This window comes from Cryptomeria japonica, chromosome 8, assembly GCF_030272615.1.
Source record: "Cryptomeria japonica chromosome 8, Sugi_1.0, whole genome shotgun sequence".
Classification (NCBI taxonomy): domain Eukaryota; kingdom Viridiplantae; phylum Streptophyta; class Pinopsida; order Cupressales; family Cupressaceae; genus Cryptomeria; species Cryptomeria japonica.
Genome location: NC_081412.1, coordinates 52,943,740 through 53,015,828, shown reverse-complemented (window position 1 = coordinate 53,015,828; position 72,089 = coordinate 52,943,740). Strand labels below are relative to the sequence as shown.

At 35.5% G+C, this 72,089-nt stretch overlaps 3 protein-coding genes across 3 annotated transcripts; all 3 read left to right on the top strand.

Annotated features, from left to right (window-relative positions):
- The first annotated feature begins 45,472 nt into the window (after window positions 1-45,472).
- On the top strand, window positions 45,473-47,301 carry LOC131855893 (disease resistance protein Roq1-like). Its single transcript, XM_059210776.1, has 2 exons — window positions 45,473-46,217; window positions 46,502-47,301. Exons 1-2 carry the CDS (start codon window positions 45,676-45,678, stop codon window positions 47,298-47,300), a joined length of 1,341 nt encoding a protein of 446 aa, XP_059066759.1. The 5' UTR covers window positions 45,473-45,675; the 3' UTR covers window position 47,301.
- LOC131038809 (uncharacterized) lies at window positions 47,301-50,194 on the top strand. The gene is made up of 4 exons (XM_057971366.2): window positions 47,301-47,601; window positions 47,996-48,220; window positions 48,342-49,295; window positions 49,486-50,194. The coding sequence occupies exons 1-4, from the start codon at window positions 47,344-47,346 to the stop codon at window positions 50,131-50,133; spliced, it is 2,085 nt and encodes a 694-aa protein (XP_057827349.2). The 5' UTR covers window positions 47,301-47,343; the 3' UTR covers window positions 50,134-50,194.
- An 18,575-nt stretch (window positions 50,195-68,769) lies between these two features.
- LOC131038810 (patatin-like protein 2) lies at window positions 68,770-70,727 on the top strand. The gene is made up of 8 exons (XM_057971368.2): window positions 68,770-68,958; window positions 69,079-69,260; window positions 69,358-69,544; window positions 69,635-69,796; window positions 69,897-69,974; window positions 70,055-70,276; window positions 70,360-70,535; window positions 70,622-70,727. Exons 1-8 carry the CDS (start codon window positions 68,833-68,835, stop codon window positions 70,692-70,694), a joined length of 1,206 nt encoding a protein of 401 aa, XP_057827351.1. The 5' UTR covers window positions 68,770-68,832; the 3' UTR covers window positions 70,695-70,727.
- Window positions 70,728-72,089: the final 1,362 nt, after the last annotated feature.

The window sequence follows — 72,089 nt, the reverse complement described above, 5'->3', positions numbered from 1 at the left end:
GATGGTGGGCTCGGTAGATTAGACTAGTCCTGATTTTTTTTTTAAAATGGCCATATCGGAGAAAAAGACTAGTGCAAAAATAGTTATATCGATCCCCAATGACATGGAGAATCGGAAGGCGGAACCATCGATATTACCTATACCGATAAAACAAACTCAGAAGCATAAAGCATAAAAGTGCATCGAAGATTGATCAAGACTTCGGGAGGAATAGAAAAGGCTATTCTGACCCCCGATGAAGATAAAAGCACCTGCGGGGATATCGGTGTAAATTATACCGATAAAGTAAACATGCATTAGGACTCATCGGGACATCGGAAGAAGCAATTTTATGCTATGTCGAGTCCCAATAAGACTATTAAGGCATGTTAGTAGTCCATTTTACACCGTCCATATTGCGACCAACATTCTGTGATTGTCTAACCTGTCGGTAATGCACGGTTGTGATTGACTAACATGTCAGTAACGTGCGCTTTCGATTGACTAACCTATCGCTAAGACACTGTATGACATGGAGAATTGGGAAGGTGGAGCCATCGGTATTACCTATACCGATAAAACAAACTTGGAAGCATAAAGCATAAAAGTGCATCAGAGACTGATCAGGACTTCGGGAGGAATAGAAAATGGCTATTCCGACCCCCGATGAAGATAAAAGCACCTGGAGGGATATCGATGTAAATTATACCGATACAATAAACATGCATTAGGACTCATCGGGACATCAGAAGAAGCAATTTTATGCTATGTCGAATCTCGATAGGCCTATTAAGGCATGTTAGTAGTCAGTTTTACACCGTCCATATTGTGACCAACATTCTGCGATTGTCTAACCTGTCGGTAACGCACGGTTGCGATTGACTAACCTGTCAATAACGTGCGCTTTTGATTGACTAACCTGTCGCTAAGACAGTGTATGACATGGAGAATTGGGAAGGTGGAACCATTGGTATTACCTATATCGATAAAATAAACTCGGAAGCATAAAACATAAAAGTGCATTGGAGACTGATCGGGACTTCGGGAGGAATAGAAAATGGCTATTCTAACCCCCGATGAAGATAAAAGCACCTGTTGGGATATCGGTGTAAATTATACCAATAAAGTAAACATGCATTAGGACTCATTGAGACATCAGAAGAAGCAATATTATGCTATGCCGAGTCCTGATAAGACTATTAAAGTGTGTTAGTAGTCTGTTTTACACCGTCCATATTGCGACCAACATTTTGCGATTGTCTAACCTATTGGTAACGCGGGGTTGCAATTGAGTAACTTGTCAGTAACGTGTGGTTTTGATTTACTAACCTGTCGCTAAGACACTATATGACATGGAGAATCAGGAAGGTGGAACCATCGGTATTACCTATACCAATAAAACAAACTCAAAAGCATATAGCATAAAAGTGCATCGGAGACTGATTAGGACTTTAGGAGGAATAGAAAATGGCTATTTTGACCCCTGATGAAGACAAAAGCACCTGCAGGGATATTGGTGTAAATTATATCAATAAAGTAAACATGCATTAGGACTCATCGAGACATCAAAAGAAGCAATATTATGCTATGTCGAGTCCCGATAAGATTATTAAGGTGGATGGAGAGTTGATAGGAGTTCTTCGAGGTGATTTATGCTAATGACGTGAGGGACTTGGTCATAATGCGGACTAGTATATTGAGATCATCAGGGCATTGGAGGGACATAAATTGAACTATGTCGATACCTGATGGGACATATCAGACTATGTTTCGGCTATCGGGAGCAGTCTCGGTCTGCTATACTGATACCCGGTCAGTAATGAGTAACATGCATGTTAGTTGCACGTTTTACACCATCGATTCTATAGTTAGTGGTTGCGATTGACTAACCTATCCCGAAGCACCAAAAGGGAAGTGGGCCCAACATGAGGATGACGTGGAAAGTAAAGAAGGTGCGTCTTGAAAAGGATTCGACAGTTTGCATTATTTTGGTGGGCGAAATAGCATGGAGTTTATCTTTCACAAAGCAGCGAAAGGATGGTGGGCCCGATAGATTAGACTAGGATGTTTCACGAGGAAAAAGGAAATGGTGGCTACATAGTTCACGAATCAATAAAAGCAACTAACATGCCATGTTAGTCAAATTCACTATTTCACGAGGAAAAATAAATGGCGGCCACACAGCCTACAAATCAGCGAAAGTGACTAACATGCCATGTTAGTTGAATTCATAGGTTTCGCAAGGCAAAATAAAATGGCGGCCACAAAGCCCATGAATCAACGAAAGCTACTAACACGCTATGTTAGTCGAATTCATTGTTTCACAAGGCAAAAGGAAATGGTGGCCACATAGTCCGCGAATCAGTGAAAGCAACTAACATGCTATGTTAGTTGAATCTTCCATCAACACGCTATGTGCCTAAACAATGTTCCATGAATCTTCTCTCTCTCTCTCTTTCCCTCTCTCTCCCATTCTTTCTGTCCTAAGTCTCTCTCCCTCTCTGCCTCTATCTCTCTATCTCACTCTCCTCCTTTGTCAAGTGTATCTCTTTCCCACTCTCTCCCTACCTCCCCCCTCCCTTTGTCTTTTTCATTTAAGTCTCTCTCTCTCTCTCTCTCTCTCTCTCTCTCTCTCTCTCTCTCTCCCATTCTTTATCTCTAAAGTCTCTCCCTCGCATCCTCTCTATCTCACTCTCCCCTTCTCTCAGGTGTATCTCTCCCTTATTCTCTCCCTCTCTACTCCCCCTCCCTCTCTCCCTTTCTCATTACCTCTCTTTATCACTCTCTCCCTCTCTCCCTCTCTTTGCACCAATTAGGGTGACCTCCAATGGTTAAATTGAGACACCAAGATCCAAAATCACCAAGAAGGGGAAGTGCACTAACATATTTAAATATGTCTTTTTTAAGGAAGGCAAGGATGCCCTGGGCACCCCTATATAGAAAAGGGTGCCTCGAGTGCACCTGTTCATCAAAAATAGGGCAAATAAATGAGAAATGAAGAGCAAACAACTCAATGTTAGGGTTTAGATTACCGTGTAGAAAGATGACATTAGTTTTGAGGTAAAAAGGCTTGAAATGGACTCAGATGAGAGCTAAGATGGGACACATGAAAGTAGGGGCACATAAAGTTGTGTAAATTGTGCTAGGTTACAAGTTACAACACTTCACTATCTTTGTCACTCATACACACACTCCTTATTTCTATCTCTCTATAAATCTCCTTTCCACCTCTCTCTATCTCTTTGTTCCTCTCTTTGTTACTTGTCTTCATCACCTTTCTCTCTCTTTATTGCTCCCTCTATCTGTATCTCCCTATCCCTCTCTATCTATATCTCATTATCTATACATCTCTCTTAGTCGCCCCATCTCTCTTGCTTTATATCTTCATCTCTCTATCACTCTCTTTATCTCCCTCTTACTCCTCTCTCTATCTCTTTCTATCCATATCTCTCTACCTCTATCTCATATCTCTCTCTTATTCACTCCATCTCTCTACCTCTATCTCTCTATCTCTTTATATCTATATCTCTCTACCTCTATCTCATTATCTATACCCCTTAGGACACTATTTGGTGTTGTTATAGGTCCTATTGTGTGCTAAGGGATCATATAGTGTCCTATGACCCCTTAGGACTCCATATGATATCTTATGTATCGTTACAAGTCATATGGTGTCCTATGACCCCGTAGGACACATGCATGGATCCCTAGGATACCATATGAACCCTAAGAATACCATATGACCCTAGAGAGGGAGAGAGGGGTAGGAGAGTGAGGGAATAAGAGAGAGACACACCTAATAGAGGAGGAGAGTGAGATAGAGTGATAGATATTGAGAGGGAGAGACAAGAGATAAATGAGAGAAAGAGAGATGGAGAGAGAGAGGGGGGTGGAGACTGAGATAGAGAAAACATAATATTGATGAATCAACACTTTGTCCTTTCTCTTTAACCTATTGTTCTATATCATCATACATATCAACTTATGAACCTTTACCTCATAAGATGATCTATATTCAAGTTCCCAAGGGGTTTGAGTAGGGATGGGTGGGTGGTAAGCATATTGAATATGCTAATAGCTTGTTGTAGAAAGTTTGTCTAGGATAAAACTAGTAGTGTTTTGGGTCTAATATAGATAATATGGTGTAGGAAAATTACTCTCATGAAATAGGGGTTGATAAAACAAACTCTTATGAAGTATAGACATATTTATTCATTCAAAGAGCCGAAGAATCAAAATAAAATAGATTCACTTTGAAACATACCAACACTTGGACTATTGAACCAATAGATTTGAACTTAGAGTCACTAGGCATGTGAAGATATTGCCTGAAAAGGAAGATATCATTGATATAAATAAAAATATCAACAATGTATGGAAAATCTAAAGACTTAAACAATACAAACTATCCCACTTGGTGTGCCAAAAGTTGTTACTAAGGATTGTGCCCAAATGCTAAGATGTAAAACTCAGTAATCTTGCACAACATGGGGAGTTTCTCAAGCTATGAGTGACCTAAAACTAGGATGAACCTCCATATTATGGGATACTTCCCTTGGAAAACCTCCTAAAATTGTTGCACTTGAGAAGAGAAAATGATAGAAAGATTGCTTTTGAATTGAAAACTACTAGCCCTAGGAGGTGATGCATTAAAATTTTAAGATTCTACTTGCTATCCTAAAATCACAATCAACTTCAATGGAGATCAAATTTCATTCGCAACTCAAATTAGAAACATGTAGTATATAATTGATTCATAATAAAGTTTTAAATTCAATAATTGCTTGAAGGAAAATGATTGTATTCACAACTTCAACTTGTCAAAATACTCAACAAAACATACAACATCTACTAACATGACACTTCTTGCCTTGAAAATGCATAAATGAGAAAAAATTGAAGGATCTTTAAACAAACGATAGGAACATCATCATATCATCCATTTAGGAGTCAAATAACAAGTTTAGATTCTATTTATTGGTTACATGTTATCTCTATTAGCTACATCTATGGAAAACTATAAAATTTTGTAGGTTAGAGCAAGTGTAGATTATGTCATTGAAATACTCATTCAAAAGAAATAATATTGAAGCTTGGGGCACACATTAGTGTGTCCAATTGTGATTAAAGAAGAAATGATTTTGTGTGTGTGTGTGTGAGAGAGAGATAGATTCCATCAGTTTTGATGTTAAACCATTTGTGCATATTTAGGATTAAGATTATATATGCTATATATACAAAAATGTGACTATACATAGACAATTAATGCATGAAGTTAACCAATATAGCTCACATGGACACACAATGAAGTCTCTCCCTGTCATCCTCTCTATCTCACTCTCCCCTTCTCTCAGGTGTATATCTCTCTTATTCTCTCCCTCTCTCCTCCCCCTCCCTCTCATATGGTGTCCTAGGACAACATAAGGCACATAATGACACCATATGGTGTCCTAAGGGGTCATAGGACACCATATGACCCTTGCAACACAATATGACCCCTAGCGACATCGAAGGGGTCATAGGGTGTCCTAAGGGGTCATAGGATACTATATGATCCCTTAGCACAACATAGGACCTATATGATCACTAGGCATGTGAAGATATTGCCTCAAAACTATGAGTTTCTCAAGCTATGAGTGACCTAAAACAAGGATGAACCTCCATATTATGGGATACTTCCCTTGGAAAACCTCCTAAAATTATTGCACTTGAGAAGAGAAAATGATAGAAATATTGATTTTGAATTGAAAACTACTAGCCCTAGGAAGTGATGCACTAAAATTTTGAGATTCTACTTGGTATCCTAAAATCACAATCAACTTCAATGGAGATCAAATTTCATTTGCAACTCAAATTAGTCACATGGACACACAATTTAGTCACAATTAAAGAAAATTAATATAATGAAAGCATACAAAATATTTTTGTCCACCGTGCCTTATCAATGCACCAAGCTACTTCCAAAAGTTGGGGATTTTTTGTGGATTGCTCTTCATAGTAGAATCCTAACAGGTCATAGAATCAAAACTATTGGCATCTCGGGCCCCAATCACTGTGTTATGTGTTGTGCAGATGAAGAATCGACAAATCATCTTCTATTCAATTGTCCGGTGGCAGAATATTGTTGGAACTGATTCATTGAAAGAATAAATTGGGCTACGGTAAAAAATAAAAGACTTTTTGACTTCATTCTCTCTTGGCCAACTGGACAAAAGTCAAAGTGGAGTGATCTATGGATGATTGGACCATCCATAATAGTATGGCACGTCTGGAAGGAAAGGAACAAAAGAATTTTCAAAGAAGCATCATTGTCAAATCTCATGCTGGTGGACAAAATAAAAATGGCAATAGAGGAAGTATTAAATGAAAAGAAACTAAAAGGTAGTCCTAAAATATACAATTTCAATCTAAGCCTAAACAAAATCTTACTATAATTACAATCTAAGCCTAAAATTAACTCTAATCCTAGAATTAAACCCTACCTATAATTTGAACTATAATCTAACCATAATTGAACCCTAACCATAAACTAAGCCCTAACCCTAATTGAACCATAATTCTAATCATATTCTATCCCAAACCCTAACCCTCAATTACCTATAATCCTAATATAACCTTAACCCTAATGTAATTGAATCATAACCCTAATTCTAATGTTGATTGAACTCTAATACTAACCCCGACTATAGTTAAACACTTACCATAATCAAATGGTAGCCTTGATAGTATCCCTGATATAAATTAAATTGAATCCTAACCCTAATTGAACCTTTGGGTTAACATAACCATAACCCTAATTAAACCTTAACTCCAACCTTAAAATCAACCTTTATTGAAGGAGCCTAATTGATGGGATGGGGTTTTGGATAGACTAGCCTAGTCTATGCTCTTGGATCCTTTCCTTGGATCGCCAGGTGTTCTAACCACACCCTAGGATCTCTAGGACTTCCCCTGCTTGTGGAATCCCCTAACCTTGCCCAATCCACCCACCAACAACTTGAAACACCACTCCTAAGGTCTCACCTACTCATGAGATTCAAAGAACCCTTACTTAGGCTAATAAGGGTTTGGCTTGTTCCACACCTTCTTAGGTCCTAGAAAGGGTAGGATAGGTCTTGGACATGGTTATCCATGCATTCATGTTCCCCCAAGAGGTTTTAAACTTCCAACTCCTTACCAATTTCACTATTTTGTCGTTTACCTACAAAATAGGGCTACAAGGATTATGCCCAATCAGGCCTCCTACCCGGACTTTTAGGGCTCCCTCTTGCAAACAATGCATATGCTTGTGAAACTTCCCAAAATAACTACTATTAATTTGGCATGGGCTAAATTATTTCCTAGTTTTGGGCCTCCAAGTGTCCGTACACTACCCTAGGTGAATTTTGGGGTTTTCAAGTGTTTTAAGGAGGGTTTTTTTAGGCCTGCCAGGGTCACAGTGTTGGATTGTTGATTTCACCACCTTGTCTAGATTGGTGAATGCTCCTCCTATTCACAAATGGTGCTCCACTTACCCCTCTACAACTCCTCCAAAGGGTGCCTCCTCCTCTCACCTTCCTTGCTCTTCTAGACCTCTACAACTTCACCCCTTCCTAGCTGGGCACTGTCTAGTCTCGCCTAGAAGTGGGTCTTTGCTTGGCTTCCCTGCATCTTCAAGGGCCCTTCTTGCTTTGAAATAATTTAGAGGGTTATTACTCCTATTCCCATTGGTTTCATGGTGATTACACAATGGGGAAAGGAGTTAACAACCCATCTTCTCAAAACAGTCCAAAACTGGACAGTGAGAAGGTAATTTACAAAATATTTACAAACACACCACACTTGCAAAACAAAACCTATTCTAATTACTCAAAATGGAATTAAATACACCATATAAGACTCTCAACATAGTTTTTCTTGAAGATCAATCCATTAATAACCTTCTCTTACTCCATTTGTGCCGACTCGCAGCAAAATTGCAGTCATAGTCAAGTCACTTTCGTTGCACCGTACAACAACTGACATCCAACCCCTTATCTTAGGGTTTGAAACTACTTATACTACCCTTTCCTCAATCTGTGTGCCCACATTAGGGTTTTCCATGCTAAACTAAGGATTTTAACCTACTAGGTGGAAAAGTTGCTTGACAACTTTGAAAAGTTGTCATGCATCTTTTGCAACTTTCGAGCAACTTTCTCAACGTTGCTTTTCTTGACTCCTAGGCCCACATTGGGCTATCCTAAGGAAGATACCATGCTAAGGACCCTAACCACCTCAAAGGCACACATACCCTCTATTTTCAAGAAAACTCAACTTAGACTCATGAACCTAGGACCCAAACTAGGACCAATGAGCACATGGCTCTTGTTTTATTTACAATGGCTTCTTTAAGGAAGCAAGAACACAATCAAAAGAAAATGGTGGGAGCCCTTTGAGGGTGCTCCTGTACCACTAATCCAAACATCATGCTTCATACTTAAACTCTGACTACATTTGAATCCTAACACTTACTCGAAGGGTAATAAAACCCTAATTAATTGAACCCTAATCATAAACAAAAAATTATGTGTATAACCTTATTGAATACTAATCCTAATATTAACATTGATTCTAACTGATCACCCACCCTAACCTGACACATTAACCTAGAATAGTAACCTTAATCATAGCCTAACCTTAACTCTAACCTCAATATAGCCTTATCTCTGGCCCTAATATAACCCTAATTGAATCCTAATCATAACTCAACCCTAAACTTATCCCTAATCTTAACCCTAACACTAATCATGATGTAAACCTAACCCTAAACACAATCATAACAATAACAATATCCCTAATCCTAATATTAACCCTAACCTAATAGTAACCTTGAACCCTAGCCATAGAAACAATTCTTTGTCCTAACCCTAAAGATTAACCCTAACCCTAGCAATAATCCTTTGTCCAAAACCAAAAGCCTAACCATAACCATAGCCCTAACCATAACCCAAAACCTATCCCTATCCCTAACCCTAAACCTATATCTTAACTCTAAACTAATATCTTAGCCCTAAACCCTAACCCTAACCCTAATAATAAAGTAAATCTAAGCCAACCATATGCCTAAGCATAATCCTTAGCCTCAACCCTAACCCAAACTACTATATTAAATCATATCCTTAACCATAACCAAAATGATAAATGTAACCCTAACCCCAACCATGATGTAAATAGTAATCGTAACCCTAACTACTATGTAAACTATAAGCCTAAAATTAACTCTAACCCATACCCTAAAACATAATTCTAACCCTAGAAGTTTGAAATCAACAAAGGCCAAGCTACTTGTGAATGGAGCTATGAAAAATAATAGAGGGCCAACGCTATTCAAAATGTTTGAATGAAAAGAAAATTGCTGCCCTTCGGAGAGTTACAGGTCAACACCCTAAAGACAGAGAGATGGACATTTCACAAACTATCTACCACAATGCATACGCTCAAGATCCATATGCAAAAGAATTTGGACTTAAAATCAATGACAAGCTTGCTTTAGTAGAAGCTTGAGTTTTTCTTGCACCTTGGCTAAAGTATCATGAAGTATCATTATACTGGAAAAGAAAAAGGATGGAAGCGACAACGTTGTTGTTTGACCTGCAAATGAGAAACAGTGGAAGGAGCTTGTCATTTTAGTTGCCATGGTAAGCTCATGTTAGAAGGAAACAGGTAGCACAACTGTGATGTGTGAAAGCATTGAGACTAGTGAACTTATTTACAATAGATCATAGGAAGTTGTTCCAAAGCGCATTGTGAAAAAGGAAAAGGTCATTGCAAACCATGATTTTCAATCCTTTGCAAGCATCGCTTGTGCAAGTAATAACCAATTTCATGTTGTGTGTCTTGATACATCTTCTCCAATATTTTACATGAATGACACATCACACATGATCATAAATAGTCTTGAAGGATGGAATCGATTTGAAGAAACTCCTTACAGATCATAGTGCATTTCGCAACAACCACCCTAACCCTAATCATTGGGTATTGGCATAGCGAAAATGGCATTTCTCTGATACTATATGTTTTGCCGATGGAAACATTTGGTAAGATTTTATTTCTTTCTTTTCCATCAGGTATTGACGTAGCCGAAAAGGCCTTCCCTGATGGACCAAGTTATGTCGATGTTAACTTTTGTTATACCAATGACAAAGCCAAAGGAGAAGTCTTCATTGCCATCGAGTATCGGTGTAGGATATAATGTGCTATCCCGAGAAGGTATGCTACCCTAATGGATCCACCGTGAGGTAATATATTTTTAGTTTTTGTTTTGCAAAGGGATACTATAACACAAAATTATATTTCTTAGGTTTTCATCTACATGAATTATCTTTTTACTGAAGAAATTTAATAGAGTATTTTATTTTCATAACGATCTTTTACCATTCATGTAAATACCATAGAAAAGGAAAATTATATTTTCCCTCTATTTCCCTCTCTCTCTCTCTCTCTCTCTCTCTCTCTCTCTCTCTCTCTCTCTCTCTCTCTCTCTCTCTCTCTCTCTCTCTCTCTCTCCCTTTCTCTGTCTCCCCCCTTCTCTCTCTCTCTCTCCATCTCTCTTTCTCTCATTTATCTCTTGTCTCTCCCTCTCAATCTCTATCTCACTCTCCTCCTCTCTTAGGTGTATCTCTCTCCCATTCTCTCCCTCTCCTCCCCCTCTCTCCCTCTCTAGGGTCATATGGTATCCTAAGGATCCATGCATGTGTCCTAAGGGGTCATAGGATACTATATGACTCCTTAGGACACCATATGACCCGTAATGACACATATTATGTCATATGGAGTCCTAATAGGTCATAGCACACCATATGACCCCTTAGCACACCATACAACCCATAATGACATCAAATGGTGTCCTAAGAGGTCATAGAACACTATATGACCTCTTAGGACACCATACGACCCATAATGACACCATATGGAGTCCTAAGGGGCCAAATGGTGTTGTAAGGGGTCGTAGGAGACCATATGACCCATTACAACACCATATGACCCCTAACGACACCATATGGTTTCCTAAGGGGTCATAGGACAACATAAGACACATAATGAGACCATATGACCCTTAGGACATAATATGACCCCTAATGACATCTAAGGGGTCCTAGGGTGTCCTAAGGGGCCATAGGACACTATTTGATCCCTTAGCACACCATAGGACATATAACAATACCAAATAGTGTTCTAAGGGGTCATAGAATACCATATGACCCTTTAGGACACCATATGGTGTCCTGAGGGGTCATATGGCATCCTATGACCCCTTAGGACACCATATGGTGTTGTTATGGGTCGTATGGTGTCTTAAGGGTTCATATGGTGTCCTAAGGGGTCATCTGGTGTCCTAAGGTTTTATAGAACACCATATGAGCCCTTAAGACACCATATGACCCATAACGACACCATATGGACTCCTAAGGGGTTATATGGTGTCCTAAGGGATCATAGAACACCATATGACCCCTTAGGACATCATATGACCCATAACAACACCTAAGGGATCATATGGAGTCCTAAGGGGACATAAGATACCATATGACCCCTTAGTATACCATACGATCCATAATGACACCAAATGGTGTCCTAAAGGATCATAGAACACCATATGACCTTTTAGGACACCATAAAACTCATAACGACACCATATGGAGTCCTAAGGGGTCATATGGTGTCCTAAGGAGTCATAAGAGACCATATGACCCTAATAACACATAAGGGGTCATATGGTGTCCGAAGGGGTCATAGGATACCATATGAACCCTTAAGACACCATATGAACCATAACAACACCATGTGGTGTCTTAAGGAGTCATATGGTCTCCTAAGAGGTCATAGAACACCATATGACCCCTTAGGACACCATATAATGACACCAAATAGTGTCCTAAGGGGTCGTCGAATACTATATGACCTCTTAGGACACCATACGACCCATAACAACACCATATGGAGTCTTGAGGGGTCATATGGTGTCCTGAGGGGTCATAGGACAACATATGACCCTTTAGGACACCATACGACCCCCAACGACACCACATGGTCTCCTAAGGGGTCATATGGTGTCCTAAGGGGTCATAGGACCCCATATGACCCCTTAGGACATCATATGACACATAACAACACTATTTGGTGTCCTAAGGGGTCATAAGACACTATTTGATGCCTTAGGACACAATATGACCCCTAACAACACCTAAGGGGTTATATGGTGTACTAAGGGATCATAGAACACCATATGACCCCTTAGGACACAATACGACCAATAACAACACCATATGGTGTCCTAAGGAGTCATATGGTGTCTTGAGGGGTCGTAAAACACCATATGACCCCTTAGGATACCATATGGTCTCTATCTCTTTCCCTCTAACTCTTTTCACCTCTCTCCCTCCCAACCCCCTTCTCCCTCTCACCCTCTATCTCTATCTCTCTCACTCCCCCTCCCTTAGGTATCTCTCTCTTTCTCTCATTATCTCCCTCTCTCTCTCTCTCTCCATCTCTCCCTATCCCTCCCTTTCCCTTTCTCTATCTCTCTCTCGCTCTCTCATAGGTGTCTCTCTCCCATTCTTTCCATTCTCTCTAGTCTTTCCCTCCCTCCCCATCCATCTCTCTCTCCCCTCTCTCCCTCTCTCTTATGTCTCTCTCTCCCATTATTTCCTCTCTCTCTCTCTCTCTCAAGTCTCTCTCCCCCCTCTCTCTTAGGTGTCTCTCTTTCCTATTATGTTCATCTTTCCCTCTCTCCCTCCCCCATCCTCTCTCTTCCCTCGCCCTCTCTCCTTCCCATTATTTCCCTCCCCCTCTCTCAAGTGTCTCTCTCTCTCTCATTCTTTCCAATTCTTTCCTTCTCTCCCTCTCTCCCTTTCTCTCTCAAGTCTCTCTCTTTCCCTCTAACACTCTTTCTTTCTCTCCCATTCCCTTTCTCTTTCTCTCTCAAGTATCTCTCCTTCTCACCCTCTCTTTCCCTCTCTCCTTCCATCCTCTCTTCTCTCTCCCTCTCTCCCTCCCAAGCCTAACCTAATAGAGAGAGATAGATACTAAGTGAGAGGGAGGAAGGGATGGAAAATGAGTATGAGACTAGAGAAAGATCCCAGGTGAGAGAGAGGGGTGGAGGAAGGGAAGGGTTTAGAGAGAGAGAGAGAGGTTGATGGAAAGAGAAGAAGAGACTAGAGATTCAACCTTCAAGTGAAGCCTATTCAACCTTCAAGTGATTCTTCTAAAGTTGAAATCCCAAGATTTAGAAGCTTTCAACACATGCAAGATGTTAAATGTATGTAGAAAACTAGGTCATCATTCCCCAAGAGAAACCCTTTAAAGAGATGTCTCCACCTCAAGGAATCCCCAAATCTTATCAAAGTCCTTTTGCAAATCAACTTCCATGCCCTAGCATCATTTTCCTTTGTCCAAGGGGTCCTATTATATATCTAAAGAGCCATTTTGTTGAACAAAAGAGAGACTTTTTTGAGGTAGAAACAAAGTTATCTTTTGTCAATACAACTGCAAATGATGTAGAAATAGAAAAATTAAATTTATTGCAATAAAATGATATGTATGATGATATAGAACAATAGGTTAAAGAGCAAGGAAAAAGTGTTGATAACAAGTTTTTGATTGTTTTGTTTAATGAGTTACCTAGTTATATTGAGCAAGATGATGAGATAATGCTTGTTTTGTTTAATGAGCTACCTTTGTATGTTATTGATGAAGAAGAAGATACATCTATAATAACTCAACAATGATTTTGAAACATCATCAAAATACAAATTATGTTGACCTCAAGGTGTTGATTCATCAATATTATGTTTTCTCTATCTTGGTCTCCCCTCCTCTCTCTCTCCATCTCTCTTTATCTCATTTATCTATTGTCTCTCCCTCTCAGTATCTATCTCTCTATCTCACTCTCCTCCTCTATTAGGTGTGTCTCTCTCCCATTCCCTCACTCTCATACCCCTCTCTCCCTCTCTAGGGACATATGGTATTCTTAGGGTTCATATGGTATCATAGGGATCCATGCATGTGTCCTACGGGGTCATAGGACACCATATGACTTGTAACGATACATAAGATGTCATATGGAGTCCTAAGTGGTCATAGGTTGTCTCAATTTAAATATGTTAGTGCACTTCCCCTTCTTGGTGATTTTGGATCTTGGTGTCTCAATTTAACCATTGGAGGTCACCCTAATTGGTGGAAAGAGAGGGAGAGAGGGAGAGAGTGAGAAAGAGAGTTAATGAGAAAGGGAGAGAGGGAGGGGGAGGAGAGAGGGAGAGAATAAGAGAGAGATACACCTGAGGGAAGGGGAGAGTGAGATAGAGAGGATGAGAGGGAGAGATTTTAGAGATAAAGAATGGGAGAGAGAGAGAGAGAGAGAGAGAGAGAGAGAGAGAGAGAGAGAGAGAGAGAGACTTAAGTGAAAAAGAGAAAGGGAGGGGGGGAGGTAGGGAGAGAGTGGGAAAAAGATACACTTGACAAAGGAGGAGAGTGAGATAGAGAGATAGAGGCGGAGAGGGAGAGAGGCTTAAAAAAGAAAGAATGGGGGAGAGAGAGAGAGAGAGAGAGAGAAGATGCATGGAACATTATTTAGGCACATAGTGTGTTGATGGAAGATTCGACTAACATAGCATGTTAGTCACTTTCGCTGATTCACGGACTGTGTGGCCGCCATTTCCTTTTGCCCCACGAAACAGCGAATTCGACTAACATAGCATGTTAGTAGATTTTTCTGATTCGTGGGCTGCATGGCTGCCATTTTCTTTTGCCCTACAAAACCTGTGAATTAGACTAACATGGTGTGCTATTCGCTTTCGCTGATTCGTGGACTGCATGGCCGCCATTTCTTTTTCCTCATGAAACAATGAATTTGACTAACATAGCATGTTAGTCGCTTTCGCTGATTCATGGGCTGCGTGGCACAAACGAAGTGACTACTTTCTTTCTAATAATGGGGGGAATATTAATTTAGTTTGAAAGCTCCCATTTTGGCTTAAGAGCGAGAGAAAAGAGTTTGAAAAAATCAAACTTTGAGCGAGATTACGGATGATGGAAATGGTAACCAGTAACGATGAAGCAAACGGGGTCAGAGGGGCCCACACCAGCCACTCTAAATGGTCAACACTTTGAGTGCATTCGTTAAGCCTTTCTATCAATAAGAAAACGACAACATGCCTCTAGATCAGCCTGATGGTGGGTCCCAGAATGTGACTCATCGCATTATGGGAGGGCATGGGAGGGATGTATGTCAATGGACTCTAGATGCATGTCGTTTGTACGATAGGTCACTTTTGGAGCCAGAATAGACGTGTCCCATGCATGCTGCCTCCTCCTTTCCCATTCCTCAATGCTGGCATTCTCCATGCTGCATAATCATTATGCCAGGGTGGGAGTCCAAAGTTACTATTCCTTTTCCTGTTCCTTTTCCTTTTCGTACACAATGTTTCATGATTTTCTAGTAAACAGATGTTGTAGAGGAGGGCAATGGCTACGCAACGGACAAAATGGCCCGCCCATGCCATGCCTTCCCATCCCCATCCCCATCCCCATCCCTCCATGCCATCACCGTCCACTCAAACTCACTCGGGAAACAAGATGCTCCGTGTTACCTCGACTGTTGTGCTAACTACCCAGTGCTACCATGAAAAGGAAGGAGCTATTTTTTAATGTTTATTTTTTATTTGTTCATTTTTATATGAAGTTTCTTATATGTTTATATTATCATTTTATTTATTTTTTTATATGAATTTTTAAATGTCTATATAATGTATTGTTTAATATTGTTTTAATAAATACTATATAAAAGAATTTCATATGTTATTTTTTTATTGCTTTATAGACATGTATAATTTTTTTAATTTAATTATATATAATTTTTTATTGTTATAAAATTTACTTAAAATTATAATGCTTAAATTTTAAGTAAATCTATAAAATTATAATGTTTAAATTTTAAGTATCATTATAAAATTAATTTTAAGTAAACTTTTATAGTAATTTAATTAAAGTAGGGATCAAGGGCTACGAACTCAACAGACAGAATGAGTAAGACATCTTCATTTGCTTTCCTTCCACATACGTTTTCTATATTTTGTTAAATTTTCTTTTCTACAAAGTAGTTTTATTGGTGACAAAATCTTTTTATATTTAGTATATTAGATTTTATACTTCTCAGTAGTTTTATTGGAAAGGGATTCGTTTGGAAAGGGATCTCGAAATTGAGTATGATGATGTGAATGAGTGTGTTGACGAGGTTGAATAATATGATAGTGATGATGATCATCATAATGAAGATGTAAGTTAGTTTTAATTGAAAAAAAAAAATTGTCTTTAAAGTAAAACATTTGTTTTTTAAATGTGAGGGATTAAATCCGTATTTCAAAAATTCATTATTAATATATAGTTATTATTACAATTGTTTAATTTTTTATTTAATGAAAGTTATTAAATGTTAAAAATTATTAATCATTATTTAAAAAATTGATATTTTTTATAGTATATAAATAAAGTGTTATTTTATTATTAGAGTTATTTTGAAGAACTTAAATTAACAAGACAGATTGAAGGAAGTCATTGATAGCTAATTAAAACATTTGCAATAAGTGATGTGAAATTTTAGAGATTTTATGGTTCAAACTTTTAGAGATTTTGTGGTTTGAGATAGTTTTCCTTATATTTAAATTATATAAACAAAATAAAATTTGAAATGGCTTCCAAACTAGTGAGATCCTAGGAAACCCTACAAATTTGCTTCACCAACTACTTTGGTCATGATCCATAATACATTTCCTTTTGCTTTTAAAATCATATATGTAACTAATTTGACTCTTGTGCTTAATAGGGATTCCCCGCAAGGGTGAGATTTGTGAATATAGTCATGCAACTATTAAAAGCATGTCAGATTCGATGATTGTAGATGCACAATTCCATCCTCTTGTAACGTAAGGTCTAGTAGGACCAATACTCTTAAGATAGTGAAAAGTTGGGAAGATTGTGAAGAAATAGGGTAAACTACTGTTATGAAGTCTCAAACAAATAATGGACAATTTCAATTTAGCCAATAAAGTATAATGTGACTAACGATTAATTAAAAAAGGAAAGGCATATAATGAAAAATTAAAATCAATAAACAACTATGAAAAATATAAATAAATGGTGAAAACTCTTTTGAGAAAAAAAATCCACCACCAAAACAACTTTTGAAATTGTCTTAATCAAATAAATATTATAATCTAATAAAAATCCACCCAACACCTTAGCTCATAGTATTTCATAAGCATAACATTATTTCACTTGCTAAACGTTGTAAACCCTTTATCTTTATAGTGCAAAAAGGAGTAAAAGCACTAATGCTTTCCCAAAATCATGTGCCATCAAAACCATAGTCCAAGACCAAACTACATGCCCCCATAATGCAGTTAGTTAAATAGTCAAGATTGATATCCATTCATGTATGCATCTTTGATCTCCTTTAATGTAATAAACATGCATTCCCAAGTCTAGCACTCTACTATGGAGTGGCCAACTAGTGTGAAAAGCTTTTTTCATTCATAACAAGATTATCCTCTCTTTCAATATAAATTTTAAGTGCTACATAAAGGCTCAATAATCTTGTGATGGTCAAATTCTTACTTCATAAGGCATTAACCAACCAAATAGATTATCCATGATTGCCATGTTTTTGTTGTACCTTAATCTATTGGAAGTGTGTAAAAGGAGATTAAATTTTCTCTTGGTTTTGAGGCATGATGCTCGTAGAATCCTCTAAAAGGCTTTTACACATAAAATATTAAAAATTTAGATCTATACAATGCAAAGGCAGAAATGTACTTGTCATAACTATAGTCAAGCATAATGATGAGTTGGGTTCTTTTACATGCAACCATACACTCCCTGTAATGTTGGGTGAAAAATAGTCAATGGGAGATCTAGAGGAAAGCTTTCCTTCGCTCCGAGGAGAGATGAAAGTTTCACTTCGGATTTCCCTTCAAACACTTTTCACACATTACATTGGAAGAGGGGGGGTAAATGCACTAGATTCAACCTATAAAGGAGGAGATTGAATTCTAAGTGAAATGATATGAGAATGGTAAGTTAATCCCCTCTTCTTGAATATGATTGAATTGAATTGAATTACGTATATGACTAAGTGGAAAAGTGACAAAGATCTGATTATAACTCAAAATACAAGCGTGGGATGAAGTTGTGCACTTAGATCTGGCAATAATATATTGAGATGAAGCTGCCCTATGAATTTGAGTAAAAGTTGCCTGGACCATGGCGAAAGTGTACAAGTCCTCTAAAAAATCCACGAAACGAAAAGGGTTAAATTTATGCCTTTGTAACTGGAGTCTAAATCTGAAAATAAAGTTGTGCACCTGCAACCTACACACAAAAAAGAGAGGAAAAGGGGTTGGGATTAGGGGTTTGCCTTCAGGTCAAACCCCAGTTTTGGATTTAACCAAATGTTGAAAGATAGTACTTGCAAGTAAATGTAAATGAAAGACTGAAATGTAAATCACCTCAAGGGAGGTCGTGATAGAAATTTTGATAGAATTGATTGTATGAAGTTGAATGTTGAAATGGATCTCCTCTTCAATGGTAGAATCCTTGACTTGAATGCAACACCTAGCCTTGAAGGGAGACTTGAGATGTTCAATGCTTGAAAGGAATGCTTGATTGCTTTTGGATGTTTGATCTCATGAACTTCTCGCTTATGAAACTTATTGTTATTCCAAATGGGAAAGTGAATGCAACTTATATACTTGTCAATTAGGGTTACTAATCTGATTTTCCATCACAGGCCGACACTGGGGTAGTTTTCGCGCTCAATGTGCAACCTCCAATGCAAAATTTGAAGTATCCTACCCAAAATAAGACAGGGAAAGGGGCACCATGCCCCTTTCCTGCCCTTTTTTCCATGATAGGTTACATTTTAGGCAGTGCAGAGGGGAAGAAAAATGCAGTTTTCACGTGTTGAGCAAGTCTTCAGTCTCCGATCAGGCTTGGGGATTCGATTTGCATGTGTGAGGACCCTAAAGTAGTTGAAAATTGCAAGGGTCACAATTTTATGAGACTACACTCCCCTTAATTGTTTTGAAGAAAAAATAAAAACAAATAGTGTGCCTAAATGATCTGTAAATTAATTGGAAGTCAAAGTGTGTCACAGCTGATTGTGCCCTAGTTTGGTATCCTTTGTACTCCTAAGGTTGGCATCCTCCCCCATGTTTGGTGTCCAATATTGATATAAGCATTGTATTAAGGGATGACTATATGATATATTTGGTAGAAGTCCAATATCTTGTAAGCTATTACTGTCAACTCTAAGATCCCTACACCAAATATTTTGAATTTTATTAATAAAGCTTTTAGACTTATGTGTTTATCACCACTTATTTAGTTGCCTATTAAATTTTGTTTCATCTCCCTACACTTTATTATATGCAAAAGATAATCAAATTTTCTTCTAGTTTGTGCATGTTTCTTGTAGAACCATTTGAGAGGTTATATCATTCAAATATTAAAAATATTTAAAAATTCTATTTCCTTGCAGGAACATGTCTTAAATCATTTGACACAACTAAGTAATAGTCTAACATCACTATACAATGGTTTCTTTTACATGGATTTTCTACTTCCACTAGTGCTATGAAGAAAATATTTCGAACCAAAATGTGACTTTAAAATAATTTAATATCCAGTTTATTAGTCCCTTCCTCCAATAGGACTATACCTTTCATTGTACTTTATTAATCTACATGAATATTTGTGCCAACTCAAATATTATTTATTCACTTCGATAATGTTTGATAATATAAGTTTTTTTATTATTATTAAAATTAGACTCTAAAAATTATATTGGTTGCAAGGTAATTTTTTGGGTAAGCCAATAAAAATATTTTTGAATAAATAAAAAATAAACCCTAGCTTCTCAACACAATGCAATTCATTCTACATATCTATCTTTAAGGTATCAACCTAGATATTTTATGGTGGTTTTCATGGTAATCCTTGTTAAATCAACATCACTTGGTGCTTGTTGCAAATATATCTATCAAGGTCATGGGTGCTAAGATCTCTATGGGTTGTTTATTGCTTGGTCTGCCAACATGGGACAGACCTAGGTATTGGCTCAAACTATCACTAAGGAGACTAGTGTCCCATTTTCTCATGTTCTGATTCACGATTTGTGGAGCTATTTTTTTGTTATTGGTGATCTTGAACATTTATGCGGCCAAGGAGATTTGATTAGCAAATTGTTGTTGAGCCAGTTGTTGCAAACAGAAAAAAAGATTCTTAATGTAGGGGTTTAGCTTTGATTTTGTGGAGATATTGTATTTTGATTTAAGTCCATTCTTTTGTTGCAATTAGATTCATTAAAAAAAATTGATGTCAATAGGAATCAATGAAGATAATTTTTTTGTTCTTTTTTGTGGTCAAAGCATCGTAGACATTGGTTGAGTAAAATTCATTGTGGCATAGGTTCCTTCATCTAGAATAGCATTCTCAAGGCTGAAAAGGTGCTTGAAGCTGGAACTAGTTGGGTATTAGCTAAGGGTGCTAGCATCAGATTTTGGGAAGATGTATGGATTTTTTATGAACCCCTCTTCTTGTGCCTAGATCTATTGCCCTTTATCAATATTTGCAAGGCTAGATTTGGCTATTTTGTCTCTAACTATTGGCAGAATTCTTCTTGGGTTAATTTGGAGGAAATTAATGTTTTCTTTTCTCCAATCCAACAGGCTTTGTTGTCCTTGTTTGTTAATCCTCTGGTTAAAGATATTTTTATTTGGAGGTTGACCCGAGATGGTTCCTTCTTTGTGGCCTCTATTGTTAGAAAGATGGTCTCTCCCCTACTCCATCCTCCTGTTTGGGCTAAGGCTTGGATCAAAAACCTAACCCCTGAAGTTAATATCTTCTTCTGGCTTTTGCTCCAAAATAAAATCGTTATCATTGGCAATTTAAGTAAGAGAGAATTCTTGATTCTAAATAGGTGTCACTTATGTCTCAATGCTAAAGAATCTATCTCTCACCTTGTGCTACATTGCCCCTTCATGGTGGAGATTTGGGGTATGATTTTTCATAAGTGGAAGATTGCTTGCATCTTTCAGGATAAGGTGGAAGATTTCTTTGTTCAATGGAGGTGTCCCTCTTCCAATTATTTTATCAAAATCCTTTGGTCCTTGTTGTTTCCCTATGTCTCCTGGCATGTCTGGAAGGAAAGGAACAATGGAATCTTTAGGGAGTCATTTTGCACAACTGAGATTATTTTTAAAAAGGTGTGTAGGTCCATCAGAGAGAATATGAAGTTAATAGGCAGTGGCATTTTCCTTCCACTTCTATTTCATATGAGGATAAGAGGATCTCTATGGAGTGGGGGTTAGAGAATGATATTTGCAAGTTCAAAGCAAAGAAATCTAGAGACAATGTTTTCTGAAATTACCCTTCGGAGGGATGGATGAAAGTTAATTTTGATGGGGAGGCTAAGGAGAACCTCGGGCCTGCTCGAAGGGAGGAGTGGTAAGAGATTCAAAAGGGATTTGTTTAGTTGTGGTGGCCCTGCCTCTGGGTTCATAGACCAATCGCATAGCTGAAGCTATGGCAGCTATGGAAAGCCTTAAAATTTTTGAGAATTTGGAATTGAAAAAAGTTTGGATAGATGGGGACTCCTTAAATATTATCAGTTGTCTTAAAGGTTTGGCTAAGCCCTCTTGGAAAATTAAAAACATTATTATAAGGGCCCTTAAAATTATTGAAGTTTTGGATAGGTGTGTCATAACTCATACCTATAGGGAAGCAAATACGGTGGCGAACACTTTTTCCAACATAGGAGTTAATTTATTGGCCCCTATCATGTGGAAAGGTGAAAGAAATATGTCTTTGGAGGCTAAGGAGAAATTATTTTTTGATTGCATTCATGGGAAGGTTACTCCCTTATTATCTCATGATGGCCCTTAGATCGAATTGTTACATAAATGATTGTTGGGATGGCAGAAAGTTTCTAGATTATATGAGGTGGACTACCCCGCATGCTTTGTGGGTGATTAATTGCATTATGTGCTTTATCTCTGTGTTTCTCTGTTGGTATTGCAGAGTCTCTTTTTTCTCAGGTGAAGGAGGGGTTGTTTGGACTGCTGAAACAATGGGGGGCATTATTAATAGGAATGAGCCGATGAGTTGTGAAGGTTGGAAGAAGGAACAAAAAGTGTGGAGAAGATTACAGAAAGGAGGGCTAACAGGATATATGGAGAAATTACATGCTAAAAGGGACCATGTTTCCAAACTCTTTGATAAGGGATGGAACAAAAAGAAAGTTACTCTATTTGTGTAGACGGTGAAGTTAGATGAGAAATTGGTTGCGGAGGTTACAGGGTTGTCGATGGAGGGGGCCAAATTCTTCAGGGACAAAAAATATTTTGACAATGCGGTGAAAACATTTCCTAAGAATGATGATGAAAAGGAGAGGCTTGTCAAACAGGACTGTACTTACTTTTCTCCCAACTGGGTAAAAAGTTTATAGCGTAAAATGTTGAAAGTGATAATGGAATTTGTTACAGTTGATGAGAGGTTTACTAAAGTCTATAGCTACCATTTTGTGTTTCTCAATCATTTTAGATATGACAATAAGGTTTCCTTTCCTTATCATCTGGTTTCCTCCCAAAATGATTGTCTAGGTGACCACATTAAGAGCCCTAAGTCGAGCCCTTTGGCTCATTAGGGATTAATCCTTTTAATTTATGAGCACTTTGAAGCTAGGGTTAACAAGGTGAAGGCCAGTTTGGAAGATAAAGATGAGGATTACACGCCTAGTGATGGCTTTGATGACTCTGAGTCTAAGGTTAAGGTCGTCACCTCTACCCCCCTTGAGAAGAGGGTCAGAATCCCCAAGAAGAACAATGATGTTTTGTCGATGGAGAAAACCTCTAATTTCAAGGTGAAGCCCAAGGGGAAGGGTATGCAGATAATTTTATCTAATTCTGATACGGGGGGTGAGTTGCCTCCTCAAAATTTTGAAAACCTGGAATTGGAACTGATGGACTTGGACTCCCAGGATTTATAAGACAAGCCTGAAATGATGTTGGATATTTTGGGAATTGCAAGAAGCACCTCTGTAGATATGTATTGCTTCCAACATTGGGTGTTATATGAAATTAAGAATTTGCATCTTAAGCAGAGAACTACCTTAGCTAAGTTGGAAAGGGTTGAAGGAGTTGTGGGGAAAGAGGGTCAGGTGACAATAAAGGACAAGGGAAAAGGTTGCGCTTCTGAGAGCAATGAGTGTGTCCTTTGGAAAGAAGATGAAAAAAGAATGATGTTGGAGTGCCTTCAGAAAATGGAGAGGCTATTGAACTTTATAAGAATAGATATGATGAAAATTTTGGGGAGATTAATCTGAAAATGCAAAAAGTTGAGGTTTCTCTCAAGAAGATAATGGAGAATAGTGTGGCTATGCTAAGAGTGTCTACTACCAATATGTCAGCAATGGTGGCTAGATTGGAGAAGATGCATAATGATAGGAACTTTGTGGATTTGGAGATGGATCTTGGGGTCTCTAGCTCCAAGGATATCCCTCGCAATACAAGGAGAATCAGACAAAGCACTAAGGTTGTCGAGGTTCCTTTGCCTCAGGATCTTCTTGACCTCAAGGAAGCTACAAAGACCATCATGATGCTGCAGAAAGAGGCTATTGATGGTCTCAATATTTTCATGTAACTGGTCATGGTATCTTACTATTGCTGTGCTCGCCAACACCTCACTATTTTTTTGTTGTTCTTTTCTTTGATTGTTGTGTCTCTGTTGTCTTTTTCTATTGCAGCCTGTTCTATTTCTTTGTTGTTATTCTTGGTCTAGTTGCTTTAATGCTCTATATTTGGATTATGATGTAAGGGGTACATGTTTTTGTTTAATAAAAAACCATAAAATATTTAGGATGGAAATTCTGTTGTTGATCAAACACCTATCTTTGAGAATGGTTACTATATGCTATTTAAAATTATTGAAAATGAAAAGTTGTTATATGTCTTTCATTATAGTTTTAGTGATACTATTTTTTTTTGCTCCATGGATTTGTGTTGATAAAAAACATGAAGCTGAAATAAAGTTGGTGCTAGGTCTCAAAGACAGAAACTGAAGTCAACATCAATAGACTTCGATACTAAAAAATTGCTTAAATATTGCATGTAATAGAAGTTCCCTGAGGTTCCAAGACAATAAAGAAATTGAAATCAACATCATTAGACTTTGATTTAGCGAGATCGCATAGTGTTTCATATAATAGAAGTTTCATGAAATCCCATACTCTATGGAAGTATAAATATTATAATTTGCTTAATGTGTCGGAGCCTTTAGGAATTTATGAGCATGGTTATGTAATTGCAAGGCAATAACGTCGAAGCACAGTCAAAACAAAGTTCACGATCCACGAATTTTCTTGGTTATTGCAAGGTAATAAAGTTGAAGCACCAATTTTGTCTTCATTGACACCACCATCACCACTTGCGCACCCTTTGTTTATAGCACATTTCCATCTCCATACCCGTTGAAGAACTGAATGGCCTGTTTCCAATAGAGGCGGTTTATTACATATCCATTCTTGATTCATTTTCTTTTTTTTCACTAGAAAATCAATTTTCTGTTAATGGCCTCAAATCCAAACGTTCCAGTGAAATAAAATCTAATAATTTGAGTTTTATTTGAATTCAAGGAATCAACTTTTAAAATATTGACTCATTTGATTTGGGAATTTTTACTAATTTCTATCATAAAACATATATATTCATTCATGTTTCAATTATTATACATATACAAATATTTTTTGTGTTTAAATAACTGTGTATTTTATTTCTTCATTACTTAATTCATTATTTTATTTCTTCATTACTTAATTTTTTGTGTTTTAAATTTTTTATCTTGAATCTTTTGCAGCCCTCATCCTTCTATGGTTGTTTATCTAGTTTTGGTTTGCAAACTATTAGTTTTCTCCTATAATTTCTCGTTATCATCTTGATGATGCAAACAAAATTATATAATTCAATTCATAAATAATATGCAGTCAGCATCCTGAATAAACCTAACCTACAATTAATTTAGACAAACTTATGCTACATTTTTTACATGACATTGGTGCCATAAATACACCTATTTGTAAACCTTCAGTCATATGGAAAGGATATGATGATTTATTCATCTCAATGGCGAGATTCATGATGCGGATAAAAAAATGGTTCAATACTACAAACAGACATAAGTGTGGTACAAAGACAATGCAACATCTAGTTAGCAAAATACTAAGTTGTGGGATGAATGTGAAGAAAAAAGAAATATTGTAAACTCCTATGCATTCAGAATATACAGAGATGTCGAGGTAAGAACCATCTATGAGTATAAATCTTAGGAGTGCAAGGACCCAAAAGGTTAAGAATGAGAATCTCCATGGTCAAAAATAACTAGAAAGATGCTTCCTTAGGTCAAATAAAAGTAGGTACAGATTATAAGAATTCAACAAAGATTTGGATACTTCAAAATCGCACACACTAAGCAACATATTAAGCCTAGAGAATGCTAGTCAATTTTGAGCACTTTTAAACTTATAAATCAAATATTTATGTATGTGACTTAAGCCATTCAATACTTTAATAATTGATGGTTTGTCTTCCCATTCATATTCTTGTACATATACTCAAACATGTGCTATATGTGCTAATCTATTGCCTTTGTCATAGAAGTGTAGTGTAGAGTGGCATCATGTGGTGTGAAGGTTTCAAAGTTTTGATGTAGGATCACAAAGCATACAAGAACAGACCAATACTCTGAATTACAAAGTATTGGATTTCAGGCTCACTAGATGGACAAAAGAGGGTGTCAATTTGCCATTCAACTGTCATTAACCTTAAATTTTCATGTCCTAGCAGATACGCATCACTACATTGCTTTATGCTTTCCTTCGCTTTCAGAAATAAAATGATAGATAAGGGAAGTGCTAAAATCCTTTTTTCCTTCAATTTGTCATTTAGCTTGCTTCCTAACTCAATCATGTATCCCCAATTTCTAATCAAATGTCCCTCTTGTTGCACCCTATGAAGGTATTTATTTAACTGTTCGAAGAAGATTTAGTTGAATGGCAGTCAACCTCATGCATTATCCCCCACGTCTACACTTTTTTTTAAATTATTATTATCAAGGTGAATAATGCGCACTTGCCTTTAACTCCATATGACTTCTTCTCACCACAAGAGTAATTACAACTAGGATTTAGGGGTTAGTTCTTTTAAATAGAATATACTAGAAACTGTTCACTATTATTGTTATCTATTTATTTAAACAATTTTGTTTAATTACATTTTATATTTATTTAATTTTCTAAGATAAATATTTATGATTTCAAAAGAAAATCAATTTAATTAAAATTAGATAATGCTATTATAAATAATAAATAAGAGTGAGAAAATTGATTTATATTTAAATCATAAATATTTATCTTAGAAAATTGCTATCATCAAAATAATTAGTTTTCTCAACTTAATAATTTAGTAGAGAGGTTGTTTCAATAAAGTGGAAGTCTTTTGTGAGAAAAAGATATCATATTTTGAAGATTAACAACGAAATGTTTTTTTATATAATCATATATATTTTATGTCAGTTATATAAAATTTCTAATAAAAACAATCAATTATGTCTACAACTTAGAAGAAAATATGTCTTATGAAATTCTAGAATATCTATAATATTTGGGCCTTAAACCAAATTTGTTTAAGTTTTCTTCAAGCCTTAGTTAAGTGTAATCTATGATATCAAATGTTATATGCGAAGTTTGTGTTCTATGCCTCTTATTGTTTGTAAAATTTGGAGAAGATGTGATTTGGACAAAATCATGTCAAAAGCTAATTGATAATTTCAAGAGATAATATGTGTATGTGTGTGGTCACATTTGTTAATTTCTTGTTATATTTCTTAGTTAATTGTCATTCACTTCTATAGGCTTTCTAGAATCTTTGAAGAGCTCTTTTCAAAATAGAATATGAAGTCTCTTTGATTAGTTATGAATTGTTCAAATAGATTTGTTTGTGTGAATTATTTATATTTCATCTAAATGAATATCAGGTGTCTTTTAAGTTTATTATTTTATATTATAAAGTTGTTTGCATGTTTCTTGAAGTTTTGATATTATCACCCAAAAGACTTTTTGGCCAAATGACCATATTTTTACACAAATCTCTTCATATTATTCATTGCATGTTATTTATGTTAGGTTTCACTCATATGCAAAATTAAGTGATATATAGTTTTTCCAAATCTTATGATAGTTTTTATTGGTAGTCTACCTTTAGAGTTATGTATGTTGGGTTACCTAGTTCCACATAAAGCAAGAAAAGAATAAGGGGGTTCAGTTTTTAACATGAAGGAATTTGTCTCACATCTTAATTTGTCTTACAACTTCAATTCATTACTAATTATTTATTAGGAAATCTTTAAATTCAAACAACTTATCTACGACTACTATATATATATATAATATACTTAAAATCTATTTTAACAGTAAGCTCTTAAATTTATAATGTAATTAAATCCAATAATTTATGCTTTTTTTTTATTTCATGTGACTATTGAGTGGTATTTATAACACTATTTTACTATGCTCCTAATCTTATAGTGTGTATTGAGTTAAGAATAGTTGGCTTTTTGTTACCTTAACACTTGAATAAGTTATATAATCACTTAAATTGTAACCTTATATAGGTATATAGGTCCTCCTAAGTTCATTATTTTAAGTATTTAAGTTGGCCTTGGTGGTACCTATGACATGATTGCATATAGATAAATATTAGTGGCAAGTTATTATGAACATTAGAGGTACCCCCCTCAAAGTTGTATATTATTATAGTTATTTGAAAATATTTATTATTATATCATTCTATTATGAAAGCTATTTCATTACATACCTTGACTTAAGCACACTTAATTATGGAGGTTCTCCTCAAACTAAGCCCATACAACTTTCTACACCATTTATTCATTCCTGTACATGATTGATGGGTTCATGTGAACCACTACTTATGAAATAAGATCAATGAGTAGCACTCGAAAACAATACAATTGAAATTTCATAAAACAATATGTTTGACATTTTCAAATAAGATATCAACTAAATATATTTGATGCTATGAAAAAATACATGATTAAATAGATTTGAATCATAATAGTACTAAGATGCTTGAATCAAAATAGTACTAAGATGATTAACTTCCTCAACGGTCTTGATACTCCACCTTTAAAAATATCATCTACAATAAATTTAATAAATAAAAAAATTTATTCATAAAAATAACTAGATTGAAGATAAAAACCATACAATAAATTAATATAAAGTAATGTATATGTCAAAGATGTTAAAAGCAATACAGTGTTGATGTGAAGATGAGACATCTCAACCCTATCTTATCTTACATTGTAATCAAGACTTCATCAAGATGAACCATTTTGTTCACATGAGAAACATGTGTTCTTAGACTTCACTTACATGTGCACAAGTAAAATACAATACCAATCTCTACTCTTCTCATATTGTCTAATTATAAATAAAAAAAATGCAAACCAATTAAAATTAATTATAAGAGGAAAGAAGAATTTAAGAATTGTAATTTTTATGTTTATTAATTAAAATGAAAATCAAAACACAAAAAAATGTCTAATCAAAGTAATTTTTGCTCATTTCACAGACAATGACGTTTAAGGAAGCCTAAAAAATAGGAAATATTTTTTATTGAAAGAAAGATTAACCATTATTGATGTTATCATCTAGATGCCTAATCTTCTCCTCATTATCTATCTTCATAGTTTTCACATCCTTAGCCACATTTTTGATAGAGCAAGGCATTTTATCAAAGTTGTCCAAAGTAGGGTTCATGTTCAAACTATTCACCCCCAAATCCACTTTGTCATTAAGGGTATTAACCTTATCCTTAAGCAAGTTGATTTTAGAAACCATCCATTTGAAAAAGGTTGTTTTGTCCCTTCGTCACATCCTTGGCCACCACCAACATGTCCATTGTCTCGGTGGAAGAGGAATCCTTTCCATTTACACAAAGATACCTTTCTCTATTTAAATATGTATTTCAATGTGGAAATCCATCCCTTGTAGGTCCATCTTAGAATCAAGGATGTTAGCCTTGTCCCTTGCCACCTCATCCATCATCTTTTTGAATTCACACTTGATTTCTCTAAAATCTTCTTGGCATGGGGGGTACTGGCCTTCCTTTTGTCCCCATTCACAGGATGAGATAAATTAGGGCCTTCTTTCTTCTCTTTAGCCTTTTTGTACTTCAAATATTTAGAAGAAACCCGCACATAATAAGTACTATTTTTGGTAGAATTTAGGATTTGGGAGTCTGAAACATACTCCACTGAGAGAACATAATCAAAGTCTTCTTTATTAGATTCATACCTATGGGGCCACTTGGGGGAAAAATTAACCTTCTTAGGGTGTTTGAAATTGCCAAGATGGTAGCAACTTTCATCATTAGATGGGGCTTCTTCAAGGTTGGTAGAGAAATCATAATGAATGTCATGAAGATAGTGAGCAAACTCAATTTTACACTTAGAAGAAGATGAATTTGACTAGATAGACAAAGTCTTAGCATGATCCATGAGGAGAATGAGGCCTTCATGGAAAACTAGTAAATTGGGGTTTTTTTGTGAGCATTAATCTCATTGCAAAGAGAGGAAAGATTTGTAAAAGGGTAGAGAGATCCATCTATTGTGCCTGAAATGATTTAAAATTATCTATTAAATAGCTATGAAGGGTTATGTACATCATGATCACTTATGCAACTTCAGCCCAAATGGGTTTTATGGATGCATGGTCATATCCCCCATCATCTTAAACCTCTTACATTTACCTTTGTTGAAAATATATTGACAACTTCATCATATGCCTTTTGATCACTGTAAAATTTCTTACCCTCCACCAACATTCCAATGATTAATGCAACAAGATCTTCAATGATGAAGATTTCAATCTTATACACATACAAAATACCATGCTCCCACCCTTACAGAAAGGCATTAATTTCCAAAGGGTTGTGGCCATGGAGTTTCTCCAAATGCAGAGTACAACCTCCTGCTAAAAGCTTACCCCAAACAGGATGGTTATTCTATATTTTTTCATAAGAAGTGGGCTACACATTGTTTCTCTCACCACCCATAATTTTTCAAGAGCTAACAAGGAGCCAAAGACCAAACAAGGGAAAGATAGACCCCAAAGAGCAGGTGAAACTTAGACTGGAAAAAACAATAGAACAAAAAATCTTAAAAAAATGTGTCCTGCCTTTTCCTCCCGTAATGGGGGTTGGACATCTCATCCTTCCCATTTGCATGCACCAAGTGTAATGAGCCATCATTACAAAGAGATGTATTTTTAGCATAATCAACTATCATCAACAATGAGATTTTTTAATTTCCCTAGGGATTCGATCATAAGACCCATATCATAATATATTAGGTTGCTTAGCTCCCACATTAGCAAAACCATTAGCAACTTTATTACCTTCACAAAAAATATGGGAGATTTTATTGTAGTTGAAGAAAAATCAACTCTACAACTCCCAAAGATCACCTGCATGCAAACCTGTCACAAAAGGAGAGAACCAAAAAAGCTACAGAGGCCAGAACTCAAAGATCCAGAAAAGAGGAGTCATATTGATTGTGCAATAATAATGCAATTCAATAATTACATTTGTTATGAAAATACAAAGAGATAATCCTTATAAAGGGATACTCGAAACCCTAAAGGAGAAAACCCTAAAGAATTATAAGATTTCAAAGTTTAGCTTAAGCATAGAGTATAATAGACTAATAATTAAATAAATAATTATTAGCTAATAAAATATAAATCTAACACCCCCCCATAAAATGAACTTAGGGAGTAGCTAAAAAATAACTAAGGACTAAAAAATACCATGTAAAAAATGCAGGAAAGCAACAATGGGTCCAGACAACTAGGCCTGATGAGGTAGCTAAGTACAATGAAATCTTTGTAAAGTGGAGAAAAAGGAGAAAACCTTGAGGGAACAAAACTCCTCTCCAAGAAGAGATGAAAGCTCAAGTGAAGGACTAAGAAGCCTCCAAACAAGAGTGTTCCAAAAGATAGGAACAAAAAAAGGAATGAAGAACACCACTGAAGCAAGAAATAGCTACAAACACTATCGAAGAGTAACTGCTGATCTGAAGAACCTCCACTAAAATAGAACATGACCAGGTAGAGAAGACTGTAATCTACATGAGTGCCCTCAAATGACACTACTCACATCAGATGGCAAACAAAGACAAACAACTAAAATCGAAGATACAGATGGCGTGAAACACCATAGCCTGAAGAGCTGATCAATCGAACCAAGGAAGAATTCAAACCAACAGGATAAACCTCCCCATAATCCTAAAAAGGGAGAGGGACGGGTACACTGAAAAGAACGGCCAAGAAGAACTGCATGACGAAGAACCAAGAACATAGAAGGTGCAGAGAAAGTACATAGTGTCGTGGAAGGAACACTCACTTGACACACATCATGAGGCTAATGTCATGGAAGGAACACTCACTTGCAAAAAGTAGATGGAAAAAAAAAGGCAAACATCAACCCCCCAATGGCACTTTATAAGTAGTACATGTACAATAAGGCACAAGATGTGCAAGGTCCCAAGTATACAATGCATGATGGCACTTTATCTCAGTTCGTTTGTATAAATAAAATATTACAATGACCAGAAGAGACAAAAGAATGGAAACATAAAGAACAACCAGAGACGAGACATCCTACTCAAAGAAAGAGATCCCAGGACCTAAAACATCCAAGATATTCACCAAAGTGCTAAAATGAAAAAAACTGAATAAAATATACTTGAAGAAGAATCTGGAAAGGAAATTCATATGAATGGAAAGAAAACAAAACAAGCTTTCCAATGATATAAAGTTTTAAAAAAATGGAGTTTGGATGCTCAAGTTATGTCTCCTAGAGTGAAAAAAATAACCTCTTTCTTTGACAGATAAAAACACCATCAAAAAAGAAAAATAAAAAATTTGAACCTCTATATTTGGATAGATCTCAAAAAGAGCTTTCCGACGATATAAGGCTTGTCTAAAAATACCTTCTTATGCCCAAGATATGGCCAAAATATTGAAGGTGCTCCAGATGGACACAAAAGAGGCCTGAAGGCTGCCTAAACAGTGCTGATGTCATCAGTCTGCGAGCATAAATTTGATGATCGTATGGCCATCACTGTTGGTGTAATTAAATATTCATTATGGATATTATTACACTTACTTAAGTTAACTTAGGATAATGCATCTCATAGTAGTTTGGATATGAGACATTTGGGTGTTTGTGTCACATTGGGATAGTGTGTGTAGGAGAAATTCCACCTTTTATGGTGTTGATCTTGTTATTACACTATCATATCCACTTATTGTGGAGTGATAATTCCACCTTCGGTGGGTGATCCACCTCATGTGGAATATTATATTATTTCTCCTACCTACCCACACCTATTTCCTACCTACCCTTGTTTCTCATTAAGCCACATGTCATATTTGTGTGCTCATACATCCATATGGCCTTGCCTATATAAGCAGGCCTCTATTCATTGTATTGGTTAATCCAGTTGATCATTTGTATATTGATGAGAATATAGTTTGTTCTTGTCATTCTATTGTTTCTTTTATGATTTTCATTGTGCCCTTGATCTTGGCAAAATCCAACATGGTATCAGAGCCATTGGGGCTTCGTTGATCAGTTTTTGGAGACATCGTGGAAGGCTTCTACTTTCGGATTTGGGGAACTTCATTTTTTGGGGGCATCATACAGCGATTTGGACATCACCGTTGAATCCGGGAGGCCATTTCCATAAATTTCGACTATAAAGTCAACCTATTTTGGTGAGAAATTTTTTTTTCCCCATTTTGCCTATTTTCGTACGGATTTCAAAAAAAAATTTCAGAAAATTTTTTTTTCAAAAAAAAAAAAGGGGAATTTCGAAAAAAAAAAAGGTCTTTTGAGGGGCCCGCAAACCCCCTGTACTTGGTCGTACCCGCAATGCAGGTGTTGCAGGTTTTGCAGGTTCCACCGCAGACTGCCGGTACCTTCCACCGCATTCCCCCATGCATCGAACGCCGCGCCGCCGCTGTGAAGATCCTCCCGCCGCTGCCCGCGTCGAGAACTCCCACCGACGGCACCTGCAGGTTCTAGGCCCACCGCCTCCGGCAGCTCCTGGCCGCCACCGTCCCTCGGCTCCAGCATCCTTCTGCCTCGGTGACGCGCAGAAAGCCACCGGCAAGACCCCGGCGCCACCCAGACCTCCGGCAGCGCCACGCTGACATCCAGTCAGCACTCTCCTACCACGTAGCTCCTAAACAGCTCTTCTGTATGCCACGTCGACTACTCCACCATGTCAGATCCATACAGTTCGTACTGCCCAGTCACCGAGCCACGCAAGCATCCGTACAGTGCCACGTCATCCGTACGGTATGCGTAGTCACTTGCAGAGTCAGCCGTCCATACAGTATGGATGCCCAATCAACAGGGAGGCGAAGTTTTTGCGACGGTCATACGGTCGTCAAATTTAACACAATGACTTGCTGACGTCAGCGCCACATCAGCACTTTTTGAAATTTTTTTGACCCCTCTCCATTGAGCTTTTCAGTTTTGCAGTCCAACTTTGAAAGGCCATATCTTGCTCATTTTTGCTCCTTTTTTGGTGCAATTTTTTTTGAAATGGGCTAAAATTTTGTGATCTTCGCAGTGGTGTGGTTATTTTCTGATTTTGGTGTACAGATTTTTTAGAATTTTCAGATTCTCTCAGCTGTACCTATCGAATCCTCAATTCTGCAACTTCAAAGGCCTCGTTTGAGCTCATACGACCTCCTTTTCAGGTGCCGTTTTTTTTTAAAGTGCTTTTTTTTTGTCTACTTTCAGAATCTATGATCAGATTTTAGAGATTTTGATTGAAAATTGTACTTTTAGATATTGGTCTTATTTGGCCTATTAGGTACTTGTAAATTGCTTGGATCTTAGTTAGATCTCTTGCATTATTAGTTTGAGTCTTTTTTGGCCTTATTGAGGTAGTTGTAAAATTGTAAATCAGAAGTCCACTTTGCCATTTTTTGCAAGTGGCCCATTGTATACGCACTACTTATAAAGTGCCAAAATCATCACATTTGGGGGGGGTTCCTTGATTGAGTGAATTTGGGGGGGTGTCTTGTGTGATTGTGCCTCTTTTTGTGCTCTTTCCATTCATGTTGTAATGAGTCCTAATAAGTTTCCACCATTAACTCCACATAATTATGCATCATGGAAAATTAAAGTATGGAGTAAACTAATGGAAAAGGGTCTCACACACTACATAGATGGAACAATAACAACACCACCTGATCCTAAGGCTGATCTAATTGCTCAATTAGAATGGCTCACAAAGAATTGCATGGCTCTTGGAACCTTACGGAAGTATGTATCAGATGACCTCATTTTTCACATTGAGAAGTGTAAAACAATTAAAGAGGCTTGGGATATATTTCAAAAATTGTATGGACAAGTTGATGAAATCAGAGGCTATCAGATTGACAATGAGCTCACCAACTTAGATCCCAAGAATTTTGATACAATCTAAGATTATGTCACCAAAGCAAATGAGCTAAGAGCAAAGCTAAAGGATTGTGGAATTGACAAAAAGGATGCTCAATTGATATTCAACTTGTTGGATAAGCTTGCACCAGAATATGCAGCATTTGTGTCTAGCTTCCAAACTCATCGTTTGACAGTGGGGAGTTCTTATGTTATGCCTTCATTTGATGCTTTCACAGAAATGTTGATATTGGAACAAACTAAGTTGTTGAACATGGGGTTTCTCAAGTCTTCAAAGTCCAAGGCTTTGGTAGCAAATCAAGGAAATCAAGGAAGTCAAGGCAAAGATTCCAACAAGAAGAAGAAGCAATCCAAGTCTACACCACACCAGGAAAAGGGACAATCATCCTCTCCATCACAAGGCAATTTTCAATCCTCTTCCAAGAAGGGGACACCACCTAAGAAGGATAAACCAACTTGTGCATATTGCAAAAAGTATGGTCATGATGAGCATCGATGCCATGCAAAACAAGTTGATGAGTTAAGCAATCTTCTCAAGAAAAACAACATCAACTTACCATCCGCCTACACAAAGAAGGATTCATCTCCTTCCTCTTCCTCATAGTCTAAGGGAAAAGGGCAAGCATTTGTGGCTAAAGTAGGTTCTTCACAACAATGGATACTTGACTCGGGTGCCTCATATCACATGGGTTCTACAAAGGAGAAGTTTTCTTCATTGGAGCCATCTAAGGTACCTCACATTTACATAGGTGATGACACACAAGTAGAGGTTGAAGGGAAAGGTTCAGTTGACATGGATGATGGAACATTTGAGAATGTTCTCTATGTTCCTAACTTGTCTACCAACCTTCTCTCCATCTACCAAATCACTCACTATGGGAATGGGAAAAAGGTTGAGTTTACACCAGATTCAGTTGTGGTAAAGGAACTTGATGATGATGCCTTGGTAGCAGTGGGACAAGTCAATGACAACTCAAGGCTTTATTCATTCTCCCACTTTGTGCCAAGTTCACCTTCTAGGGCCTTACTTACTCATTCAAATTCAGAAAGTAAGCTATGGCATGAGCGGTTTGGTCACCTCAACTACCGCTATCTTCAGCAGCTAAGCACTAAAGACATGGTCACAGGTCTACCTTGAATCAGTTTTTCAGAGGGTGTATGTTCAGGTTGTTCCATGGGCAAGCATCCCGAAGAGAAGTTTGATAAAGAGAAAACTTGGAGAGCTTTGGAAGTTCTTCAACTTGTTCACAGTGATGTAGTAGGTCCATTTCCAACACCTTCATTCAGTAAGGCCCGCTATGTTCTTACCTTCATTGATGACTACTCCCGCTTCACTTGGGTCTACTTTCTCATTCATAAGAGTGAAGTATTTGATAGATTTCAGGACTTCAAGACTCGTGTGGAGAAGCAATCAGGGAAAGTGGTCAAGATTCTTTGCACAGATAATGGCAGGGAATATGTGAACAAGAGACTTAAGGATTTTTGTACATTTGAGGGGATTGATCTTCAGCATTCTGTTGCATACACTCCATAGAAGAACGGGGTTGCAGAACGTAAGAATAGAACTCTCAAAGAAATGGCTAGTTGTATGATACATGCACGTTCTCTTGATCCCTCTTTTTGGGTAGAGGCTATCAGTTGTGCCACACACATCCAGAATCGGGTTCCTCACAAAGCTTTGCAAGGTATTACTCCTTTTGAAGTTTGGGCTGGAAGGAAACTGATTGTGAGACATTTCAGAGTCTTTGGGTGTCCAACATGGGCTCGCATACCTCCACAGAAATGCAAGGCATTGGAACCACAGAGTCGGCCTTGCATATTTGTTGGATATCCTGAGGGTGTTAACGCATACAGATTGATGGATCCAGAGACACATGAGGTATTCATTGAGAGGAGTGTACACTTTGAGGAAAGCTCTCCTAGCTTAGCTTCTCTACCTCCTCCACCTTCCTCCATTGTGGATAGTGATGTTAGTGATTCAGATGATGAGATTCCCTCAACTCCGACTCGCAGGGTTACACCTCCGCAGGGTCCACTTGCAGTTGAGGAGCCTCATTCTCCACCTCCACCTAGACCTCATTGGGCTCGACAGACACTTGACTCCGCGGGTTCTCTTGTTGGGGATCCTTCGGATACACGGAGAACTTGATCACAACATCAGGATCTTCCACATCCATTCATTGCTACCGCTTCCAATCCATAGACATTTAGGGAAGCATCAGGGGTTCCTGAGTGGGACCAAGCTATGGAGGAAGAGTATAGTTCCTTGATGAGGAACAACACATGGGATCTAGTCCATCTCCCTAAGGGGAGAAAGATGGTTCGATGTAAGTGGATCTATCGAACCAAGTTTGCAGCGGATGGTAGTGTGGATAAGTATAAGGCTCGGCTTGTTGCAAAAGGTTTCTCACAGGTTGCAGGTGTTGACTATACTGAGACCTTTGCACCCGTAGCCAAGATGAACTCCATTCGTTTGACACTTGCTATTCTGCAGCTCATGGTTGGGTTGTACATCAGATGGATGTGAAGAGTGCTTTTCTTCATGGTGATCTTGATGAGGAGATTTATATGGAGCAGCCACAGGGTTTCATCCAGGATACTTCCTTGGTTTGCAGACTAAGGAAATCTCTCTATGGCCTTAAGCAGGCCCCCAGGGCTTAGTACGCCAAGATGGATTCCTTTCTTCTCTCCGCAGGTTTCACCAGATGCCATTCTGATCCGAATGTCTACATTTTGCGACAGGATGACTCTCACTTGATACTTGTGCTCTATGTTGATGACTTGATCATTACAGGGAGTACTTCATCCATCATTAGCAGGGTCAAATCTGCTTTGCATGACATATTTTCTATGACTGACTTGGGTCTTTTGCACTACTTTCTCGGGATAGAGATTTCACAGTCACCTTCCGGGATTACTCTATCGCAGCCCAAGTATGGTCTTGATCTACTTGCACGCTTTCATATGGCTGATTGTAAGCCTGCCCCGACTCCCTTTCTTTCAGGAGTCAAGTTTGAGGCTCAGTGTTCTTCTCCACTAGTTGATGCCACTTTGTATCGTCAGCTTGTGGGTAGTCTCATCTACTTGACTCATACACGCCCTGATATTTCATTTGCAGTTGGCATGGTTTCCCGTTTCATGCAAGAACCACATGAGCTTCATTGGAAAGCCACCAAACGCATTCTACATTACATCTAGGGTACACATCACTATGGGATTCACTATGCAGCAGGCACAGGACTTCGCTTGGTTGGTTACACAGACTCCGATTGGGCTAGCGATCTAGTTGATCATAAGTCTACCTCTAGTTACAATTTTCACCTTGGTTCGGGCCCCATTTGTTGGCAGAGCAAGAAGCAACATGCTATTGCTCTCTCTTCGACTGAGGCTGAGTATCGAGGCGCTGTTAACGCAACAACTGAGACCATTTGGCTCCAGTAGATCCTCACAGAGTTTGGATTCACTACTCCCTGGCCGACAGTCCTATATTGTGACAATCAGAGTGCCATTGCCATCTCGAAGAACCTGGTCCAGCACCAATGGACCAAACACATCGAGATTCATATGCACTATATCTGAGAGCTCATCCAGGAGCAGGTCATTGATTTGCAGTATTGTCCTACAACAGAGCAGGTTGCTGACATATTCACCAAACCTTTCACCGAGAGTAAGTTCCAGCAGTTGCGAGCTCTCTTGGGGGTGCGGGATGTGTCATTAGGGGGGGTCAGCTGACTTCTCCTTCCTCTCTTATGGGGGGGACTTTTTCCTCTTTGAGGTTTTGTCCTTCTTCTTTGAGATTCTTTTGTACATTCATCTCTCTTTTGGGGGGGAGTTTTTTCCCACTGGGTTTTCTCCCTTTCTCCATTTGTGAGAGATTGCATTGCATAGTTTGGCTTGCATTTGCATTTTGTACATGGGTACCTATCATGGCCTAGTAGCCGGGACCCATCTTGCATTGTTGACTTGAGTCTTCATTCCCCTAAGTTGCACTTAAGGGGGGGTGTTAGTGTGATTAAATATTCATTATGGATATTATTACACTTACTTAAGTTAACTTAGGATAATGCGTCTCATAGTAGTTTGGATATGAGACACTTTGGGTGTTTGTGTCACATTGGGATAGTGTGTGTAGGAGAAATTCCACCTTTTATGGTGTTGATCTTGTTATTACACTATCATATCCACTTATTGTAGAGTGATAATTCCACCTTCGGTGGGTGATCCACCTCATGTGGAATATTATATTATTTCTCCTACCTACCCACACCTATTTCCTACCTACCCTTGTTTCTCATTGAGCCACATGTCATATTTGTGTGCTCATATATCCATATGGCCTTGCCTATATAAGCAGGCCTCTATTCATTGTATTGGTTAATCCAGTTGATCATTTGTATATTGATGAGAATACAGTTTGTTCTTGTCATTCTATTGTTTCTTTTATGCTTTTCATTGTGCCCTTGATCTTAGCAAAATCCAATAATCACCATCAAAAAACCAATCTTCCTGGAAAAAATCACCGAAAAAAAATTGGTGCCCGACAAAAAATCCCAATCACCAGAAAACACAGTAGGGGCCGGAAACAGGTCAATGACTCCTAGGCGGTGCGAGAGTGGTGTAGTGGCAGCGGCTAGGCAGGCGAGTCATGGGTAGGCAGCGGGGCTCGGTGGTCGACAAGACCTGGTGGTTGACGGGGTTTCAAGGTGATGAGAGCTCGACGGCCAGCGTGAGCTCGGTGATCGGCAGCACCCTACGGGTGGCGAGTATCGGAAGTCGACAATGGCGGGGCTCGACAGCTGGCAATGACAAGAGCCTGGTTACCGGTGGGTAGGGTTTCCAGGCGGCAACGATTGGCAAGGAGAGGACCATGGGCCCTGCAGCAGGCGGGGAGAGGACTACAGGCAGAGCAACAGGCAATCAGAGGCACAGCAGGGAACAAGGGCCTTGCAGGGATGTACCCTACGGATACCCAAAAAAATTGCCCTCTGTCTTTTTTTCAAAAACAAAGTCCTACGTTTTTTGATTTTTTTTTTAAATTAAAAAAAAAGGTTTTTAGCTTTTTTTTAAAAAAATGAACAATGCCCATTAAAAAAAATTGCCTAGATCTGCGTGCCCGAGGCCGTACGACCTGGGCTTAATTTTGTTTTTGCCTCTAGAACACCTGACACCAAAATATATCGAATTTTATATCAAAATTCATTAAAATGGCCTCCTAAATCCAACTATGAGTTCCTTTTGGCACCAAAATGTACCAAAAAATCAGCTACTCCGAGAAATGGAAAAACACAACTACACAAACCCTCGAATACTCAAATTTGAAGAACAAGGCCCAAAATCTCTCATGAAGAGAAAAAGGGCATATAGATCTAGAGCTCTAATACCATATTGGAGTTGAGGAAAAATCAACTCTACATCTCCCAAATATCACCTGCATGCAAACCTGTTACAGAAGGAGAGAAGCAAAAAATCTACGAAGACCAGAATTCAGAGATTTGGAAAAGAGGAGTCATATTGATTGTGCAAAAACAATGCAATTCAATAATTACAATTGTTATGAAAATACAAAGAGAGAATCCTTATGAAAGGATACTCGAAACCCTAAAGGAGAAAACCTTAAAGAATTATAAGATTCCTAAGTTTAGCTTAAGAATAGAGTATACTAGACTAATAATTAAATAAATAAGTATTAGCTAATGAAAGATAACTCTAACAGATTTTATAATAGAGCTACAACTGCCAAAAGAGAGCCAAGCAAAGCACCTTAGTCTTAGGATCAGGTCAAGTTGGGTGCCTTAGTACTTTTATTTTACCTTGAGATTTGTTACATGTAGTTGAATATATTTTTATCTATTAGATCTTCTAGAGCCATTCTATCAGTTTAGTATTTTCATGTGCATACAAAAAGGTCATCATTTCACCCTATTTTGCATCCCTCTTCCTAAATTGTGAAGTCACCTTTCAAGTACCCCTTATGAGGGACCACTGAATTTACCTTGTACCTAAGAACATATTGGGCCAAGTGGATCATTCTCCCTCTCAAATTAATTAAAGTAGAAATAGGCATAAGACTCCTAGTTTGCCCATACAATTTAGGGGACCCTATTTCCCCACATTCACCTATATAGGTATCTAGGTCTTCCTAAGGGTCCTAATTAAGTATTTAAGTTGTATTTGATTGTAGCTAAAGCCTAATTACATATATAAATGTTACTGACTAGTTATTATCATTGTTGAGTATTGAGTTCTTATTGATGAATATTTGAGATACCCCACTCAAAGTTACTATCAAAAATTTCAACACACTTCCTATTATATTATTAAATTGTGAAAGTTGTTTCATTACATCCTTTGACTTACGTATACTTAACTATGGAGTTTCTTCTAATACTAAGTCCACTTAACTTGTTACCCTATATATTCATCCATGTACATGATAGATGGGTTCATGTGAACCGCTACTTATGAAAGAAGATCAATGAGTAGCACTCAAAAACAACACAATTGAAATTTCATAGAATAATAGATTTGACACTTTCGAATAAAATATCAAATTAAATATATTTGATGCTATGAAAATGCATGATTGAATAGATTTGAAACAAAATAGTACTAAGATGTTTGAATGAAAATAATACTAAGATGATTAGCTTCCTCGAAAGTATGGATACTCCACCTTTATAAATATCATCTACAATAAATTTAAAAATGATACTTTTTATTCATAAAAAATAATAGATTGAATATTAAAAAATATAGAATAAATTCTTATAAAACAATGTATATGTCAAAGATGTTAAAAGCAATATAGTGTTGATGTGAAGATGAGACATCCCAACCCTATCTTATCTTACATTGTAGTCGAGACTTTGTCAAGATGGCCCATGTCATTCACATGAGAAACATATGTTCTTAGACTTGACTCACATGTGCACGAGTACAATACAACACCAATCTCTACTCTTTTCATATTGTCTGAATATAAATAAACAAATGTAAAATTAAAATTAATGATAAGAGAAAAGAAGAATTTAGGAATTATAATTTTTACACTTATTAATTAAATTGAAAATCAAATAAAAATGTGTAAACAAATTACTTTCTACTCGTTGAATGGACAATAACGTTTAAGACAAAATCTCAAAAATAGGGAATATTTTTTATTGTGAGAAATCTTAATCATTAAGCACCGACTATGTAGCATGGAGAATGCCCCTATAGCTTAGGCCTCCACATTTGACCACTTCTATACGGATATGAATCCATGTGTCAAGTGCATGCTTCCTTTGTTGCTTGCCCGGCTCAGAAAATGATCCTTTATGTTATGTTTTTGTCGTGTTGTTCGGGTCGTGGGAAGTGTTGCTAGGAAGTATCGTCATGGAGAAGGAGAATGTTGTGGGAATGAGAAAGGAGACAATAGGCATGGGACCCTGTAATCCCACGTCACTGAGGGCCCTCCTCCTAATCCCCTATGGGATTACAAAAACACGTAACCCTGCAATGGATTGGGAGGCGAGCCCTCAGTGGCACAGGGCTACGGAGTCCTTGCCCTTAATGTTTTTTAAATAAAACTTACCATTTGCCTTGGGGAAGGGGGACCTCTTTTTTTAATTGAAAAAAAATTTAAAATAAACAAATAAAATAAATTTAAAATTCAAATTTAAATTAAATTAAAATAATTAAAATAATATAATATTATGTTTAATTAAAATGAATAAAAATATAAACTAAAATAATTATAAAATTAATATAATATTAATAAATAACAATGATTAACATTTTAATTTAAAAAATAAATAAAATTAAATAAATATAATATTATAATGGTGGGTCAATGTCATTTTAAAACGTAAAATATCTTATGTTACATTTTTTCTTAGATGTTTGTATTGATATTATGGATGGTTGTGTGGAATATTAACCATTACAATATTGGTTTTATGGATCTTATCTAACCTTTTAGATTTGAGAGGATAGATTGTAGCTTACCATGGCCTATATGCATGTGTTTTAATTTTTTCCTCTAACCCTAAATATCTTTTGATGTCTTTTTTAGCTTGATAATTTTGGATAATTTTAGATCCAAGTTACACTCAAGTACATCTTAGAAGTAGTTTATTTTAATATAGGAAATTAGTTTAGGACTTGAGCCTTGCTTTACTAAACCTTTTTTAGTAAATCTAAAACATCTAATTATTTATCTTTGTCGAATTTGATTTATACTAGCAAAGATCCCTTGCAAGAAAATTAAATAGACCACTTAGGTTTTCCAACATATTCAAGACTTGACTAAAAACCAACCTTGGAGATGGAACTTCATCTTTTCAAGAGAAGTGGAGATATTTATCATTCTAATTGATGTTGATTGTGCTAAAACCACCAATTTTAAGTCCCTTCAACTAAATTTCAAACATATTGCATCTCATGTCAAGCCTTCACAACTAGTCTATACGTATTTTCTTTCACCAAGTACTCTCATTTATTTATAAATTTTAGTTTGATTTCATTTCGTAGTTGTAGTTTTTCTAATTTTATTATACTTGGATATTAAAAAAAATGTTGTTTATTACCTTCAAGCAATTTTGTATTTGATAGTAGACTAAACAACATAAGTAAATGAAGTAATCTCATCTTAAACATATATAAGGTAGATTGTTTTCATTTACAAAATGTGAAAATTGTATCCTTACACTTTTCCCTCTTAGTTTACACCACTTTTCTACTTAGATATATGCATGAACCTAACACATAATTTCAATCAATTTGGTGATCTCATTAACCCACACTCAATTTTATACTTATAAGCGTCATCTTACATGTACTCAAACTTTCGTTAATCTTAAAATCACATTTACTTTTCTTGAACAAATTTAGGGCCACAACTACAAATTTGAACCGTTGTGTCTACTTTTAAATTAACTACATTAGACTAACTTAGTTCAAACTCCCATATCAAAATTTTAAAATAGTGTTCTTAGGACATGTTATAGAAGTAAAATACTTTTAGGTCATCTCAAACTAGAAAAGAAGAAAAAATCAATTTATCACCATGAGAAAATCACCCTTTGTCTGGTCGAGTGTCTTCTTGGTTAGTTATAACAACCCATAGACATGGGATGTACTTTGTGGAAGTGGAATGACCTAGACATAGTCCTTTTATAGTGGTTGTTTAGTTCATGCTCTACTAGATGTTTGGTGCAAGGCCAGAAGTTTGAATGCACTACCACCCATGTCCTTTCCCCCTTGGATTTAAGGCTAGGCCCTTACTGTAGTTAGTACTAAAATAATCAAAATCACTCATATTTTTGCTATAGTAGTTCTATAGCATAAAATATTCTAATTACATAGATACATAGCGAACCTCCAGTCTTCTAGCAGGGCATTTTGGGCATTCATTGTAGTCGATGTCTAATTTCCATAGCCCATAATCTAGATCATTATTGTTTTTTGCTTATATTACATTCAAGCTTTTGGTATTGATGTTTCAAATCATACTCTATGATGCACCATTGTAGTTGGTTAATTGCCTCTAGTCCCAAAGTCATATTGTCGTTGTACTACATCATTGACAACTTTATAGGTATCCATTACATAACTTGCTCGTGTGCCTTCTAATTCCTTATAAAATTATTGAATAGACAATGTGGTTCGACCAAGGTGCAAGAGAGAACTTAATTCACTTCCACAACAAAACTTAGCAAGCTCTTACAATGGTTTTCAGTGCCACTAGGTTTTCTATTTGCAATTATCTGTACTAGCAAACATTTTTTGCAAGTATCGAAATTCTAATGATTTAGGATTCAATACCATACAAGAAGATTCAAGACCACAATTTTATTACCATATAATTGTGTTTCTTAATCAATTAGATTACAAAGTTTAACTATTTTAAAATTTTATTTTTTATTTAATCATTACAATTTTGTCAATACTAATTTTATTCATTTTATTCATATTTTATAAATATCATAATGTTTTAAAAATAAATAATTATATTATTCATTTTCATTACTTATAATATTATATTATTTTTATTTTATTTATTTTTTAAATTTTAAATTTTATCATTATTATTTATAATATTATATTAATTTTATAAATATTTTAGCTTATACTTCTATTCATTTTAATTAAATATATAATATTATATTATTTTAATAATATTAATCTAATTGAAATTTGAATTGTAAATTTATTAAGTGACTTTAAATTTAAATTATAAATTTATTAATTTACTTTAATTTTAAATTATAAATTTATTTTATTTGTTTATTTTAAGTATTTTTTAATTAAAAAAACGGTAGGGAGTCCACAATTACTTTTTCCTTTTCCTTTTCGTACACAATGTTTTTAATTTTTCCTTTTCGTACAGAGTGTCTGCTGATTTTCCTACTGAGAAAAGACTAGGCGATCAATTCGACAGTCTACGAATTTTCTTGGTTATTGCAATGCAATTATGTGGAAGCACAGCCAACACAAACACTAGACTTGGCAAGTCTATGAGGACAGCACCGAACACAGTGTGGATGTCTGCATTTTAATGTCGTCTGATTGAAAATAAACAAATACAAAACACACTGAATTATTGGAAAGGCAAGCCTTATAAAGAAACCCTCGAGCGAAGTAAGGAATATCATGGCACATGCTACTTTATTGTGAAAAAGCTTTAACAAAACACATGCCATTTTGCCAGAGTGGGAATCTACATTTTCTTTACCTTTTGCTTTTCGTACACAATGTTTAGTAAACTTCCACTAAATAGATGCCGCAGTGCGGGGCCATATTTCATAGATGCTTCCTGACTTTTTTCTGCATGACAATTTTCTTGGTAGTTTCAAAGCACAGCCTACACGAACTTCACGGCCAAAGAATTTTCTTGGTTAATGACAGGCAGGAACGTGGAAACACAACCCGCCAATTTTCTTGGTCATTGCAAGGCCCCTGTTGCGCACTCTTTGTTTATCGGCTATTTATATCTCCATGCTTTTGACCCATTGAAGCACTGAATGACCTGTTTTTGACATATCCATTCTTGCTTTGTTTGCTTTTTCACCACAGCATCAATATTCTGTAAATGGCCTCCACTTCCACATCTGGTCGAGGAGAATGGGCACCCGATCCATTTTCAGTACTTGAACCTCACAACAAAATGATAAAGTCCTCCTTGTCTGTAAAGCAGTTTGATGTATTCATCAACCATCGAGGTCCAGATGTCAAAACAACTCTGGCTTTGCAGCTTTACAATTCCCTAAAGAATGAGGGGATCTCAGCATATCTAGATTCTGAGGAGACTGAACTGGGAGATTATTTTCCCTCTGCCATAAAGAATGCCATATTCTCTGCCAGAGTGCACATAGCCATCTTATCACGGCGATATGCAGAGTCTGCTTGGTGCTTAGCTGAGCTAGCTTTAATGTTTCAAACCGAGGCTAGAATTATTCCCCTGTTTTACCATGTTCAGCCTTCAGACTTCCGCCACATCAAAAATGGAGTTGCAGATGCATTTTCCAAACACGAAGAAAATGGTAGATATCCTAATCATGACGTTCAACAATGGAAAGATTGCCTGCAGAACGTTTCAGGGATCAAGGGCTACGAACTCAACGGACAGAATGAGTAAGACATCTTCATTTGCTTTCCTTCCACATACGTTTTCTATATTTTGTTAAATTTTCTTTTCTACAAAGTAGTTTTATTGGTGACAAAATCTTTTTATATTTAGTATATTAGATTTTATACTTCTCAGTAGTTTTATTGGTGACAGAATCTTTTTATATTTAGTATATTAGATTTTATACTTCTCACTAGAGATAATGTTCGGGAAATAAGACGAAATATTAGCTCAATTAATTGCAGCCTTTTTTAATTCAATTTTTTGTTTCTGCTTTTCCTATTTTCAGTGATCTGAATAAGCTGTGCTGTGAAGTCGTGACGACGGTGGTCAAGGAGAAGAAAAAGAGAAAAATTCCTCTCCAAGTTGCAAAATATGAGGTAGGACTTGATGAGCTTGTGAAGGATTTCCAGAGCCATTGCCAGAGTAATGGGGAGATGAAAGACAAAATAATTGGCATCTTTGGAATGGGAGGGTCTGGCAAGACCACTCTCGCCAAATATTTGTTCAATAACAAAAGTTCAGAGTTTAGTGGATCAACTTTTCTGTTTGATGTGCGGGGAAGACATGTCAAAGATGAGCTAACTTCTCTGCAAAGTCAGCTTCTCAAAGATCTGATTCATCTGAAAGAAAAATCCATTGGTAATATAAATGATGGGATCACCTCTATCAAGGATAATCTTCAAAGGACCCGCGAATCAAGGTTCCTTATAGTTATAGACGATGCTGATCATCTGAAGCAGTTAGATGCCCTAGTGCCCATAGATGCTCTCAATTCCAAAAGTTTGGTAATTGTCACAACTCGTGACGAGAGGCTTCTGATACAGGCTGGAGTAAATGTCCGTTATAAGATGAAAGAAATGAATCCAGAGCATAGCAGAGAGCTCTTCTGCTGGCATGCATTTCAGAAACAATCTTGTAAAAGTGGATTTCAGAATTTGGTAGAGGGCTTTGTAAAAGTGTGTGGAGGTTTACCTCTTGCTCTTCAAGTAATGGGCGCACATGTTTCTGGCAGTGACAAGTCTTATTGGAAATTGGAATTAGATGTAGCTGAAAACATTACACAAAGACATAAAAGATACCCTTAAAATAAGCTATGATGCTCTGGAAGAGGATGAGAAACAGATCTTTATGGATATTGCGTGCTTTTTCATAGGGAAGAAGGCGAGTATGGCCATAAGTATATGGAAGGCTTCAGGGTGGAGAGCCGAACATGCACTTCAGACCCTCAAAGACAAGTGCCTTGTTGACCTGCAACCTTGTTTTGATGGGTATCATGGCGACCCAGAATTTGTTTTGAGAATGCATGACCACCTCCGCGACTTGGGCAGAGATATGGCAGACAATGAAATGAGCAATTCTCGTCGGCTGTGGCGTCCTACAAATCTTGTATGTGTTTCTTCTGACCTTAAATTCATAGTGGAAATGGTTATGGTTTATTTTCTGTAATTTTTTATTAAGATAAACAAGGTTTGAGAGGATAAAAAACCACTGATAAAGTATTAGGCAGAGTAGGACAGGATAGATCTATCACACAAAACAGCAATAGGACAACCAAAACAGAACAAAAACCAAATCAGGACAGCAACAAGCAAACACAGCAAGACAGCCTAACAGAATCCCAACCAACTCATAGGGGTTTGAAAATGTGATCCAAAGATTTTCGTTTAACTTTACAATCAGAGTCCTCCCAAAAAAAAAACGTTTATTTTCTATAATTGTTAAAACGTTTACACATAATTTAGGATTAACTTTTTCTAACTCCGTGGAAATTTGATTTCAGAGTGAAATAGAAAACATTGTGAAGGAGAAGGAAGGAAAGAATTTCAGATATTTCAATGAAATTGGTAGCCAAATGGCATGTTGTAAATCAACTGATTTACAATGGCTTCAATTTCGCTTCGATTGCGGTTATGAGTATATTCCTGAATGGATTCCTCTACAAAATTTGCACACTTTAAGACTTCGAGGAGTATCATCTGCGAGATTGTGGCAGACGGGTGACCGGGTATATGCTTGCTCTTCATAAAAAAAAATATTTTTTTGTATTATCCGCAAATAGTTCGTTCTTGTATGACTTTTTACCATTCAAAAATAATAGTTTGAAACAAAATGATTGTAAATTCCAGGTTCCACTCAAGTTGAAAGAGCTAGATTGCTGGATTGCGCGTTGTCATATTCCAGACTTAAACGAACTAGTGAGTTCGTTTGGAATGTTAAAACATCTGGAATCGCTATACCTAGGATCTGATTTTCAAATTCAATCCTTCGAATGGAATTGTCTCCTAAAATATGTAAGAGAACTCACCAATCTAAAAACTTTAAAGTTGGAACTCAATAAGGTAGAAGGGGAATTCACTTTGAGCAACAGGGGAGGGACAACTGATGACCAGTTTCTTATGAGAAGCCTTGAAGCCATAACTCTGTATGATGCAGAGAAAACAAGGAAGGTCTCAATTAGTGGACAGTTGTGTCCCACCCTTAAATCTCTTAAGCTTTATTTTATGGAAGATCTAATTGAAATGGATTTAACAGGGATAACCACACTGGAATGTCTGTTGCTGGTCAATTGTGACAAGTTGAGAGAAGTATCGGTCAATAATCTGCTGAATCTCGAAATGTTCCGCACAAAATATTGTCCGGCAATGACAGAGTTGCCAAATTTTGGGCGTCTCAGTTGTCTCAAGAGGATTTATATTAGCCGCTGTAAGAACGTGAGGGATATATCAGCTATTGAAGGATTGAAGGGATTGAAGAGGATCTGGATTGCGTATTGTCCAGAGCTGAAGAATATAAAAGCTGTTGAGCAATTGAAGGGATTGAAGAGAATCTGGATTGATGGGTGTGAGCAGCTGGAGGGTGTAATTTGTTTTAAAGAGTTGAAAGAGCTGAAGAGAATTTTCATTGGGCAGTGTGCAAGGCTGCAAAACATAGAAGGTATTGAGTTTTTAGTACGCCTGGAGAGCATTATCATTGCTGCATGTCCGAAGCTGCAGAATATAAAGGGTATTGAAGAATTGAAAGGACTGAAGGAGATGATTATTTCAGACACTTCTACAATAAGTTGCGTTGAAAGATTGCAGGTATTAAATACAGATATATGTGTATTCTCTAATTAGTTTGTCCATTATTTCCTTTATATCTAGTTGCGCTTTTGCTATTTCTTGTAAATTTTGGAGCGGTTGCATATCTATGAAGTATTTCTGAATGTTCTGTTTTCAATTTTCCATATATAATGTTGAAAATAATTTAGCCTGAGTACTATGATTTCAGAGATTGCCGTTGGAGCTTACAATTCTGGTGGGAAGACCGGCCATGTCAGTAGATGAAGATGAAGAGTCATTTTTAAACAAAGATAAAATTGGCAATACATTATCTATGGCGGATGGTTTCTGTGAAGCAGAGTATGGTTATATGAGGAGGGAAAAAATAGAGGAGATGATCCATTCGGTTCATAAAAAATCCCAAAATTCGCTCAGTACATTCATCTTTTGCGCTCTGCTTGATCGGCGTCCTTCCATAGGGAGCGACATTTGTAATGGGACCAGCATTATGCTTGAGGGGCGACGGTTGAATGATATACATCTCTGCGGTGATGGTAAAAAGTGGATATACACGTGCGTTGTTAATGAAGAAAGGCTCTCAAAATATGACTCCTGGATGCCATCATATATAACGAAGGCGTTACTTACAACGAAGGCGTTTTTAATGAGAGTGAAGAAAGGCGAGGAAAGGAAAACCCTCCACATATTGCAAACCTTATTTGCTCAACTACGCCTTGGCGAATATCAGGAAACAACTGTCAAACTCCGTGATTGGATTAAGTATGGTGAGATTGAGTATGATGATGTGAATGAGTATGTTGACGAGGTTGAAGAATATGATAGTGATGATGATGATCACAATGAAGATGTAAGTTAGTTTTAATTGAAAAAAAAATTGTCTTCAAAGTAAAACATTTTTTTTTAAATGTGAGGGATTAAATGCGTATTTCAAATAATCATTATTAATATATCTAATAATGATAGTTATTATTACAATTGTTTAATTTTTTATTTAATGAAAGTTATTAAATGTTAAAAATCATTAATCATTATTTAAAAAATTGATATTTTTTATAGTATATAAATAAAGTGTTATTTTATTATTAGAGTTATTTTGAAGAACTTAAATTAATAAGACAAATTGAAGGAAGTCATTGAGAGCTAATTAAAACATTTGCAATAAGTGATGTGAAATTTTAGAGATTTTATGGTTCAAACTCTTAGAGATTTTGAGGTTTGAGATAGTTTTCCTTATATTTAAATTATATGAACAAAATAAAATTTGAAATGGCTTTCAAACTAGTGAGGTCCTAGGAAACCCTATAAATTTGCTTCACCAACTACTTTGGTCATGATCCATGATACATTTCCTTTTGCTTTTAAAATCATATATGTAACTAATTTGACTCTTGTGCTTAATAGGGATTCCCCGCAACCGTGAGATTTGATGATTGTAGATCCACAATTCCATCCTCTTGTAACGTAAGGTCTAGTGGGACTAATACTCTTAAGATAGTGAAAAGTTGGGAAGATTGTGAAGAAATAGGGTAAACTACTATTATGAAGTCTCAAACAAATAATGGACAATTTCAATTTAGCCAATAAAGTATAATGTGACTAACAATTAATTAAAAAAGGAAAGGCATATAAAGAAAAATTAAAATCAACAAACAACTATGAAAAATATAAATAAATGGTGAAAACAACTTTTGAAATTGTCTTAATAAAATAAATATTATAATCTAACAAAAATCCACCCAACACCTTAGCTCATAGTATTTCATAAGCATAACATTATTTCACTTGCTAGACGTAGTAAACCCTTTATCTTTATAGTGCAAAAAGGAGTAAAAGCACTAATGCTTTTCCAGAATCATGTGCCATCAAAACCATAGTCCAATACCAAACTACATGCCCCCATAATGCACTTAGTTAAATATGCAAGATTGATATCCATTCACATATGCATATTTGATCTCCTTTAATATAATAAGCATGCATTCCCAAGCCTAGCACTCTACTATGGAGTGGCCAACTAGTGTGAAAAGACTTTTTCATTCATAACAAGATTATCCTCTCTTTCAATATAAATTTTAAGTGATACATAAAGGCTCAATAATCTTGTGATGGTGTACTCAATTGATGGTCAAATTCTTACTTCATAAGGCATTGACCAACCAGATAGATTATCCATGATCCCCATGTTTTTGTTGTACCTTAATCTATTGGAAGTGTGTAAAAGGAGATTAAATTTTCTCTTGGTTTTGAGGCATGATGCTCATAGAATCTTCTAAAAGGCTTTTACACATAAAATATTAAAAATATTTTAGATCTATACAATGCAAAGGCAGAAATGTACCTTCAATTCTTTTGTCATAACTATAGTCAAGCATAATGATGAGTTGTGTACTTTTACATGCAACCATACACTCCCTGTAATGTTGGGTGAAAAATAGTGAATGGGAGATCTAGAGGAAAGCTTTCCTTCCCTCTGAGGAGAGATGAAAGTTTCACTTCGGATTTCCCTTCAAACACTTTTCACGCATTACATTGGAAGAGGGGGGGAAATGCACTAGATTCAACCTATAAAGGAGGAGATTGAATTCTAAGTGAAATTATATGAGAATGGTAAGTTAATCCCCTCTTCTTGAATAGGATTGAATTGAATTGAATTGTGTATACGACTAAGTGGAAAAGTGACAAAGATTTGATTATAACTCAAAATAGAAGTGTGGGATCAAGATGTGCACTTGGATTTGGCAATAATATATCGAGACAAAGCTACTCTGCGAATTTAAGGAAAATTTGCTTGGACCATGGCGAAAGTGTACAGGTCCTCTGAAAAATCCATGAAACGAAAAGGGTTTTTCCACCTCTGTAACTGGAGTCCAAATCTAAAAATACAACTGTGCACTGCAACCTACACACAAAAAAGAGAGGAAAAGGGGTTGGGATTAGGGTTTTGTCTTCAAGTCAAACCCTAGTTTTGGAATTAACCAAATGATGAAAGACAGTACTTGCAAGTAAATGTAAATGAAAGACTAAAATGTAAATCACCTCAAGGGAGATCGTGATAGAAATGTTGATAGAATTGTTTGTATGAAGTTGAATATTGGAATGGATCTCCTCTTCAATTGTTGAATCCTTGACTTGAATGCAACACCTAGCCTTGAAGGGAGATTTGAGATGCTCAATGCTTGAAAGGAATGCTTGAATGCTTGATTGGTGAAAAATTATAGATTAAGAGTTGCCCAGGCCAAGCATTTTGACCCTGAGGGATGTATGAATGATATCAGAATAAACAAATTGAAGGAGAAGGGGTATTTTCATTATTTTGTAGAAAGGGAAGACCTAATTAGAAACGCCCTTCTACGTGAGGTGGATCAAAGGAGGAAGAAGTGGGACCTCATGAATAAATTTGAAAGAGAAAGGAAGCAAGAGGACCCCAATTTTGTAGGTTCCTTTCGGTATTTTTGGGATGATTTTGCCAGAATGTCTTTCATGCTTAGAAAGGTAGATGACATAATTCAGGATGAGTTACAAACAAGAGAAGCCGAGGATAAAGGAAATGAATATGAAGAAAAGCCAATTGATCCAGCTCCTAAAGCTCAACAAATGGAGGGGCAAACTGATGTAATTAAGGAAGCACCTGTAGAGTCCTCTAAAAGGGGCAAGCAAAAGGATAAGAGGGTAACATCTGAGCAGGGTAGAAAAATTGAAAAGGGAAAAGCCAGGATATCTGACTTAGTGGATATTCAAGAGGATTTTGATACTTTTGTGCCACCACCTTCTCCTCTAAGGGAGACATTCCAAGATGATGCAAATGCTAAAATTTTTAATGATCTAGATAGGGCTCTCATCCCAAGCACAATCCCTATAGAAGAAGCGGATGATGAAAGAATTGTCGCTTCAAAGAATTTCATGGAGGATGACAATTTTGTTGATTCCCTTGAGTTTAGTCTATTTTGGATAAGGGAGTATTTGAAGAATATGTCTAATGAAGAAATCAACAATTTTGATAAGAAAATTTTTTATTGCACCCCTCAAGAGGGCAGAGAGATGGTGATGAATAGTGGAATGCTCCTTGTCCCAGGGTGGAATTTTGAAAATATATTCTTGGTGGATCAAATCATGCGGCAAAAGGATCCCAATTTCACAAGAGAGTTTGGAGAACATGGCTCCGGAGTCAACATAACCTCACGAGATTTTTCTATATGGTCAACGGCTCCTAGCACTCAAAAGCCCATAGTTTTGCAAGGGGTACAACAAAACACAGCGGATGCTATTGTAAGGACCCTTGAAGATACTACTGCTTCAGAGGCTATGGAAATTTCCAAACATGCAGTCTACTTTTCTCAACTTGCAGTGGAGGATTTGGAGCAAAAACATGTAAAGGTAAAGCATATGCATGTTGCTCTTATTGGCATTGCATACTCTAATGAGAATTGAAGGTTTTGTCATTGATGGCAACTTTGTGGAAACCTTCAGGCACCAACACTGGCGAACACTTCATTGACAATGACAACAATGTATACCGGCTTTCCCAGTCGACAGGAACAACTTTTGTAAAGCCGACATGGCATATTGTATTAGACTCATATATAAGTATAAGATCTTGTAAATCATTTGAATATACATAGAGGATAGAAGATGGATATGGTAGAAGTGATGAGTGAATATTAAGGCAGATTTTGTATAAGGTTATGGTTATGATATGAGCTTAAACCGGTACTGTACCTGGCATAGCAGATGTTGAATTGTAGCAGTACATTATATTGGATTCTCATAATCCATTTTGTAAGTCAGGGATACTTCCATTTTGTATTTGAGCAATGAGCTCTAGGCAGTTGGCCTTCCTGCATGTGCAGGCACCACAATGTGAGTAATATCCATTCATTGGCCAGTGAGTGAATATTGTGGGTCACAAATCCCACCAAGGGTTTTCCCACATCGGGTTTCCTTGTTAAAAATCTTGTGTTATGGTGTGCTTTCTATGTTGTCATTATTGTTCCTATTTACTGCATTAATTCTTATTTACCGGTACACTATTTTGGAATGCAAAATACTTAATAAGGTCAAATATTCTGCCAACCGGTTAGATACTAATTCACCCCCCCTCTCAATATCTTTGGGACTTCCATTAATCCTAACAATTGGTATCAGAGCTTGGTCCTCTATTTTCAAAAGCCTAATAGCTTGAGGAAGATTCTAACACCGGTACAGATGGACAACTTGAGAAAGCAATTAGAAGGAGCTCTTGTGGACTATGATGCAAAGAAGTTGAAGAATATCAAACTTGAAGATGATCTGAGGACTACACATGAATTCATTCAAGGACTTCAGGAGAATCTTACTATTGCTAGAAATAAAAGAAAAGAACTTCATGAGAAGATGAAAAGTGATGATGATGAAAAGGAAACTCTTAATGATCTTGTGAACAAATTGAGGCAAGAAAACAGTACTATGAGGAATGAAATTCAAGACATGACTATGAGGTTTTGTAAAGACATTGAAGACTAGAAAAAGAATGAAGATGACTTGACTAGGAGACTCAATGATGCTAGAAATGAAAATCTAAGACTCGGTCATGAAAATGACATGTTGAAGACAGATCTGATTCACATGCAACATGATAAAACTAAACTTATGAGACAAAAGGAAATTTTGGAAAATGAGTTGGCTACTACAAATCAACATAAAGAGAAATTCAAGAAAAGTTCAGAAGAACTTGATAATATGCTGAAAAGTCAGAAACCTAATGGAGATACTAATGGACTTGGATTTGAAGTTGGTGAAAGTTCTGGTACTGCAAACAATCATGATCATAGTAAATCGGTAAGACAACCTAATACTTACAAATTTAATGGGAAATGCTTTAACTGTAACAAGTATGGTCATAGAGCAAATCAGTGTAGATCTAGAAACAATCAGAACAGTAATGCACCCACCGGTCAATGTTCCAAATGCAACAAAATTGGTCATAATTTAGAAAACTTCAGAATGAATGTGAGATGTTATGTTTGTGGAAGATTTGGACACTTATCTAATAATGCAGAACATAAACCGACATAGGATATGGAAAGGCTATTCAAAAGAACAATGTGACTTGTTATGCTTGTAACAAGATTGGACATATTGCAAAATTTTGTAGAAGTAAAGCTTCACCGGCAAATAATAAACGACCAATTTTTTCCCACCTCCACCAATTTTGTTTATTGGAAAAACTGGGAACCATTATTGTGAGTTTACCTAGCTCTCTTTATCTTCCTTGATATCTAGATTCATCTCTCTCCATAACACTCTTCCTCTATCCCCTCCCTACCTCTATATCTCACTCTTTTCTCTCTCTATCCCAAAATGTAGACCTCTCTCTATTTGTCTCTCTCACATCCCTAACTCTCCACTCTTTGTCTCATGTCTCTCTACACTCCTCCCCTCACTCCCTACCTACCTCTATTTCTCTACATATATACCTCTCTCTATGTATCTTTCTCACCCTCCCTACCAATGTCTCTCTCTCTCTCTCTCTCTCTCTACCCCTCCCTCCTTCCCTTTCTACTTTTATCTCCCTTCTATCTCCTCTCTACCTCCCTATCTCTATCTCCTTTCTCTCCCAAAATCTAGAACTATCTCTACCTCTCTCTCACATCCTTAACTCACTACTCTCCATCTCATCTCTCTCTCTCTCTCTCTCTCTCTCTCTCTCTCTCTCTCTCTCTCTCTCTCTCTCTCTCTCTCTCTCTCTCTCTCTCTCTCTCTCTCTCTCTCACGCATGCACACACACACACACACACACACACACACACACATTATCTCTCTACTTTTATCTCCCTTCTATCCCCTTTGTACCTCCTTATCTCACTCTATCCCCTCACTCCCAAAATCTAGAACTATGTCTCTACCTCTCTCTTACATCCTTAAGTATTTACTTTTTATCTCTTCTCTCTCTATACACCTCCCCTCACCCCCTACCTACCTATATTTCTCTTTATATACCTCTCTATCTCTTTCTAAATGTACCTTCTCTCTCTCCCTGCCAACTTATATTTCTCTACATATGTTATAATAGGTCCTACTAAGGGGTCTTATGTCATAATAGGTCTTAGTAAGGGGTATAATGTCATAATATGTCCTCTTAAGGTTTCTTATGACATAACAGGTCCTATTATGACATAATACCCCTTAACAGGTCCTACTACAGGGTATAATATCATAATAGGTCCTCTTAAGGGGCCTTATGGCATAATAGGACCTATGATGACATAATAGGACCTATGATGACATAATAGGACCTATGATGACATAATAGGTCCTATTATGCCATAATACATCATATTATGTGATAATTAGTCCTATTAAATGTCATAATAGGTCCTATTATGACATAATACCCCTTAACAAGTCCTACTAAGGGGTATAATATCATAATAGGTCCTATTATGACATAATACCCCTTAACAAGTCCTACTAAGGGGTATAATATCATAATAGGTCCTCTTAAGGGGTCTTATGACATAATAGGATCTATTATTACATAATAGGTCCTCTTAAACTGGGTATTATGACATAATAGGACCTATTATGTCACAATAGGTCCTATTATGACATAATACCCCTTAACAGGTCTTACTAAAGGTTATAATGTCATAATAGGTCCTTTTAACGGGTCTTATGACATAATAGGACCTATGATGACATAATAGGTCCTAATACATCATAATAGGTCCTATTATGTGATAATAGGTCCTATTATGTGATAATCGGTCCTATTATGTGATAATCGGTCCTATTATGTGATAATCAATCCTATTATGTCACAATAGGTGATATTATGACACAATACCACTTAACAAGTCCTACTAAGGGGTATAATGTCATAATGGGTCCTCTTAAGGGGTCTTATGAGATAATAGGTCCTATTATGACATAATACCCCTTAACAGGTTCTACTAAGGGTTATAATCTCCTAATAGGTCCTCTTAAGGGGTCTTATGACATAATAGGACCTATTATGTCATCATAGGTCCTATTATATCATAAGCAGTCCTGTTATGTCATAATAGTTCCTTTTATGACATAGTAATTAACCCTTAACACACCATACTTATAGGTATAATGTCATATTAGGTCCTACTAAGGGCATATATTATGTCATGGGATGTCTTAAGGGGTCCTAGGATGTACCAAGGGGTCCTATGTGTATTAAGGGGTCAAAAGATGTCCCATAATGTCTTAATAGGTCCTTGGATATGCTAAGGTGTCCTAACCGTCTTAATGGGCCCTAGGTGTCTTAAGAGGTCCTAGGATGTACTAAGGGATCCTATGATAATATTTTACATCTAACTATACATGTATAACATTTATAGATAACATTGAAACATCTAGAACATATAAATAACATTCAAACATATCAAAAAGAAATTTAAACATCGAACTACGTAGGTAGGGAGAGAGAGAGAGAGAGAGAGAGAGAGAGAGAGAGAGAGAGAGAGAGAGAGAGAGAGAGAGAGAGAGAGAGAGAGAGAGAGAGAGAGAGAGAGAGGTAGGGAGAGGGTAGGGGAGGTGCATAGAGAGAGAGAGAGAGAGAGAGAGAGAGAGAGAGAGAGAGAGAGAGAGAGAGAGAGAGAGAGAGAGAGAGAGAGAGAGAGAGAGAGAGAGAGAGAGAGAGAGGTTGTGAGATAGATCTTAATTCTGGGAGAGAGAGGAGAGAGATACAAAGATAGAGAGGGGATAGAGGAATATTAATATGGAGAGAGATATGCCTAGAGATTGAGAAAGATAAAGAGGGTGATATAGAGAGAGCAAGAAAATGCTGATAGGAGCCTGCTAATTGCTAGAATTTTACTAAGTCTAAAAATTTATAAGATATTCTAAAATCTTGAACTTGCATTATAAATCCTAGAGATCTTAAACAACTCTCAAACATCCTACCAATATATACATGAAATTTAACTTAAAGTATAAGAAAGGAAAAAGGCAAAGGGAAATGAAATGTGACTTATACTTAAATGTGACTCAAATGTTATATTTCATGTATATATAGCTTGTTTTTAACAAATTAAAAGAAAAACACAATAACAAAAAAGAAAGAAAGAAAGAAACAGGACCTCGTTCGCTAAATGTTTTTTTTATTATTTTAAAAAACAAAATGAAATTTTGTAACCTAAATGGGATCTCATATTGTAAACGGGTTCCCATTTCTAAATATTTCAAATTTTGGTCCGGTTGTACCTTTAGATTTTGGCTTGGGAAATGGCTTGGACAAAGAACCCTTTGGCTTGGACCTGGTTTGAACCACAACTTGAAGGCCAAATCAATCTTCATACAAAATAATGAATTCAAAAATATATCTGAACACCAAATTTTTCAAGATTTTTTTAAACAATGAAAACCCATTATAGTAGAGACTATCTAGATTCCAGATATATATGCTATGATGCCAAGAAGGACATAATCCATTCAAGAGGAGTTAATGCTATCAACAAAATTAGAGTATTAGAAAGATACCATTTCTTGTGGTGTATGGTTGTAATCTTAAAATAGTGTAAAAAATAAATAGTAGAAGAAAGTTATAGAATTGTGCAAGTAGTTAGAATCTAATCCACATGTGAATAAACAAGCAATGTGCAAGTAGTTACAAATATTTTCCCAAAAAAATTTAGAAAAATACTTTCATTTAGGTCAAGTTATGCTTGTTGTACATGGACATGGTATGGTCCTGAAAAGTGACTTTTAAACTATAGGTTTTAGGAATGTCTATTCAAACTTCATTTTTAAGATTTGGGTATTAAAATAAGTTACATATTTGGAAAGTAGACTTTGAGCACTACATTTTCTATTACTGACTTTTTTCAAGACTCTTTCTTTAAGTGGTTCAAATTTTTGGGTTAAATAGGATGAATTTAAAAAAATAGGGAAAACGCTTCCACTTTTTGGCCAAAAAGTGGACTCAATGTCTTGCAAGCACCAATGGTAGTTCATGCATCAAGAAAAAGGATATTAATACTTGCAAAGGAATATACTAATAAAGGTTTTATACCATGAAATGCATACAACTTGGCAATGTTTATTTATGGAAGCATCAAATTCTTTTCAAAACAAACTAGTATCGACATAGTACCACGACTTGATTATAACATTATGAAGGATGTTTGTTATAATATAGCTATATTATGTACACCTTAGTATTTCAAAGCACAATATTTCAATGGAGAGAGGTTATAAAATTGAAAAGACAAATTAGCGCAAATAAAGGAAGGTTATTTTAGCAAATGATTATCTTGGATATTAAAAAAATTATGCAAAATTATCATATTTTAGTATGTAAATGAATGTAGTCAAAAAAACATGATTCTATAAGCTATTACCCATTTTGTAGAAGCCATGAAATGACATGTACATCAATTTACCAAAATATCAAAAAGAGAATGATTTTATCTAAGTGATGTTTGATAGATTGTTTAGAAATGACACACCCCATAAAGTTTTAGAAGAATAAGATATGTTTTATGCACATTGCTTGTTTATTATTTAGGAAGATAGTAATAGTATTATATTTTTTACTAATACACATAATTTTTTACATAGGAAAAATATTAGTCGGTCATTTTTTAGAATAGTGTAAAATTTTCTTATTACTATTCCAAAAGTTAACCCAATTCGCCATCCATATATTGATGGAAAAATTAAGGAACATGTTGAATTTAACAAAAGTAACATGCTATTATGCCAAGAAGGACATAATCCATTCAAGAGGATTTAATGCTATCAACAAAATTAGAGTATTAGAAAGATACCATTTCTTGTGGTGTATGGTTCTCATCTTAAAATAGTGTAAAAAATAAATAGTAGAAGCAAGTTATAGAATTGTGCAAGTAGTTAGAATCTAATCCACATGTGAAATAAGTGCACAGGGACATCTACATATAAAATTGAGAAAAAATGACAAATGGTATAAGGATCATGCAGATTAAAAGAGTCGAGTAAAATAATTTCCTAAAAATAATTTTGTCCTAGCACATTACAATAAGGAAACATTCCAATGAATAACTAAAAAATAATATATTAGAACAAAAATTGGACCATGGAAAATCATAAACATAACCTAACTCATGCTTATGAGATAAAGTTATTAGTGGATATATATAGTTCACCCATTTTAATAGGGAAATCCTATATAGTTATAATAGAGAAGTGGGAGAAGAAGGTAAATAGTATGAAAACTTATACTATTTAGATTAAATTTTAGGGATGCTACAAATGTAGAGAGAAATTTTTTAAATTTTAAACTAAAGAATTATAATGTAGATATAAATTTTAATATTCTACTACATAGGATACTTTGTTAAGTGGATACATATAAAGAAAGAAGAGAGTACTTAATTTGTATTAGTCATAGTTAGCTAGTTTGATTTTCTAGTTCCATATATTACAAAAAACTTATGATCAAAAGATCATTTTTAAATTTTTTCTAGGGTATCTAATACATAAGATGTCGAACACCCTCTATGACTGAGAGGGGGAAGGGGTGTGAATTAGTTAAAACCTTAAAACACTTTTACCTTAAAAAAAATTAATCTCCAAAACACAGTCAACATATCATTAATCTTATTAGAAACAATGAAACGTGAAACAAAAAAACATAATACATGAGAGAACACCAAATTTACACGAAAAAACCTAAATAGGAAGAAACCATGGTGAGAGTTAACTCACAATATATGACATCATTAAAAATATATTTTAGGAAAAACTTTGCCAAGGAAGCACACTACCACCTAGAAGACTTGTAGTCTAAGATGCACTATCCCAAGTAAAGATATAAAGGAATTACAGGTTGAAGCACACTACTCCAGGGAAAGATATAAAGGACTTGCAAGTTGAAGCACATTTCTTCAAGGCAAGATACAAATAATAGTATCACTATAGCTTTGCTAGTAGCAATACAACATCTCAAATTGAGTGTAGACATTAGAAACCAAAAAAGGTGGACACATAAAAATCAAAGAAAATACAACCATCATCGATAAGAACTGTATCACATATTTGTCATCAAACTATACCATCACAAACTCTACCTATGCCAACAAACTCTGAAATTTTTTTGATCACATATTAGAAACGTCACTATTTCATCAGAAACATCAATGACCACACAAGCAACTACATGGACATCACCAAAGATAACACATATTGTTAGACATCAGGTTGACATCAATGACAATGCATATTGTGAAGATAAGAATCTAGGGAACTAAGTATTCTTGTATGAACTAGAAACTGTTTCCTAATTTAATTGTTTGTTTTTGTGCTTTACATAATTTTGAAGATTTAATATTAATTTTTGTGTCTTTCTAACATTTAATTTTTAAATATTGAATTAAAACATGTGATATTAGGGACTTGGATTTTCTCACACACATACCTCAATTTTTCTTTTTTTGGGTTAAATATGGAAGCCATATTTTTCTAATGTATATAGAATATCTCTTTAGTCTTTATTTCCTCACCCCTTTTGGGATTCATGAAGATAAATTAATTATTAAGGAATGTTTGATGAGATTGGGTGGAGTTAGAGGTTTCATTGAGAAATCTTGAAAGAAGATACCTTGGAAAGTTTAAAGTTTATTAGAATTCCCAACATGTTGGCCACTATCATATCCCCACCTTTTCCTTTGTCAAAGTGTAAATTTGTTTATGAATATATTTAAAATGTTTCTTGAAATCTACAAGACTACAAACGTTTTCAAAACTAATTTAAAATTCTAATACTCTTACTCTACCCTACATTAAAATGTAAACAATGTTAAAAGCTTGTGTTGGTTGTATTTGTTAGTTCTTGAATCAATTTTTCCCCTAGCTTCCACTCATTCACACTAATTTTCCACCTACATTCATCTTATAGTAATGGTGACCTCATCAACTAGGTCAACAAGAAAACTTATTTGTGCCATAATGTTTTTACTTTTCTTTTAATTGGTTTTACTAAATCTTTTAATTTAAAGTTATTTGTAATTCCATAATAAAATACATATTCCATTATAAAATCCTAACATCAATTTTTATCTACAAACATGATGAGAGGACAATTTGCATAATATTCTTCACCTTTTACTAAATCTTTTAATTTAAAGTTATTTGTAATTCCACAATAAAATACATATTCCATTATAAAATCCTAACATCAATTTTTATCTACAAACATGATGAGAGGACAATTTGGATAATATTCTTCACCTTTTATGCTATATGATCAATTAGGGCATGTTCCATTGTAATGGGTTAAGATCAATTTTATCTACAAAACTAATGAGAGCGCGATTCTCATAGCATGCTTCACCTTTTATGCTATAGAATCAATTAAGGCATGTTCAATTGTAAGAGATTAGGATCAATTTTTATCTGCACAACTTGATGAAAGGAAAATTTACATAACATTGTTCACCTTTTGTGCTATAAGATCAATTAGGGAATGTTCGGACTGATTATTTCAATACATAAACCAAATCGATATTGAACTAGTAAATAGAGTTTTATGCATGATGAATTATACCATTGATTTGAGAACATATAAATAAAGACCTAAATTTCTACCAATTATATCAAATACTAAGACAAACATACTAACCAATCATAAACCCTAACCATGTGTTACTCAAACATGTAAATGCTTGAGACTTTGAAAAATGTGAAATTAGTGTAAGCAACAAAGTGAGAAATTAGTGTAAGTAACTAAGTTAAAATCAATGAATGAAAACTTGACTATTGATGCCCTAGTTGAAAAAAAAATTATGGAAATATCTTGACCATTGTCAAAACCCAATAAGAACAACCAAAAACTCATAAGAAAATATTTTTTCAAAATTGTGGGAAGATTCGATTCCAATGAAACAATTTGGGCTAATACTTTGGAAAACCTAGAAATCACCACTACTAATTATTAGTATGATAAAACATTCATAAAAAAATCTAAGTAAACATGGGAAATTGTGTCTAAACTAGTTAGGACTTTAGGACTTCCAGCTATTTATTCAAACAATCTAAATATCTCCTAGCTTGCCACATTTATTAGAAAAGATTACACAAAGACCTCAAACAAATCAAATTGAAAAATGACTATCTAGCCCCTATGATGAACTAATGCATAAACTAATTCATAATATACCATAACATATGCATTGTCTTAGCAACTCAATATCCATTATCATTAAATTGTAGGATCCACAAAATCAAGTGCATAATCAAGTGAGACATTCATCAAAATATATGGTCCCTATAAGTGACACGTCATCAAGTGACATATGCTTATAACTACGATCCACGTCATTGGTGACATGAATGTAACTTTTACATTTTCAATTTCAATTATTTAGGGATTAGGGATTGGATGCTCTCCATGGAAAACAAAACACGTGAGGAGAGAAAAATAAAGAAGATGCAACATTGAGCATGCAAAGACGTGAATGATGAAAACATGAAGTTCTTTCCAAGTGAATGCAACCATGGAGTGTGCATTGAGCATCAACCGACATCGAATATAATCTAGTCAAGATTGCATTTATGCTTAATACAATTATAGATTAGGACATATCATAGTCAAAATTCTACTTATGTTTCGTTTACACATGTGAAACATTAAACAAAAATTTGGCCAAAAATACTACTTACAAGGTACATTTTCTTTTTAAGTAGATTGTTTTATGTATTTGTTTTTTCAAAATATAGTGATTGGAAAAATCAGTATTCGAATGGAACATATTATATTATATTGTGGAATGAAATAATTTATGTTGAATCTTAATTGTAATTTGCAAAGTTCTAATTAGTATAAATTGAATGTTGTGATTTTTAAGTAAAGAAAAAAACAAAAAACTAATTCATCAAATGTTTCTTTTTGGATTATTGAAATATTATAAATTGATAGAAACAAAATATATTTTAGTTGTATGCTAAAATTCATACCTTTGCAATTATAAATGTACTAGTTTAGGCATAAGTCTATATCTTTCTACATATGATCAACCTCATGATCAAGTGACAAAAATAAATTTAGAAAAGAAAGGTCGCCTATAAATGTTCTCTCTTGTTTATTAGGATTAAATATGCGAAATTAGTTGCAAGTAAAGTTATATACATGGTTGGTCAATGGGTCATACTTCTATTTTGTTGCTATACATATGAGGTATGAATAAACTTACAAAATTAAACTATTTTGTGAAGGATATTACATAATTTTGTAAGGGTACTTTGAAGTACCTATGAACTATTAGAGTACTTAAATAGTTTTTGTATTTGATAGTTATTGTAATCTAGTAAATTGTTTTTTAACAAATATTTAGTACAAAGATAAAATATAAAAAAAATTAATTATATAAGCTCATATCATTTCTATAAAGAAAAAAAGGGTTGAGAAATTGAAACATGGAAAATTGGCACGTTATATAATACTGATCACTATATTTATAGCTAAATGTAGTCACTATTATTCTACAGCAAAAAATATGACCAAGAAAGCATTCTAGATCTAAACACATTGAGCAGTAAGCTAGAACACTCTACATTCAAGTATGAATTTATGACTTATTATGTTATGTTTATCATTTTATTGCATTAACATTTGGAGGATTTTTTTTAAAGAGCATTGCATCACCACCATTATCAATCATAAGGTATAATCTTGTCAATTCAAAATTTCAATTTTGAATTATCCTTTGGCCTCCCTAACGAAAACCAAGCTCACGATATAGCACAACCATTTTTCCCTATTTCCATGTGTGTATGTTAAACATTGACAACAAAAGAGGTTATAGGAGTGTAGAGCAATCTGAGGTAGACAATTCCAAATTTTGGACAAGCAGAAACATCTAGACTGGGGTGCCAAACACATGCATCTAATACTTTTTTGATGGATTTTAGCAAGATGGGGCTACCAGACCTCTTGACTATATTTTTGAACTTTTATGTCAATTTGGACACCCATAGGACTAGGGATCCCTCCAATTGTGTCTGACACTTCTGGTTCCATATTGCAGTTACATGTTCCTCTCAGTGTGCCATTTCTAGATCTTACTTACTATGTTCGTTTCCAATTCAGTATGTCAATGTTATTAAATTGAAATCCATCATTTTTGTATCATTTAACCTAGGTCATTCACACTCACTTCACAATATCAAATCCATCACAATAAAAGGAATCATAAAGCACAATTTTTCATCTCTCTTATTAGGACTATAGCTAAACTATTTATGTTTCCAATGATATGCCATGGAGATTTGAGATCTTAGTGTGTATTCCTAATTTTGGTTCTTATTTCCCACATATCAATACCAAAATAACAATTGAATATTTTTTCTTTAATGGAATTTCCCCAACCCCTACTATGGGCTCCACTCTTATGCCCTCATTAGGGGGATCAACTCCTTAGGCTTGGTAAGAGGGGATTTGTACCTACACTCTCCAATAATTTTTTTTTGGCGAAATGTGACTAAAAAAGAAAACCAAATTTTAAGATTGATGAGATGATTAGTCGCTGCAAACCAACAATCTCCCAATTAGAGACTAATAAGGCTCCATGCCAAAAAATCCCCCACTTGGAGATTATTCTTATAACAATATCATTATACCTATAGCTCCCACTAGATTTATGCACCTAGACTTAGATTGTTTCTCATTTTCAATATTATCATTCTTTAAGACTAATAGAAGATAAGAATGAAATCATTTTCTCCTAAATTATTACCCTTTTTAACATATCTACAAGATTTTGGATAATGTGTATGTTTTCCAACTTCAACTATCCATCTTCTAAAACTAATCATATGAAATGGTACTTGATTTGTATATGTTTAGTCTTAGAATTAAGGGATAAGCTATTTGCAAGATGAATGATACTCTATCTATCACTATACAACCTTCTATTCACCTACTACTTTCCAAATTCCCATAAATATTTGTAACCAATTCATATATTTACTTGCCTCTATAGTACTAACATACTTTTCTTCAATTGTTGAAAGTGAAACAACCTTTTGTAATAATGAAATAAAATTGACTTTTGCTCCACCTATAGTAAATACATACCCTACTTTTCTCATCTTACTATCCATATCACCTTCCAAATATGACTCAACATATCCCTATAGTTTCAAATTAGAGCCTCCAAAATATAATTCTTGAGTATTAGTACCTCTCAAACAACTAAGAAATCACTTAATTACATTCCAATGCTCTTTTTTGAGATGGTTTATATACCTGCTCATTAATTCCATTATATGTGCAATATTTGGCTTTGTACATGCTAGGGCATACATCAAGCTACCAATTATTGAAGAGTATGAAAATTTAGATTGATAGGGCATCTCCTCTTACATCTTATTATGCACCTCTTTAGACAATTTAAAATGATCAAGCCCACATTTACTTACTAGTTTTGCATCCTACATCTGAAATCTTTTCAGTAACTTCTCCATGTACTCATTTTGAGAAAATGTTAATGTGTGATTTTTATGTCTCTTTCTATACTCGTAACAAATATTTTTATTTTTGTACCCAGATCTTTCATAAAAAATGACTTTTACTATTTTCTTTTTAGTAACCTCATTTATATTTTGCATATTGGATTTGACAACAAATATTTCATGAACATATAATAATAAGATAATGAAAAGTGACCATTATCCGATCTCTTAAAATAAACACAATGATCATAGCAAAATTTATGGTAACCTTGTTTGAGCATAATAATATCAAATTTTAAATACCATTTCAGGATGCTTGCTTTAGGCCATACAAATTCTTATTTAACCTTCATAATAATTTCTTCTTGCCTTTAATCTTGTATTCTTGTGGTTTTTGCATATATATTTCTTCCTCTAAATGTCCATGGAGAAAAAATTTCTTTACATTTATTTGTTCAAGATACAAGTATTTGTAGCCACAAGACGCATAATAGTTAGACGATTTAAATTATTTTTACAATACAAAAATTATTTTATCAAAACCTATACCTTTCTTTTGTGCAAATTCCTTGTATCTTATTTCTCCTCCATATTTTTCCTATATCTTATAAACCTTTTTTTTTGCAATTATCTTTTATGTTCAAGAAATTGAATCAATTCTTGAGTCCAATTTTGTGTCAAGGAGTTTATTTCCTTTTTCATATCGTGCTCCCACTTTTTTATAATTTCTATGCATATTATTCCTAAACATAACTATAAGGCTCACCAAAATTGATCAATAAAACATATTATAATGAATGAGAGTCATTTTCATGGGTCTAATAATGCTAGTATCTCTTTTAGTAAGAATATGATGGGCTTGTTATTCTTCTAGTTGTGGAATATTTTGAATCTTTTTCACTGTTGGAACTATATTTCCAAGGATCTCATGAAGCACTAGATATTTTATGTTTTATTTTCCTATTTATTTCACTATAACTGATCTTTGTACACAATCTTCTCATTGAATATGACATCTCTACTCTTGGCTAATGAATATGCTATTCTCATAATTCCATTAATAATAACCAAAATCATTAACTCAATATCCAATATATATGGTATCTAACAATGATGAAAATTATGGACGCAACAATTTTGTGTTACGAAATAGATGTAACGTAGGGAAAGATGACAAGGTGAGATTAGAAGCATTCTCTCTAATATACTTGAAGATGTTGTAGTCCATATTGAATGGGTTGAAACTTTGTGTATTACTGTTGAATCCACTCTTTCTCATTTTTTAAAACCTATCAACCACCACATAGGCATAACCATGACAATGTTTGGTTGTAGAAGGTCATACATGAAATCCATATAGATAGAGCATCAAGACTTATTCAGAAATTAAAAAATTGCCACACTTTTCTCCTCAAAAATTTAAATGAACATTTAGATAAAGACATAATTGAAAGCATACTAGAAAAACATTTAATTTTGATACCCTTATATGACAAGACAATATCCTACCTCGATAAATAAATATTAAAGTACATTGATGCTTTAGAAAACCTCAAAGAAAACTAGATTTGATTTGGGTGGAAAGGATTCCGTAACGCCCTTCCTACCTAATGAAAGTCTATAAAGTCAATTCGACTTTTCAACCTTCTGGAAAAATAATAGAAAGTGTAAAATGTACCCCCCAAAAATGATATTTCCTAGAATGAACCATGCACTTTGCCTTGAATGCCTCTACTAAATTGGTCAAACGGTGGGTCCCATTGCACCGATATTTAGTTAAAATGAGGACAACTTTGTTCAAATTTGGCCTGTAGTGAAGCACTTGCCTAATTAAAAAATTGGCTTAACTATACCATCTAGTAGAGAGGAATTTTTCAATTCTTCAAAGTCTAAACAAGAAGATTAGTTACTTGATCTCTTTTAAGTAGAGTACCATTTCCTTGATTCATTCATGTCCTACTGTGGTCTCGAAATTTCTCAGCCCTTGCGTCTTCAACACGCACTCGTGCTTTCATATACCTACTACCCTAAAAACTGCTTATAAAAATGTTCCCATCTCAGATCATCTTATATTATTCAATATTTGCATGTAATCGTTGTACTGATTTGAAGAAGTGCAATGACAACCATGAAAAATCTACCACCCAGTGATGGAGATATGATCACCATTCTTAGCATTGACGGAGGAGGCGTCCGGGGAATCATCCCTGCAACTATCCTTGAATTTCTGGAGACACAGCTTCAAGTATTTATTTCTATCCAATCATCCCTGCAACTATCATTACATATTCTAAATCATTTCTATTGTTCTTATCATTAATAAGGTTTTGTTTTGGTTTAATTAATTACTTGATTCTGTTGACAGAAATTGGATGGTCTAGATGCTAGATTAGCTGATTATTTCGATGTCATGGCGGGGACAAGCACAGGAGGGCTTGTTACCGCAATGTTAACAGCTCCAAGCAAGGAAAAAAAACCATTGTATGCGGCCAAGGACGTTACACGGTTCTATTTGGAACATTGCCCTTCAATTTTCCCATACAGAAAGTTAGTGCCCTGCAATCTCTAAGCATTGTAATTTTGTAGAATAGGACAACTTAAAATGTGTACTAGGAAACTAAATCGTTAAATGAATCATCACTAGGGGCCCTTCAGGATGGTTGCAATCAATTTACACTTTACTGAGAGGACCCAAATACAGTGGAGATTATCTGCACAATCTTGTTAAAGAAATATTGCGTGGCATTCGATTGAACGAACTACTAACTAATGTGGTGATCCCAACCTATGATACCAATTTACAGCAGCCTATAATTTTCTCTACTTTTGAGGTACATTTTTTTTTCTTTCACTAATCAGCTTCTAATAATATTATTTTTCCTAAATAAATATATTGGCATTGGTACATTTGTTATCTGCAGACAAAAAAGGATATCTCAAAAGATGCATATTTATCAGATATATGCATTAGTACTTCGGCTGCCCCAACATATCTTCCTGCCCACCATTTTGAAACAAAAGATAGATCCGGCAATCCCAGAGAATTCAACCTCATAGATGGAGGAGTGGCTGCTAACAATCCAGTAATAAATTTTCCACTATCCCCACTACGTACTTGTCAATTGCTATTTAGCTACAACTAACTCGAATGTTTTCTACTCCACTTTCAATTAAAATTTACAGACTTTAATTGCTATCAATGAAGTGACAAAAGAATCCATCAAGCCCAACAATGATTGGGTATCGCGAGGAAAAGCAAAGGTGAATTCATTAAAGAGAAAAACATTATTTTAACTTGGGGAATTCAACAATTATTAACTGTTAGCATTTTTTATTATTAGGCCAAGCAAAATTTTTTGGTGCTATCTCTTGGAACTGGATACCAAACAGCAGCCTACAAAGCCACTGATGTTGCAAAGTGGGGACTATTGGGATGGTTGTATAACAGTGGGAGGGTGCCAATATTAGAGACTTTTATGCAATCAAGTTCTGATATGGTGGACATTCATGCTTCTGTGGTCTTCCAAGCCTTTGAATCTGAACAGAACTATCTCAGAGTTCAGGTATATAAAAATTTCTTCATATATAAAAACTCTTTACCCATTAAATTTTTTGTGATGTTTACCCATAAATTGTTTTATTTTAGGAAAGCGAATTGACGGGAGAGGCAGCCTCTGTTGATATCTCTACTAAGCAAAACCTTAAGAAGCTTGAAGATATAGGCCTACAACTTCTGCATAAGGCTGTTTCCAGAGTTGATTTAGAGACGGGATTATTTAAGCCAGTTAGTAATGAGGGTACCAACAGCGATGCCTTGATCAGGTAAACATGTATACATTATGAAATGAAAGACAGCGAAAATATTAGATGATTAGAATATCAATGACAGTTTCGTAATTTGTGAGCAGGTTTGCAAAGAAACTCTCAGACGAAAGAAAGTTACGAATGGATACAGCTCGTAATCGTGTGGCAAATCTCTAGTCAAATTTCATTTGGCAGCTCTAACCCACACAAAATCAACGCCATGAAAGTAACCAATAATACAAAAGCATATGACTGGACTTCTGAAGAAAATACCACAGTTGGTGAAACGTTTTACAACCACAAAAGTTGAAGCGCGTCAGACACGTTGAGTTTTTGAATTTGAAGACTAATTTAAATTTACTTACATCTCATAAAGAAAAGTACATTGACTGGCAATGACGACTCGCACAATTCAAAAAGAAAACTAATGCTAGTGCACTCCACGGCAGACCCTGGCAATCATAGTGACACCTAATCTTGAAAACTGTGGAAAACAAAATCACCAAGGAAATGGGATTAAATAAGACAAATTTTGGATTAAAAATTGTTTATAGTTTTTTGCTATAAGAATTTCTAGACAGTTCTAAGGCATTTAAGGTTTTCTGTCAAATTATAATATTATTTTTTATTTTAAGTGTTGCGGACTTCTGAATGAATAAAGTTGTAAATGGAAATTTTATGGGGGACCTCATTCTCATATACAATGGTTCAATGGAGTTTAGAACCTTCAACAATACCACCACTTAACCAACGAATTATGGAAAGAATTCTTATATGATAATATTATATCATAACAAAATATTTTTAGTTTTTACAAATATCTACATAAATGTTAATTAGAAGTTTATATTGTTTTAAATGATTATTTTATTTGTCTCTTTCTTTTATTATGATTTGGTGATAATTGCTCTCACAGTCTATCTTGATATTCATAGACTTAAAACACCCATCCCAAATAATGAGAATCTATGTCTTATTGTGGTCATGTTTATTTTTCTTAAGCATATACACATTTTCCATTCATATATTCTATTGATAAACAAATAAATAAATATTACGTAGACTCACTTTCCTTGAGAAAAATCATCTTTGACGATTCTTATATTTGTTTTCTCAACTCTTCATTTTTTACTAGCGTCATTTTATGTGTAACATTATTTTGAAACCTTATTACTTAAATCAATCAATATGATGATTGTTTTTTATTAGGCAATAATAGGTTTTGAAGGGATCTAAAACCCTTTACAATATCCATATCATGATTGTTAATCCTCACTCGTGGCAATCCATCTAACATAGTATATAATATTATACCACTATGTTTTGTTAGTGATTCTAAAGTTTTGGCCTTTAGTTCCTTACTTTTTACTATTCTACTATATATTTTGGGAGTTAATATAAAGCACAAATTATCACTCTTTAGACCATTTAATATTTTTTTTTCCATCCACCAAAAAACTATGGAATATTGCACTCTCCCAATGGAGCAAAAATGTCTTTTACCATCCTTCATCAAACTGTAAATATTTTCCCTATCATTATGTATAAATTTTATATTATATTTTCATTGTT

Bases quoted from the DNA above. Each gene is read 5' to 3' on its own strand.
- LOC131855893 (XM_059210776.1), top strand. From the start codon at position 45,676: ATGGCCTCCACTTCCACATCTGGTCGAGGAGAATGGGCACCCGATCCA. The intron at 46,218-46,501 runs GTAAGACATCTT...TCCTATTTTCAG, and splicing joins GAACTCAACGGACAGAATGA to TGATCTGAATAAGCTGTGCT.
- LOC131038809 (XM_057971366.2), top strand. From the start codon at position 47,344: ATGGATATTGCGTGCTTTTTCATAGGGAAGAAGGCGAGTATGGCCATA. The intron at 47,602-47,995 runs GTATGTGTTTCT...ATTTGATTTCAG, and splicing joins TGTGGCGTCCTACAAATCTT to AGTGAAATAGAAAACATTGT. The intron at 49,296-49,485 runs GTATTAAATACA...CTATGATTTCAG, and splicing joins GTTGCGTTGAAAGATTGCAG to AGATTGCCGTTGGAGCTTAC.
- LOC131038810 (XM_057971368.2), top strand. From the start codon at position 68,833: ATGACAACCATGAAAAATCTACCACCCAGTGATGGAGATATGATCACC. The intron at 69,261-69,357 runs GTTAGTGCCCTG...AATCATCACTAG, and splicing joins TCAATTTTCCCATACAGAAA to GGGCCCTTCAGGATGGTTGC. The intron at 70,277-70,359 runs GTATATAAAAAT...GTTTTATTTTAG, and splicing joins AGAACTATCTCAGAGTTCAG to GAAAGCGAATTGACGGGAGA.